At 42.3% G+C, this 72,089-nt stretch overlaps 2 protein-coding genes across 2 annotated transcripts in view; both read right to left on the reverse strand.

Annotated features, from left to right (window-relative positions):
- Window positions 1-312: 312 nt before the first annotated feature.
- On the reverse strand, window positions 313-44,913 carry LOC137665297 (SWI/SNF-related matrix-associated actin-dependent regulator of chromatin subfamily A containing DEAD/H box 1-like). Its single transcript, XM_068404170.1, has 21 exons — window positions 44,712-44,913; window positions 39,869-40,043; window positions 37,286-37,460; window positions 35,211-35,274; window positions 31,690-31,778; window positions 22,382-22,642; window positions 12,360-12,562; window positions 11,020-11,110; window positions 9,685-9,784; window positions 8,266-8,325; window positions 7,975-8,050; window positions 7,417-7,552; window positions 6,774-6,911; window positions 6,369-6,464; window positions 5,366-5,483; window positions 4,983-5,104; window positions 3,664-3,852; window positions 2,648-2,766; window positions 1,533-1,715; window positions 692-801; window positions 313-391 (listed from the first exon to the last, which is right to left on the reverse strand). The coding sequence occupies exons 1-21, from the start codon at window positions 44,911-44,913 to the stop codon at window positions 330-332; spliced, it is 2,769 nt and encodes a 922-aa protein (XP_068260271.1). The 3' UTR covers window positions 313-329.
- An 8,320-nt stretch (window positions 44,914-53,233) lies between these two features.
- LOC137664807 (SWI/SNF-related matrix-associated actin-dependent regulator of chromatin subfamily A containing DEAD/H box 1-like) overlaps window positions 53,234-72,089 on the reverse strand; it is a 23,218-nt gene continuing 4,362 nt past the window's right edge. The window contains 12 exon segments of the mRNA XM_068403303.1: window positions 53,234-53,295; window positions 60,220-60,329; window positions 61,061-61,243; window positions 62,482-62,600; window positions 63,498-63,686; window positions 64,816-64,937; window positions 65,199-65,316; window positions 66,203-66,298; window positions 66,608-66,745; window positions 70,723-70,858; window positions 71,281-71,356; window positions 71,565-71,624. Of these exon segments, the coding sequence (XP_068259404.1) occupies window positions 53,234-53,295; window positions 60,220-60,329; window positions 61,061-61,243; window positions 62,482-62,600; window positions 63,498-63,686; window positions 64,816-64,937; window positions 65,199-65,316; window positions 66,203-66,298; window positions 66,608-66,745; window positions 70,723-70,858; window positions 71,281-71,356; window positions 71,565-71,624 (1,409 nt within the window).

A 72,089-nucleotide genomic window follows, 5' to 3' on the forward strand; every position in this document is an offset into this window, starting at 1 on the left:
CTGTGGATGGCCTCTCCCTGGCCGTGTTTAAGGCCAGGTTGGATGAGGCTTTGAGCAACCTGGTCTAGTGGAAAGGTGCCCCTGCCTGTGGCAGGGGGATTGGAACTAGATGATCTTTAACGTCCCTTCCAACCCAAACCATTCTATGATTCTATGATTTTTAAGCATCAGTACAATGCTGTCGGTGTTAAAAATTTTCAATACCATGAGGAATACAATAAACTATAAAAAGTTACAAATGTTCATAAAACTCATGGTCATCAGTAACTTAAGAGCCTTTGGGGTACAACATCAACTTTATTCCTTGAATTCCACAACGTATTTACCTTTTAGAGGCCTAATGAAGCTTTTAGTAGTGTCGCTATATCTGATGGAACGGTTCCTTCTTCTCCTGAGGAATAAAATCAAGCGTTAGTACAGCTCAAAATATTTCACATAGACAGACAGAAGTCTAGCTTCTCAAAACTGTACAAAACCCTCTACTTGTACAAGTCTGTCATTGATTTGTGGGTCAGACTCAGAGGGCACTTCCTGTCTAACCAAACAATAATCAGCACAAATACATCTTTGTAGTTTAACATGACAAAAAAAAAAGGCTTGTCTGCATCCAGAACCTTGTTTTTTTTCAGAATAATAAACTGCAGCAACCTTAATTCACTTAAGTGGACATCATTGTGGGCAAGAGACTTACCTGCATCTGCTGCAGTCATATCTTCTTCTAACTTCAGTTTCTGCTGGCTGATTTTCAGCATGGATTCTTCAATAGTCCCCTTACTGATTAGCTTTATGACTTTTACCTCTCTGGAAAGCACAAAATAGGATAAATCCATTTTAATAGTTTCTTTGGATTAGTGCACAAGGGGAGGATGCTGTGCCTTTGCTCAGCTGGCAGTGGTTTAAAACAAGAAGGAGGAAACGAACAAACGGGCAATACAAAGAGCTGCTAGTTTTTCTGTCGGGACCAACTGTGCTCTGTACTGCCAGAAAGCTTGTTTTCTCCTGCACTCCCAGCCACCGCAAAGTCTGGATGGTCACAAAAAACTCCGTTAATAGAAACAACTCAACTTCCACCTCATCCCATACTACACTTGAATTACCAGTTATTAAACATATTCTATTGCTCAGGCTAGCTTATTCTGATGGAGGACTCTAAAACAGTCCATGGGTTCACTCTTATGACAGGGTGGCACTTCAGAGCTTACAAGTCTCCTGAAGAGAACAAACAGCTTTGCCAAACAAACCCAGAGACTTCAGATCTGCCTTGAAATAGTTCCTAGCACCAGAAATTTGAGAATTACAGAGAATTCGAGAGTTATAGAGAACTGGAGAAAGGAGGAGAATGTAAATAAGGCTTCTTTTGGCAGCAACACAGACGGAGACAATTAAAATTACCTATATCCCACACAACCCAGACACGGTTTATGCAAGTCTCTGCTTAAAATGGAAATTTTAATCATAAAACATTGTCTTGTTAGCCTCCTTTGAGACCTTGCCTCCAAGAAAAGCCAAGCATAGTCATTAAAAAGTCTTACCTTGTTTGACCTACTCTATGGCATCGGTCTTCTGCTTGCTTGTCATTGTAAGGGTTGCAGTCAATATCATGCAGAATGACAACATTTGCCGAGGTCAGATTAATTCCTAAACCGCCAGCTTTGGTTGTCAGGAGGAATACAAATAGACCCATATCTGTATTGAACTGATCTATTAGGTGTATCCTGCAGAACACAAGAAAACATGCATCAGTCCTTGGAGAAAACACCACACTGGCTCCCGAGTCGAATACAGAAGTTGAGATGATGATCTTTTGAAAGGGAGGACAGTGGCATTGCAAAGCACGTCAAAAGTACAGACGTTACGCAGAAGGAAAAAGGGTACCAACAGTCCTCAGCAGTGACCAGAGAAACATACTCAGAGTGACAGATCGATAGCAAGGAACGAAAAGAGGCTTGCAAAAAGATTTTGGGTGATCATAGAATACAAAGAGCAAGTTGGAGGACGAGGGAAGACTGAAGTACATGAAACAAACGGGGGTGGGGGGAGGGAGGAATTTAGCTTCATGACTCTCTTCTGTACTAATTGCACATACAAGGAAAGTAACAGATTTCAACTCTAAGTGGGAAGTAACACCACAGCAAGAATGACAGGCTTTTGAAACGAAGGGAAGAGCATCTAAAAAAAAATTTTAAAAAATCAGGAAACGGCAGAAAACCAGCACAGCTCAAATACAAGAAAAGCACTGCAACATTTTCAGCTGTGAAGGACAGAGTAAATGGTTTGTCCCAGAGAAACAAAGGGGTTTATCTACCTATTGTAACAGATCTACTTTACTTCCAAGGAATATCTACAGGTGAGCTTTTGTTATGGCATGCTGACACACAAGCAAATCAAACACGCCATGAACTGCTGAAGACACAAGTTTCCATTTCAATGGCCAAGACTGTAACCCGACCATCCAAAATTCACCTTTCAGCCTCATCCTTACTAAGGTGATCTGAAATCCAACATTAAACCCCTTCTATAGTCAATGCCCAGTGATCACACAATTCTATACACTGGAAAACAAAGGTAAGGGGTTTAAGTCACCTCCCCCCCCGCCATGCACACATTCATTTTTTTCTCTCTCATCTTCAGCAAAAGAGCCACATACCGATCAGAAATGGGTGTTTTTCCATCCAACCTAATATATCTATGTTGGTGGTGTTCTAGGAAAACTTCCAAGATATCCAGCACCATAGTAAACTGGCTAAACAATACAACTCTGTCACCCTGGAAATGACAAAGCAAAACAAAAGCTTTAAAACACGTCCATTACAGATAACAAACTACACAAATACTTTATTGGTGCAAATACATGATTTTACTTTGACCGAATCCCTATTTTCCAAACTAAAAGACTAAGCTGAACTTCATCAAGTCAGGACTGACTTTCAGTGAAGATATCATATCCAGTATTTCTGCTGAATTAACCCACCTTTTGTCAGTGCAGTAATTTTTTACTTACTTTGTACTTACGGGACTTAAGCAATCTAGAAATCACCTATCAAATCCATAAATGACAGACCTACTCCACTACAAACATCAACAAAACATTTTCTTTACCAACTTAAGTTTAAGCTATATTCCATATAATACAGAGCAGTAGCACTCTTGTCTGAAATAATCGAACAGATGAACACTTGTGCAAATTCAGGATACTCTGAAGTATTACGGTACATGCTTATTTGTAAAATAAGCCAGTTTGAATCTATGACTCAAAGCAGTGACCTCTTCTTACCTTTACACTGGCTTAACACATACATGATTATTCTTATGTAATACAGTCTTATTCAATTGCCAAAAGGTCAAAGTTCATGAGCTGTGAAAATGACGCTAGCCCTGCGTACATCGAGAAAGTAGCGTCAACTCAGGATGAATGTTCTAAAACTTGGAAAAATGGGGAAGCTTATTTCAGCTGTCTCTAAGGTGACCTGTGGAGGCAGGACTGCACATTAAAAGCTCTAAGTATTGCTTTGCAATACTGCACATGCACTAAATCACATTGTAATACTCCACAAAACAGCAACTGGGTTGCACATACAGCCAGCAGACGTTAATTTAACCCGTTATTTAGAGCCACCCTTTAGATGGACAGGAAAAGATGAGTCAACCATCTCGAGTACCAACCTTCTCTTTAAGGTCGGAGAGAATGCGTTCCAGCGCTCTAAACTTGCCAGAATCCAAGATCTGATCCATCTCTAACTTGAAGTCATTGATGTGAGAATATTGCTTAGAAAGCAAATGCAGCTCAAAATCTGTCATTACCGTCATATCTTCAAGGATAAGGTCAGGGTTAGCATCGTAATGGGTGGGTTCCTGTTAGCAAAAAATGAAGGCAAATAATGCAATACACAATCTCGCCAGACAGACAGGAAAAAACAGAAACACCACACAATAACACCCAAAGTTTCTGAAAGAACAAAGTAGCACGACTAGACATGGGCAAATGCCAGAGCGTGCCTCATGCAAGCAACAAAAGATGAACACTGCCACCCCAGGTTTATAGTAGAGGATCATTACTTTGCAATTTAGCTTTTACAAGAACCAAAAACTAAGAAGAATATGCTCAACCTCCATAAAAATTACCTAGTTCCCATCAAGCCCTATGACCTTTGACCCCTGAATCAGACCTCTTCCCCTGAAGACACATTCCCTTAAAGGGAGGTCCAATCCTTGGAAAGATGGTAGAAGACATGGGAAGCCCAGCCCAAGATGTAGGGTGGGTAGAGGGATGTCATGCCTGGAAGAAAGAGGAAAAGAAAAGCCACATCTGGAGAGTACGATGGTATGAGTAGGAATAACAAGGGACAAAAATCCTCCATAAACCAACGGGTGACTTCTTCCCTTCCCCCCAGCCTTGACTGGCTTTATTCTAAAACAAAGCTGCAGATATTCAAAGCCAGCTGTAACTTTCTTAGAGGACCTGCTGCACATTCAGGGTTTTTTTATACTTCAGAAAGAAGCAACAATTTTCCCCCAACTCCACAGGCATTAACCCCACCCAAATTAAAAAAATAATCCTCCACAGTTCAATACTTACGCCTTTCTTGTTTTACTTCTGTACAGCCTCGATTTCTTGCTACTCAGAAAATACTAGTAAACTCAAGTGCCCACCCAGGATTTTTTTCATAAGTACTTTGGTTTTAAATTTTGGGCTGAAGGGATGAGGTGTAAGTGGGAGCTAATGAACAGGAGATGACTGCAGTCCCACAACTGTTCGCTCCCTTCTAATATCTGATACAAAAAAAGCCCACCAGTGTTAAACACAGACAGAGCTTGATTAGAGCACTGGATAGATGCAGAGAAATAAAAAAAAGCCACAATAAATTAAGTTTTGCAAAGACACGCTCTTGACCAGAGGACTGACAATTAAAAAAAAAAATCTATTTAAGTTGCATTAAAAATTCTGAGAAATTAAGGATTGCTTCTGAATCTCATCACCTTACCTTGAGCATAAGCATGGACATTGTCCTGAGCTTGTCATCTGTGTAATACTGACGGTGCAAGAGAGGGTGATTAGCCATTTTTCTAAGTTGCATCATTACATTTCCCATATAAGAGTTTTTCTCTGTAAACAAAGAAATAAGGTCTATTCAGAAGCAGTACATAGATGCCTATCTGACGCATCTTTATCTCTCAGAGGAACTTTATTTCTAAGGATTGAATTTGACATTTCAACTATTACCTGAACTTTGGAAAAATTCATAGAAGGGATATAATCAGTTTATGAGCGTGAGACATTTCTACAAAGCAAGGGCTTTGTAGTCACATTCGACACATGTCTGGGCATGAGAAAAATCCAGCAAAAGTAAACGAGACCCTCACATACCATTACTGTTAACAGTTTTCTTGACGTTCTTTAAGAGATCACAGTATAGTTGTTCCTGTTTCTCAGACATGGCGCATAATTCAATGAAATATTTTTTGGGAGGTAGTTGTTTAAGGACCTGACAAAATAAAAACATACCGGGTAAAAACTGTACTGTAGTGAGTGGTCAGTAATTCTATACTATCTTACAAGCCTGCTTTTAAGCTTCTCTGTTCATTCTCCCCATCCCAACTCCTTTCATTGGCTGCAACTTTGCTGAGTCAGCAGTTCGACTTACAAACTCAGAACTCGTTTTGCATTATACATCACTCCCCCCAACAAGTAACATGCTCTGGACACTCCAAAACCACATGAAATAATAATACATGCAATACCTGGAACCTACACTCATGCTAGTCAGAGATACCCCCTTCAAGCCAATGACTACTAAGTATGCAAGTGCACAGAAACATTTTTCGGATCACTACTAAGTTTTCCCTTTCTTTATCTATGCAATTCTAAATAGAAGAATTTAAATAGGGTTTGGATTTTAGAATGAAAGAGAAACATTTTGAAGACACCAAAATAACTTAAAACGCACATTTCTAGTCATACATATGCACAAATACACACATGCACATTCACTGCCTTAATCTTAATCCTTTCAGTTAAAATAAAACATCACTACTCTCAAGTCACAAATATTTTTGTGGTTAATGTGGAGGATTTCTCACCTCTCACCGCTTAGCAGTGCACTGAAACATCTTTCCGTGATCTCTCCTAACTAAATTTCCCAACTGTAAACAGTCAGCAAATAATGAGCATCAAAACCCAAAGCTGCAACAGCTCACATTTTTACTTGCAAACTCCTAAAAGATGAAAGATAGCTTAAGTTTCTTGCTCTTCCCAGACAAACAGGTAGAACTAGCAGTGATAAGATTTGACATTAAATTCTACTGTTAGTCTCAAAGACTATCAGGCCTTTTGATAATATGAAGCCATTATTTGAAAGATAAAACATTACCTCATCTTTTATTCTTCTCAAGATGAATGGTTTTATTATCTGCTTTGCATGTACAATCCTCTCCTTTTCATATAGGCTTTGTGCTTCAGCACTCTTCTAAGGAAAATATTGCAAGAATTCAATTACAGCATGAAGTTTTCAGCTGTACCAATGCTGCCTTAACTATTCTAACTTCATGAAAAACTCAGCCACAACAGACAGATCTAACAGGACCATTAGTGTTCTGAGATACCCTGTTATGACACATTTTTACATTAAAAGGTTTATTTCATTGTTTCATTTTCTAGATTTTCATAATCACACTACCTGTTTCCGTAAGATACCAATATAAACCAGAAGTGATAAAGCAACATCAGCGTCCTAACAAAAAAAGTTATTTTCAAGAAGAGAATATATAATACTTACTGCTTTTGAAGAGAACATCCTTCGGACTTCTCTTGTGCTCCTGCTGAACATACACGGCATGACAAAATTCAAGAGGGACATCAATTCCAACAGGTTATTTTGAAACGGAGTCCCCGTTAGCAGTAAGCGATTCTTTGCCTATTTGTCCAAAGTGGAAAACAGCAGTGGGAAACATTAGTCGAATAGGTTAAAAATTAATATTGGCAGAAACAACACAGCTATGGAGAACGGAGAAAATGAGCTTGGTTTAAATTGTAACTATTTAAGCTTTAAGTATATTTAGATCTCATTGAATAATTTCCTGTTTAACTCAACAAAATGGTTTACAGATCTGTGGGGAACTGAACACGTATCAATTTAAGACTATTCAAGAAGTCTAATCCAGACGTAAGAAAAGCCTTCCTGGCTCTATTAGCGTTTTTCTTGTTTGGTTGGTTTTTTTTAAATTAATGTGCTAATTGTTGCTCCCATATCATATCTTCTCTAATGTCATACAGTACTTATGCACAAGTTTTCAATTGCAAGTACAAGCCATAGTTTAACCGCTTAAAGATCACCTTCTTAAAAATGATTTTGATGAAAATACCATCTTGGAAAATAAGTTGTAACTATATTATTACTGTACCAATACTACAGTGCTTACATTAATTGTCATAAGGTGCAGGTAGCGTATGGAGCTCATGTTCTTGAGCACATGACCTTCGTCAAAAATTGCATAGTTAAGCTCCAGCCTGCGAAACAGCCCTCGATCACCTGGGCTGCTAATTGCACAGTTGTATCTGCCAGAGAAAGACATCGTAAAAGACACGTTAAAGGCAAATTTAACATGAACATACTGCTATCGCAATCTTATTAAATTCCCTAAAATCGTTAAGAGCTATGGACAGAACACACGCACGAGGGGCACTATGTCAAACCGCCTAGAAGTAACCAACCATAACACAATTTACTACTGGCAAATAATTACAGTCTACTTGATGAACAGTGCCCTCCATAACACTTTCCAAAAAGCTGTGCAAATCTATCACACAGTAATATGTATCCATTAGTATTTATTAATAGATAGATAAATACTATCTAAAGCACCTATTACACAGTACCTGCTATGGCATTAATAAAATTCCGAACTTTGTTTTGTTGTACCACTAGAGGTCAGCAGGAGCTAACCGAATCTCACTTGTTATTTAATTATTGTACTTACGTAGTTATAATCACATTGAAATCCACAACTTCATTAATGATGTCCTCCCTCAGATCTTTCCGATCTTCTTGGGATCCTGTGAAAGGACAAAGCACACAATGAACACAATTACTTATATATATAATTTATAGACCTATAAAAATTAAGACAGTACACAGAAATACAGTCGGCAATAAATGTGTGTTTAAACAACTGTCTTAAAACAATGCTTCCATGAGCAATTCATCTTTTCTTAGGCTGACCGTGCAAGCAACTGTATCATTGGCTTAATTTCCACATTACATTCCTCACCATGGTAAACAAGGACGTTCAGATGAGGACACCACAGATGAACTTCTCTTACCCAGTTATCTGTAAGACATCATTCAAATAAAAACCAAGTCATTTATACTTTATTACGTCTTACATAACTTCAGACACACCTCAGCATTAAGCTAAACATCTGATTTTAAAGCAAATCCCTTTAAATTCTCCTGAAGGTTAAGAAACTTTCTGTCAAAATGATGGAAAACTGATAATATTCAAGAAAATCAAACAACCCACAAGCGGGCTTGAAATGACACTTGCTTAACCAGCCTGTGCTTCAAACCCTTACAGAAACAGAACCTACACAGTCTGTAGCCACCATGTAAAACAATACAGTGCTGAACTTTTCAGCCTGATTTCTTCCCTAGACAGTTCATTCCTCAGAAAGCAAATCCCTTCAGTTGTCAGTACTTGCATGCAGAAGTGTTTCATCAGGAGAGACAGTGCCTCTGGGATTTGGCAAGCAGCCTGACAGCTCGACCCGGCTCCAGGAGTGCAGCCAGCAGAGCGACCACAGGCAACAATACCGTGCCCAAGGGGAAGCTACCTGACAGCCAACACAAATGCTGACCCCAAAGCACAGCAGAAGGAGGTCTCTGGTAAATGCCACTTGACCCAGATCAGGGCTGAGGAGACTCCTTTGGAAAAGGGTCAGGAAAGCTGCAGGGAGACCGCGCTTCCCAGGCATCCCCATGCTGGTCGGCTTGGACCAGCCTGCCACTGTAACTCATGAGCCTCTATGAATCTCTTCACAAAAGCACCTTCGTTAACACTTTTATGTACACCTCAGCTTTGAAGTAACATGCAGTTTTAAGAGTTATTTAAAAAAATGGCTTCTAGTGGATTTTAAAGGCACACTGAAAATGGCAACTTTGAACTGATGTTGAACGAGCGGAAGCTTTTCGGATGTTAAGAGAAATTTTTGATGCCCAAATAAGTATTTTATATTAAAAGCAGCATCTTCTGTCTAAATTAAACTTGCCACTTTCTCCTTTCTACAAATTTGGTTTTGTTGAATGGTTAACTCCACAGAGAACTAGTTTCTGCTCAAACTCATCAGCTTCTCTGACGTATCCTAACCCTAAGCACAGCCTGAAGGCTAGCAATTTCAGCCCATATTCAGTAAGTAAAAAGACTTATTTTGCTAAACAAGTTCAAATCGTAGCAAGTAGCTTTATATTTTGTAAAGCATACAGCGCTTATTAAAAAAAAAATCCATGTTAGGTCTGATTAATTCAGAACAAGCATGCCTTCAGTGTGGTTTGCATTCCAATTCAAATTACTTAAGGAGTTGAATATCACCATAAGAAAACTAAGTTTTCTTTCACAAAATTATCTTTGTTTCACAGTCTGTCCAGGTTTTTTTTTTATAACAAACCAATACTTTTGAATCTTGTAACTTACCTAACGTTGAAGCTGGCACAACTATCAAATGGGGACCTCTATTGCCCTTTTGGTAGAGATAAGCTAGAAATGCAATAGCTTCAACTGTTTTTCCTAAGCCCTAAGAGAAAACAAATCCATTTAAACAAACTTACAATCTGTAGAACATAATACTGTTTTGTACTCATAAGACAGTTACAGTCTAGTCAATGTCAACTAAAGATTACAAACGTGGGTAGAAAAATTGTCCTGTTTAACCACATTGTTTCACAGAAGACAATTCCTTCTTAAGTACAATCGCAATCAAACTCAATTATCTTTTCAGCTCAACATTTGAGCATCAGGGATTCATCTTTTCCATTTATGAAGCTTTTCATTTTAGTTCAGGTTCATCCCTCAAACCTTCTTCAAAAATTTACCTTCCTGAAACAGTGCTGCAGACAAATGATTACTTGGAAACTAATTGTTTCTTTCCATTTGAGCCACTTGTACAAAGGATATTCCAGCTATTTCTGAAGTGGAATTTAGTATGGAAATCAGATTTCTTTAAGATAAGCCTGTGTTTCCGCCAATGCTCATCTTCCTGTCTTCTGTGTCATGGATTTAAAAATTTATCTTACCTACCACAAAATATGCACATAAGGTAGTTCTTACAAATATGAAACGTACGGAAGTTGAGAAACTCTGCCTAAGTCTTAGTGAAGCAAACCCATCCATTCACTCATGATTTGTCACAGATGAAGAGCAGCCAGGATTAAAAGGAACTGGCAACACATTTAGCAGCTGCATCACTAAGTTTGTTCTGTTGTACAGTTACTGGTGGTGTCAGCACCAAACAAAACCTCAAACCCACCCGCTTTTCTCTCTTATTTCAAAGCTTATGGGGAGCATAATGACAAGAGATGGTCAAAATGCTGGAGAAGCAGAAAAGCTTTCTACCTACTGAAAGGTATTGTTAACTACCTGTTTTGAAACTGACAGAGAAAGGTAGAAGACAGGGGCTCACTACAACTAACTGCTGGACAGCAGAATGAATTCTAGTTATGGGCAAGGAACTACTAATATGAATGGTTTGAGGATCATCCATTGTGATAGAAACTGCTTCCACTGCAGCAGAAAACACCATGTGACTTGTAATTATCGGTGTCCATGAATCTTAGGCTACCTTTGACTTCCAAATTGAAAGTGAGAGCTCAGAAGCTTCTAAACATTTGGAGAAACTGTTTGCAACCTAAGTTATATTAGCTAAAACAAATGACTTACACTCTGCTTGAGGTTTCTAGGAAATTAAATAATTTAACAAAGTCATTTTTGTCAAACTTTTAACGATTCTTAAATAATCAGTTTCACACTTACCATTTCATCAGCCAATATGCCATTCACCCTGTGCTCATGCAGCAGCGCCAACCAGTTCAAAGCTATCTTCTGATACGGCTTGAGTTCCAAACTGTTAAGAAATCAAGATGAACGTGTTACCATCTTTTATTTGTTTCTCCATGAAACACAGCTTTACACTTGTATTAATGACAGAATGGTAGTTTAACACTGCCTATATTTTAAGGCACTCCAGATCTCCTGGTGTAGTGAAAAACACAACAAACTCTATTTAATCAGTCACGTGAATACCAAAGGGCATTCCTGAAATTTCTAAGTAGTTTATCTGAATTTTCATATGTCTTAAATGATCAAAATGAATGTTACAAGGAACATCTTTCTTCTAAAATCAGTCATCTACAACCAGTTAAAAGCAGTTACACAACTACTAACTTTTAAAATACACAAAAAGTTGAGTGGCATTTAGCAGGTGCATCGCTAAGTTTGCTCTGTTGTACAATTACTGCTGGTGTCAGCACCAAACAAAAAAACAACCCACAAAACACACTCTACAGCAAGTCACCTAGTTCAGCATTTTTGTCAAAGAAGAATCACTGATAAGCTCCCTCCCAATAGCTCCCTCTTCCTCTCAGTTTTTATTTTGACATAGCTGAAAATCCTTTTGCTATTTACCACTAACAGCCTTCAAGTCTAATCCAAGTTGCTAGCCCAGCCATTCCCACTTCACCTCTATGCTTCCTAACCCTTAGGATAATGCTCCCCACCATACCCACTTCCATTCCTCCTAAGCTCTCTATTCCCAATATCCACTTGGAGATCCTTACTGATTTACCTCTCTGAAATAAATCCTTCCCCCCAACATATCCCCACTGCCCCTCCCGCTGGATACAGAGCTCCAGATCATTTTGTACATCTGAACTTCCTGACCGAGGTCTTCAGTCCAGCTGATAAGCTTCACAAGTTTGCTCAGATTCATTTCAATTTGGCATCTTTGAAATATAAGGTCCCCCATTACAGAAGCAGTTTTGGTTTGGCCTTTTGTTTGAGATAAGTTGACAACTCATGATCCCATCACTCAAGGCTGGCTTCTACAATCATCAAAAACGGAAGCAAGTAAAACGAGGTATTAAGCACTGTTACATCTTTTTCGTTTTATGTTCTTATCCTCTTCACCAGCTTTCCTGATACACTTAAAAACATTTGTTGAATTCCCTCACGTGTTGCACATCACTAGCCATCTCATTGAGAGCTGCTGAGGGTCAAACATTTGCAACTCTGCTCTCAGAGACTACAGTTTTGAAAATCCCAGTCTTCAAGTATATCATCCAACACCATTCTAAGTATAAAAAGAGGAAAGATACCTCTGATTCAGAATGGAGGGTTGATCTATGTTCCATTCACATCCTCCACCTTCAGTCATCCTGGATACTTGTATTGCCAGGTTACTTGAAATTTCATCACATTTATCCATCAGCTTGAGGACCACGTCCCTCTCCTTCAGCAGTATCTTGCAGTTCCACACTACATCTTCTGACAAACCAGTAGTCTTAGTCATTTTTGTGAACTGCAAAATAACAAAAAACCACTATGAACACTGGTAATAGCAGCAAAGGTGCTACAGTGAAAATCCACAGCTGCTGCACGCAGTAAGTAATTCAAGTATCACAGAATCACAGAATCACAGAATGTTAGGGATTGGAAGGGACCTCGAAAGATCATCTAGTCCAATCCCCCTGCCGGGGCAGGATTGCCTAGACCATATCACACAGGAACGCGTCCAGGCGGGTTTTGAATGTCTCCAGAGAAGGAGACTCCACAACCTCTCTGGGCAGCCTGTTCCAGTGTTCAGTCACCCTTACAGTAAAGAAGTTTTTCCTCAAATTTAAGTGGAACCTCCTGTGCTCCAGCTTGCACCCATTGCCCCTTGTCCTGTCAAGGGATGTCACTGAGAAGAGCCTGGCTCCATCCTCTTGACACTTGCCCTTTACATATTTATAAACATTAATGAGGTCACCCCTCAGTCTCCTCTTCTCCAAGCTAAAGAGACCCAGCTCCCTCAGCCTCTCCTCATAAGGGAGATGTTCCACTCCCTTAATCATCTTCGTGGCTCTGCGCTGGACTCTCTCTAGCAGTTCCCTGTCCTTCTTGAACTGAGGGGCCCAGAACTGGACACAATACTCCAGATGCGGCCTCACCAGGGCAGAGTAGAGGGGGAGGAGAACCTCTCTCGACCTGCTGACCACACCCCTTCTAATACACCCCAGGATGCCATTGGCCTTCTTGGCCACAAGGGCACACTGCTGGCTCATGGTCATCCTGTTGTCCACTAGGACCCCCAGGTCCCTTTCCCCTATGCTGCTCTCCAACAGCTCTGTCCCCAACTTGTACTGGTACATGGGGTTGTTCTTGCCCAGATGCAGGACTCTACACTTGCCCTTGTTATATTTCATTAAATTTCTCCCCGCCCAACTCTCCAGCCTGTCCAGGTCTCTCTGAATGGCTGCGCAGCCTTCCGGCATCTCAGCCACTCCTCCCAGTTTTGTGTCATCAGCGAACTTGCTGACAGCGCACTCTAATCCCTCATCCAAGTCATTAATGAATATATTGAATAGAACTGGTCCCAGAACCGACCCTTGCGGAACTCCGCTAGACACAGACCTCCAACTGGACTCTGTCCCGCTGACCACTACTCTCTGGCTTCTTTCCTTCAGCCAGTTCACAATCCACCTCACTACCCGATCATCCAGACCACACTTCCTCAGTTTAGCTGCGAGGATGCTGTGGGAGACCGTGTCAAACGCTTTACTGAAATCGAGATAGACCACATCCACAGCTTTACCATCATCTATCCACCGGGTAACATCCTCATAAAAGGCTATCAAGTTGGTTGAGCAAGACTTCCCGTTGGTGAAGCCATGTTGACTGCCCCTAATGATCCCCCTATCCTTGATGTGCCTAGAGACAGCACCAAGAACAAGTTGCTCCATCACCTTTCCGGGGATGGAGGTGAGGCTGACCGGTCTATAGTTACCCGGGTCCTCCTTCCTGCCCTTTTTGAAGACTGGAGTGACATTCGCTTTCCTCCAGTCCTCAGGCACCTCTCCCGTTGCCCATGACTTAGCAAAGATGATGGAGAGTGGCCTAGCAATGACTTCCGCCAGCTCCCTCAGCACCCGCGGGTGCATCCCATCAGGGCCCATGGATTTATGGACGTCCAGGTTGCTTAATTGGTCCCTGACCCAGCCCTCATCAACCAAAACAGATTCCTCCTCTATCCTGACTTCTTCTGAGGCCTCAGGGGTCCAGGGCTCCTCAGGACAGCCTCCAACAGTATAGACAGAGGCAAAGAAGGCATTCAGTAACTCCGCCTTCTTTTTATCCTCTGTCTCCAGGACCCCCACCTCATTCATCAGTGGGCCTACATTGCCTCTAGTGTTGGCTTTACCTGCAATGTATTTGAAGAAGCCCTTTCTGTTGTCCTTGACCTCTCTTGCAAGGTTGAATTCCAAGGAGGCCTTAGCTTTCCTAGTTGCCTCCCTACATCCTCTGACAACAGACTTATATCCCTCCCAAGTGGCCAGCCCCTCCTTCCACGATCTGTACACCCTCTTCTTCCACTTGAGTTTGCCCAGCAGTTCCCTGTTCAACCATGCAGGTCTCCTGCTACCCTTCCTTGACTTCCTACCTGTTGGGATGCTCTGATCTTGAGCTCGGAAGAAGCAGTCCTTGAACGCTAACCAACTATCTTGGGCCCCCTTACCTTCTAGTACCCTGTCCCATGGGATTTCCCCTAGCAATTGCTTGAAAAGGCCAAAGTTGGCCCTCCTGAAGTTCAGGGTTGCGATTCTGCTAGCTATTCTGTTCCTGCCACATGAGATCCTGAACTCTACCATCTCATGGTCGCTACAACCAAGGCTGCCCTCAACCTTCACCTCTTCCACCAGACCCTCCTTGTTAGTGAGGATCAGATCCAGCAGCGCTCCTCTCCTAGTTGGCTCATCCACCATTTGCATCAGAAAGTTATCATCAACGCACTGGAGGAACCTCCTGGACTGGGGATGGCTGGCTGAGTAGGCCTCCCAGCAAATATCAGGGTAGTTGAAATCCCCCACAACCACCAGGCCCTGTAATTGAGAGACTGCTCTCAGCTGCCTGTAGAAGGCCTCATCACCCTCCTCATCCTGATCTGGTGGCCTGTAATAGACACCCACAACAGTATCACCTCTGCCAGCCTGCCCCTTAATTCGCACCCACAAACTCTCAACTCGCTCCTGATCCGCCCCTGGACAGAACTCAATACATTCTAGCTGCTCACTCACATAAAGAGCAACTCCACCACCTCTCCTTAGTGGCCTGTCTTTCCTGAACAGGACATAGCCATCCATGACCACATTCCAGTCATGCGAGGCGTCCCACCAAGTCTCTGTAATTGCTACTAGATCATAGCCCCCCGACCGAACACGGATTTCTAACTCCTCCTGCTTATTCCCCATGCTGCGTGCATTGGTGTACAGGCATTTCAGGGAGCGAGCTGGGCACACCGATTTCATCCCAGATTCACCCCCTGATTTCACCCCAGGGGGATGGGAGGCCTCCTGGTCTACCTCAACACTAGAGCATTGCCCCAGTGGTGCAAGCCCAGCTACCACCCCATCCCCCTTCGAATCTAGTTTAAAGCTCTCCGAATGAGCCCTGCTAATTCCTGTCCCAGAACCCTTTTGCCCCTACGACATAAACCTTTCCCATGTATCACTGTCACGCCTGTTGTCTTATAAAACCAGCCATTATCAAAGAACCCAAAGCCCTGCCTGTAGCACCAGTCTCGTAGCCAGGCGTTAATAGAGAGAATCCCACTATTCCATCCCAAGTCATCACCTGAAAATGGAAGGAGGGAGGAGAAAACAACTTGTGCCCCAGACTCTTTCACCAACCGTCCTAGGGCCTTGTAGTCTTTCTTCATCCCCCTCAGACTACGGGATGCAGCTTCTTCCCCACCTGTCTGGAAGATCAGCAGGGGGTAGTAGTCTGTGGCCTTCACCAGGTTGGGGAGTTGCCTGGTGATATCCCTGATTCGGGCTCCAGGCAGGCTGCAGACCTCCCTGTGATGGGGGTCAGCTCTGCATATTGGGCCCTCAGATCCCTTTAGGAAGGAGTCTCCAACCACTAAAACTCTTCTCTTCTTCCTTGTGGAGGAGGTAGCTATACACCTGTCAGGTTTTTCTGACTGTGGTGGGACCTCTGATATAGGTTGCCTCTCCACCACATCCCCATTGGACCTGCTGCATTCCACTAGGGCTTCCACTACTAAGTAGCAGACAGAACAGCATCCAGATCTCCTCTCAAAACTTCAAATAATCCTTACACACTTGGCCCTTGCAAAACTCTCTGAATCCACACTGAAGGTCATCATTACAGCTCCTCGCACAGTAAAATATATCTTAAAATACAAGAGACAATTTCTCTGAAGAGTTCCCAATGTAAAATATAGGCGCATTAAACTCCTAAAATCCCCAAGGGGAGGCAGACATACAGCGCAAAGCGAGTTTTGAAGGCCGGGCCCAGTAAGAGAACAAAACCATAAAAGGGAAAAAAAAATTGTAATCACTAGATATCCTTTTAAGCAATCCCTATTAGATACTAAAGATGTAAGATGTAGGGATCAAGGCAAAGCAACGCATCAGGAGGGCTAGTAAGATTTTGTTACGAATCTGTTCGGAGCTCGGCATTACTCAGTCCCAGTTCTATCTGTACCACAAACGGCACATTCAAACAGGACTTGGGTACACTAAAAAAATTTCAGGGATAAGGAGTCTCCCAAAACTGTGTCACGCTTTTTTTAGTCATCAAGTAGTGACAAGCCCAAAAGATCAGCAAGAATTGGTTCATTCTTTTCAGTTCTTCACATTTCAGACTTGGAGGAGAATTTCATCACCAAGCCAAGATTCACCTGAGCTCTTTTTTCTTGCAATGAACCCGACCTCCTGCAAAATCTATGAAACACAAACTTACACAAATCTATCAGGTCGTTAGCACTTGCCAATACATTTTCACTGGCAGTACCATCATCCTGACAAGGTTTTAGCACCATTCAGTTTCTCCATTTTTGTGCACGTTGATGTTTCAAGCCAGTATTATCCTCATTTTACGGAGGGAAAAACAAGAGAAAATACACAAATACATTTTCTAAATGTCACAGCAAACAAACTGTCAGAGAACAAGTCAAGATACCAGAATCCCGACGCAAATACAAACTAACACAAGGCCTGTCCACCACTCCTGAGTGCGCCTGGTTTACAAAGGTGAAGGACACCGGTGTTTGAATCAAGAGCGTGTGGCGGGGCCGTGTGGACAGCCCACATGCAGTATCACTGTGGCTCCCCAGCCCGCAAGAGGGTATTCCCTCCTATCTTGTCTGAGAAGAGATCTCTAAGGGCTGTAACTGCTCTGCCACCATGTCCTCATCCTCTCAAAACACGTGTTACCATCCTTCTCTGGAGACATTCAAAACCCGCCTGGACGCATTACTGTGTGATATGGTCTAGGTAATCCTGCTCCGGCAGGGGGATTGGACTAGATGATCTTTCGAGGTCCCTTCCAATCCCTAACATTCTGTGATTCTGTGTGATTCTGTGATTAACCAAGGCTAACTTCTTCCCCTGCTTTCTGCTCTGGGTCTACTACCAAGAGCAGAGGCTGCTTCATTCATGCTTGCTAGAAGATGCATCTAATCTAGCACCAATTTTTTTTTTAAATAACAGCTCCATGTCACAATCCTCCCCACTTCAATCATGAACAAGTGCTTTCTCCAAGAGCTCTTGATCTCTTTGCTGTTGTGAGAATTGCTACCCATGAGTCTCATTCTCACAACCTTGTGTCAGCCACACACCTCCCAAGTAACATTGTGTCTTTAACTAAAACTTAAATTTTCCTATTTCTTTCCTCCTTCAGAAAGTGCAAAACCTTCTAATACATTGACTTCTGCAGTAACTGGGGTTATATTTATAATTATATTGTTTTCATGTGTATTTATGCATGAAGTTATTTCACTGTGAAGGACAGGCATTTTCCTTTCTTATTAGTACATTTAAAGAATTGAAGAATACAAGATCCTTTGGATTTGCCATCCTTTCGTTAAAATGGAAGTAATTTCCACACAGATTTTTCTGAATTTTAAACCAGGGACCTGTTAAAATTTAGCACAAGACTTCACAGGGATATATCCTCCTGGAATTCCTTCCTTAAAAAAAGAAGGGGTCGTATGATCCAGCTATTCTATGTTAAGGACCTGATCAATATTGCCACATTGCAGAGTAAAAGCAAGCTTTGTTAAGCTGAAGTGTACAAGCAGGCTATGCTTTGACACCGGGGGGAGGGGGTGCGGGGGGGAATGAAGTGATGCCCTCTACTGACAGTCTGCCATTAGAGTTTTGAGGGTTCTTGGTCTTTTTGTAAACAAAAGCCAGAAAGTTTACCAACACTCATGGGTTAAACCAGGCTAAGACACACATGTCAACACTTGCAAAGAAGTTTTCTAGCCAGTCTCGGCTCTGCCCTTGTTTCTTGGCACGCACTGAACACAGGCAGGTATTGCCATTACGTGCCCGTGTTTACAGCCCTTCTGCTGAGGAGATGGCACTGGGAGCTGCCGTTTCCAACACTGGCCAATTCCAACAGTCTGGAAAAGAGAACGCTGTTAAAATATACCTCAACACCAACGAGTTTTTTAGACGAGTGAGGGTGAGGAGGAAGGGCGATGGGTGCCCAGAATTGCTTCCACCAAGGAAAGAAATCATGCTGTCTGTCAACCCGCAATGTGTGCCAGTGGGGTGTCACCAGGATCCCCAAGCAAATAGGAGAGGAAGGTGGGAAGCCAATTTAGGAGAGGGCCCACCAGGAGGGGAGGTATCTAATGGCTGTCACATTAGTAACGCATGTCTCTCTTGAGGTGCTGTACAGCGTGAAGCCAGTACAGGGCAGGCTTGCACCAAAAGAGGAAAACATCACTGAACACTGGCCCCTTGCACAAAAGCTACCGAACACATGACATCAGACCAAGACAGAGGGAGCTGAACTTTCCTTTCCACCCTGTCCTGCAGTCTGCTCTAAACCCTCAGCTTCCCCTTGCCCTCCACAGACAGCCATGTTCCCAGGGCTCCTCCCTCCCTCTCCTCACAGCCCTCACAGCCCTGCTTTCTGCTGACCACCCTTTGGTTTGCCTACCCCTGCATCCCCATCTGCTCCTCTCGTGCTATAATCCCCAGTTCTCAGCAGGGCCGAGCTGTTCCTCATGAACTTCTGCTCCAGCATCTCTCATTCAGGCATCACACCTCCAAGCTCCTCTTCTGTCTCAGCTCCACACTTGGCCTTGCTTCTACAGCACAGGCACCTGGGACTGACACCAGACGGTTTAGTAAAAGTGGGCCTCAGAGCAGGCCCTAAAAGGCCTACTCTGGGTAACCTTTAGACAGAATCGACTTCCCTTTCAGTCATTTTCCTTTCAGCTAAAATAACTGCACTTTCTGAAACTAACTGCACGTTTTGCAGGCAGTGTCTGCTTCTGGGACTGATAACGCTTAAAGTTATATCTATCACTGGCTCTTGCTTACGCTTATACTTAGAGAATCCAAGGTCTCTGTTAAATTCCTCACTAATTACAAAGAAGGGCCAAAGACAAACAACACTGTGAACAACATCTTTGTAGTGTCTAAATTGACCTGACTCACAAGCTCTGGTGCCAGGAGAAGAGAGAAATCCTGTGAGAACCAGAACAGCATCTTCTCCTCGGAGCCACCTGCACGTGCCAACAAAAAGGCCTCAATCGCGCCTGCGCGGAAGCGGGGTCATACAGCAGACAGCGTAACTATGGGGGGATTACAACCCCCAGAGACCACCCAAGACCCCTTCCCCAATTTAGTACGCATGCGCAAAGACATTACATAATGTATTAGCATACGTATAAGGTTTCTTGGAGTAGGCGGCCTTTTCTCGGAATTGTATGAATATTCATTTTTCTATAATGTATATAATGAGTGTTCTTTTGTGCCTCGGTGGACGTTACGTGGAGCGATCCCCCATGTCCCTCGGCCAAATAAATTAATGCTTGCTCATTAATGCTAAAACCCGGCGTCAGGGAGTTTTATTCCCAATTTCGGTGACAGGACCACCCTTCCAAATCTTCTCCCCTCAGAAAGCAACGTGCAATTTTAATTTGTGAATATGAGGAGTACTCAGAAAGGCGCTCTCTCAGAGCACACATCTCCTTCTGTTTTGTTACCTACTACTCTCCCTATGCAGACAACATATTCTGGAGAGAGGCCACAGGACCCTGCACAGAGAACCATCACTTCTCAAAATGAGGAGACAGACACCTAAAGCCTCAAGGACATACTCCAGCGCTCTTTACACAAGTTAGTGTTTGAGACGAGGCACTCCCAGCTAGTCATCTCCAGCAATGAACACTGGATAAAACTACCCTCCTGGAAAGTGTAGCTCATCTACACTATGGGCATTTCTAAATTGCCAAGGGAACTACTCCTTGTAAGCAAGGACATTTTCATCTCTTGCCATTCAAGTCTTTTCAAAACAAATCTTAATCCGACTTAAAAAGCTATTTTAATTTAAGTTTTCCTGGAATAAGACGTTCAGTTTCCAAATAAGTAGGCTTTAGTCTTAATTGCAGGCTGCAAGCCCTAAGATCTTCCTCAATTCTTCTAATAATGAACAAGGGGTAACAACTTCTAGTGCTTTACGTTGTGTTACGAGAGATATCATTACGGTAAAAAGAGACCTTAAAACCAAGCCAATTTCTTTAATGCTGAAACTGAATCAGCTCTCTCCATTATTCTACCACTCTTATGAATTAGTAGGGAAAACCTTGGGTCACTGAGCTACTGAATCTTTATAAACAATTAAATCCACACTGATACGAAACATCTGCTAAAACCTGCTGCAAACTGCTTCTACTCTGGGCAAGTATTCACAATGCTACATAAACATGTGGCTGCTGACAGCAGCAATCTTTATCAAAGACAAATTTTGAAGGCAAACAGGCCCATACTGCTTTTTTTCTGTTAAATATTTTACACAGAGAAAAGAAGAACAGCCCTGTAGCAAATATTTCTGCAAAGAATTAAGCTCAGGCAAAATCCAACAAGTTTAGAAAGGAGTAACTGTATGACAGATGTTCTGTGAGAAGCCAAAGGCTTGGGGCAAAACGGATTTCTTTTGCAGCATACCTGTACCTTGCATTTTTTTCAAGTATCCTCCTCTCGTTTCCCCGCCTTGCAACACAACATACAAAGATCATTTTGTTTTCCTTAAAAATCTGTTTAGTATCTCTTATTGTTTTGCGGTAAAATATTTCACACACTGAATAATAAACATTATTGTTTTACACATACTGAAGAAGTTCTATTCTGCTCTGAAAAAATACAAGTGGTTCTTGCATACATCTGTGGAGGAGGTTTCAGAACACATACTGATGAAAAGACATATCAATTACTCTGTAAGAGGGCCTATGCACAGTTACTGCTTTAAAATCCAAAGCACTAACAAATTAAACAAAGAAAATCTGCCATAATGCACTTCAGATTTCTTACCAGGACATTGCTTTTATCAGGTCTCATGTCTTGCAGTTAACTGAAACTGCATGAAATGTGAAGGCAACAAACCAACCACAGGAAACATTTGAAAGTAACAACCCAGTGACAGTAGATAATCTACTTACCAAGAGATATCGTTTTCCCTTCTGTTGTGGACTGTGGTTTAGCTTTTTGATGCTTTACCTTTTATTAATTAAAACACAGCAGCTCGCTCCACTAAAAAATGGCTGCATTGCTCAGCTAGCAAAACCATGCTAGAGACTAAGCTGCAGTAGATTAAAGAAAAGACAAAAAAAAAAAAAAAACAAAAAAAATAAGACGACGACTGTTTCTTGTATGAAACTGAAAATATCCATGCTGGCACCTTCAATCATGGAGCTACCCCAGAAGCTGCTGCTGCTGTTCGAACGTCTGCAGTAAAGGTCCTGCCACAGTCTTGCCTCCTGCATGGGTTTTCAGCTCCCAGAGCTCAGAACAGGCTAGCAAATACCTCCTTCCCAAGTGAAAGCTCTAGTTTCTTCTTCTGAAGTGAAATCAACCAACTTTCTGTGCTACAGAGCGAGTGACAGTAATGTCAGCCAATCAGCTTGAGTTTGCCAGGAAAATCACCCCTTAATTCACTCAAAATCAGGTCATATGACACTATTTGAAACGCTATTGGCTTAGGAGGAACAGAGCATTTTAGCCTAATCAGGATAAGGCCACCCATCTAAGCCTCCCTAGGCTGAAGCCACCTTGACTCTAGGCAGGCTGGGGATAGGAAAAGAAGAATGCAGACCTACCAGAGCCTCCCAGCTGTTAAAGGGCCGGAGCGCTATTATCTTCTGAGCCTTTTTCTCAGAACACTGGGGAATCAAAGCCAGCTCGCTCGGGGAAGCATCCTGCAGGAAGGCAAGGATTTTCGCTTTGTAGCCATCCTCCACCACCTCATCGCTGCTGCTGTAGTCCTTGTCAAGGGAGCTACCATCATCTTCGGAAGCTGACTCGTCCTCCAAGTCTGCTGTTTCTCTGTTGGAACTCCAAATGCTCCTTTTGCCTTTGTCCTTTTTCCAAAAAAGAAATCTGTTAGGTTTCATGTAAATTACAAGAATATGAACAGAATAAAAAAACAATTGAAAACAATCAAGCCTAATCAATATTGCTTACTTTTAAAGAGCCACTCTAAATGACAAAAGCACTTAAGGCAAATCCAAGTTGCAGAAGTGATTCCTCCTACATAGCCAATGCTCAAAGTAAGACCAAAACTTTCACTGGCATACAAAATGTCTTCAGTCATGAAAGACTGGTGTTCTTTACTTGATAAGCATACACAGTGAGAAGTTACATACCAAAATATAAATAATTTAGAACTATCTACTGTGTATTTCTTTAAAATAAAAAGTTAGTAGCAATTCTGCATGATCTATAAGGCAGAAGATGGCAGGTTTAAAAAGCCAGTCAGTTAGGTTAGATTACCAAGTGTGCAGTATTTAACCCACCAGAGTCTAGAAACATGTCAACTGGTGTGTTTATATGAACATTTACGGGTAAAAAAATCCACAAATATTGTGTCACAGCATCATGGAGTCACATCAAAACCTAGCAAAAGTTTTCATCAACAATAGCTTCACTAACAACTACTGTCAGCCTGAAAAAAGGGAGGTTTTTTATGAACGAGCGCCAAAACTTCTACATACCACAAGCTGCCCTCTTGTGCATTCACCACAAAATGATGCAAGTTTCTTCTCAGAGCTTTGAATGCAAAGTGGTTACAGATCTACTTATCTACAGCAGAGATGCCAACCGGTTTGATCAATATTTACCTCGCTGAATGATGCTATTTGCTGAAAGAGCACAAACCACATCACCCAGAAGCACTCCGGGTAACAGGGGACACAGTTCCTTTCCTCAGTGAGCCTAGGGTATTGTTAAGGGCACAGCTACAGTACGTACAATAGCTGGCAAAGTATGCTCTAGTCTTAGGAGTCACCTTAGGAACCAGAGGAAAAGCAATAGCTAGAAAAAAGCCCTGCAAGTTTTCTCACTACAATTCTCTATTAAGAATTCTAAAAACCCATGTTTTAGCTTTATTTTCCCCAATCCTTCCCCTTTTAACTGGAATGGAACCGTCAAGCACAGAAACCAAACTGTTTCATGAAGCTGATACCAGACGGTTCAATTTAGCAACAGGTTAGCAAGAGTAGGCCTCAGAGTTAGCAACAGTTTAGCAAGAGTAGGCCTCAGAGTAGGCTCTAAAGGCTTGCTCTGTGTTACCTTTACACAGAACAAACTTTCCTGTCAATAATTTTCCTTTTAGCTAGAATAATAACAATAGGTTCTGAAGCAAACTACATGTTTTGTAGATAGAGTCTGTTTATGGGATTGATAACAAGGTTCTAGTAAATAATGATTCACGCTGTTTATGCTCAGTCTTAGAAAAACAAAGGTCTCTGCTAATTATATAAGGCCAAAAGACAAAACAAGACTGTAAAGAACAACTTTGTGATGTCTAAATTAACTTGATTCATAAACTCTTGTGTCAGAGGAGAGATAAGTTCAAAACGATATCTTCTTCTTGGGAACACATGTACTTGTAAACAAGAAGGCCTCGACCACACTTGCGCACAAGCATGACTAAAGGGGAATTGCGACCACCAGCGACCTCCAGAGACCACCCAAGACCCCTTCCCCAATTTAGTACGCATGCGTAAAGACATTACATAATGCATTACATAACGTGTTATGCATAAGTTTTTTTTTGGAATGGGTGGGCTTTTCTCGGGATTATGTATATAAGGAGCAAGCTTTTGTTCTTAGGTGTGCATGCTAGGAGGAGAGATCCCCCATGCACCCAGCACTGCAATAAACCAATGTTGGCTTTCTAAACTATCATTTGGTTTGGAGAGTCTTCTTGGTTACTATTTTCTGGTAACAGAATTTGGCGACCCAGATGGGACAAGCTCTCCGGAATCTCCACAGACCAGAGGAATCGTGAGGACTCCAGCGCGCACTGGAGTATTTTCGGGGACGCCTCTGATTCCCTGGTTGGGTGAGTTTCCGAGACAGCTAACAGCTATCTGGGAGATTAACGACATTGGTTGTGAGCATTGGTACCGGTATTTTAATTTGGTTGCTTGGTTGTTTGGTTGCTTACAAATAAGTCGTACCTGAATTAAGTGCGCGTTGTTAAGCTATTGGTTGTTTGGTTGCTTACAAATAAGTCGTACCTGAATTAAGTGCGCGTTGTTAAGCTGTTGGTATTGGTGTGCACAATTGTAATAATCCGTACGCTACTACGGGGACGTCCGGAGTCCGGATTTTGGGTTGAATATTGGTTTTGTATATATTTGTATATTCATTGCCGCTTAGCGAAACTGCTTTTGACTTTCGGCTTGCAAGTTTCTCTCTGTGTTCTCCGTTCCTTCCCTTTCAGGGGAGGGAACGGAGAAAAGGGGGAGGCGAGCGGCGTTTTGCCATTTACTGTTTGCTACCCGTTTAACAGCCAGTCCGGCTTTGAACTGTGACAGATTTATTTGTAATTGTGGTAATTGTGGTACTTGTATAACTTTGTTCGGGTATTCGTGTTAATTTTGAAACTTTGTAAAATGGAAAACAGTCTACTGAAGGGGTGGATTAGAGTCCCACTGAAAGTGGTATAAGGGATTCAAGTCATCTGAAAATGGTACAAGGGGTTTGAGTCCCCAGCATCTTGTTATTTTGTGTAAAGTCGTTAGTTTTGTGTCTGTGTTAAGTCATTGCTTTTGTGTCTCTGTCTCTGTGTTTTAACACTGCTTTTGTGTTCTGATATTATTTTGCAACGGGTAACAAACCCTTGGTGGAAGGGGGATTCTGAAAAATCTCCTCTAGGATGTATATTGAAACATTGGAAAAAGGTGTGGGGGGGGAGACTCTCTCACCCAGAGGCAGCTTGTAGAATATTGTAATCAGTGGTAGCCTTTGTATATCCTAGATGATAAGGAGAAATATCCAAAGAACGGGAGTATAAGTTACAACACAGTATTGCAATTAATGTTGTTCTGTAGACAAGAGGGAAAGTGGGATGAGATGCCGTATGTGAATTTGTTCTTTGCATTACAGGATGATTACGATGTGCGTAAGGAATGTGGTTTGATTGTAAGCGAAGGTGAAGTATTGGCGTTAGAGGCAGGGGAAAAGAAAGTGCCTGGGCGTTGTTGTTCGGCATACAGCATCGGCAAGTGGTGCAACAAGTATAAGGAGAAAAGAGAGGAGGAGGAGAACGAGAAGGATGTTCAAATGTTAGTTAGACCTAGAAGGAATAATGAACAGAGTGCTTCGGATAGTACCGATGGTGAAGCAGGTTTCAGTCCGGTAGCAGGTAGGACTACCAATGATTGATTTTGCATGGTGTTCGGAATGCTATTCCAAAGTCAAAGAACTGGTCTAAATAGTATCAGGTCGTTCAGGGAAGGAATGAGGATCCCTCCTCTTTCCTTGAAAGACTAACAGAGGCTGCAAGAAAATACACCGATTTGAATCCAGAAAATTATGTAGATGCTGTCTCGTTAATACACATTTTTATGGGACAGTCTAGTGCAGATATAAAACGGAAACTGCAGAAAATAGAGGCGGCAGATGCCCGCTCGCTGGACAAAATGTTAGAGAATGCTTGGAAAGTGTATAACAACAGAGAAAACGTAGAGGAAGAAAGAAAAAAAAAAAGGTGTTTAAAAACAACCAGCAACTGGCAGCAGCTATAGCCCAGGAAAATAATAACGTTAGAGAACGGAATTATCGGGGGAGGGCAAAGGGAAGAAAATCTTCCAATGAAGTACCAGGTGCTGCAAAGCAGTTAGAAAAAAAAAAAAATCAGTGTGCTTTCTGCAAGCAGAAAGGGCACTGGAAAAAGGAGTGTCCACAATCAGGTTGGCAAGGCCTTGGGAAAATGCCAAGGAAAGCTGCTAACATGCTGACTTTAGATTCAGACTGAGAAGGACTGGGGGAAGAATCGAAACCCTCCCCAACAGAACCCCTGGTTATAGTAAGGTTGGAAAATGAGAAAGTAAATTTTTTTTGTAGACATAGGAACTATCTATTCAGTATTAAATACATGGAAGGGTAATTTGAGTGATCAAAGCATGCCAATTATTGGTGCCACAGGGCAGAAAGAAGATCGGCCGTTTTTCCAGCCTTTAAAATTTGGAATTGGGAAAAGGGTGTTAACCCATCAATTTCTCTACATACCAGATTGCCCCATGCCGCTGTTAGGATGAGATATGCTAAGTAAATTGAATGCACAAATTACTTTTGTAAAAGGAAAAATCCAAAACCATATCCCTGAAAATAAAGCTTTGGATGCCCAAGTTTTTATATTACAGAAGGAAGCAGAGTTACAGGAGATACCAGAAGATGCTGTGACACCTTTCATATGGGCCTCAGGAACACCGGGACGATCCCGAGCGGCAGAGCCGGTAATCATCCAGTTGAAACCAGACACCCGATCGGTAAGACGAAAGCAGTATCCAATTAAGCTGGAAGCAAGAAAAGGACTAGAACCACTAATAGAACGATTTCTAAATTTTGGGTTACTAAGAGAATGCCAATCAGAATACAACACTCCGATACTGCCGGTTAAGAAACCTCATTCAGAAGAATATAGATTGGTTCAGGACTTACAAGCTATAAATCAAATCGTGCAGGATGTCCACCCGGTAGTGGCAAACCCGTACACTCTTTTAACCACTCTGAAGGAAACAGATAAATGGTTTACCGTATTAGTCCTAAAAGATGCCTTCTTTTGTCTCCCACTGGCAGCTGAGAGTCAGGAACTGTTTGCTTTCGAATGGGAAAATCCCACGACTGGTAGAAAAACTCAACTGTGCTGGACAGTGTTGCCGCAAGGATTTAAAAATAGTCCTGCAATCTTTGGAAATCAATTGGCCAAAGAATTAGAGAACTGGCAGAGGATGCATGCAAACATCACCTTACTGCAGTATGTGGATGATATACTGGTAGCAGCAAGTAACAGGGAGGATTCCATACAGATAACAATAGATCTTCTAAACTTTCTGGGACTGGCAGGGTACAAGGTCTCCCGGAGAAAGGCACAGATAACCCAGCAAGAAGTAATGTACTTGGGATTCACAATTTCCCAGGGTCAACGTAATCTGGGAACTGAAAGAAAAGAGGCTATCTGCCAAATCCTGGAACCCAAATCAAAGCGGGAGCTTAGAGCATTTCTAGGGATGGCCGGATGGTGCTGCCTGTGGATAATGAATTTTGGACTCATTACCAAACCCTTATATGAAGCTGTACAAGGGAAAGGAAACCTCCTTGTTTGCACTCAGAGGTGCATTTGCAAAACTAAAACAGACTTTAATGAGTGCTCCAGCTCTGGGCCTCACGAACTTAGAAAAACCATTTGAACTATTTGTACATGAAAGACTGCATATTGCTCTGGGAGTGTTGGCCCAGAAACTAGAATCATGGAAAAGACCTGTGGGATACTTTTCAAAACAAGACAATGTCAGTAAGGGATGGCCAGCATGCCTCCGAGCAGTGGCAGCTACAGTACTACTGATCCAAGAGGCCCGAAAATTGACACTCAGGCAAAAGCTAACTGTGTTTGTGCCCCATGCAGTTGCAACTGTTCCAGAACAAAAAGGAGGACACTGGCTGTCACCGAGACGGATGCTGAAATATCAAGCCTTCCTTCTGGAACAAGATGACGTGCAGCTGAAAGTAACCAGCATCTTGAATCCAGCAACCTTTCTAACTACAGATCCTGGTAGGAAAAATAACACATGACTGTTTGAAAGCGATGGAACAAACATACTCCAGCAGAGACCTTTATCAGGAGCAACAAAGAGAAGAAACAATGCAGAAGACTATTGGCAAATAGACTTTTCTGGATTACTGCGGCAAAATGGGTATTGGTATCTTTTAATAATGATAGATACTTTTTCAGGCTGGCCAGAAGCTTTCCCCTGTCGCAACAACAAGGCAAGGGAAGTAGCAAAAATATTGCTTAAAGAAATAATACCAAGATTTGGGGTACCTATGGGACTATCTTCAGACAGGGGCACACACTTTGTATCAGAAGCTGTTTGGCTAAAGTGTTAGGGGTAAAATGGAACGTCCATACCCCATGGAGACCTCAATCAAGTGCAAAAGTAGAAAAAGAAATGAATCAAAGCTTAAATAAACAGATGAGCAAAAATTTGCCAAGAGGCTCAGATAAAATGGCCAGGTGCTTTACCCTTAGCTTTGCTATGAATCCTAAAACTAAAGAAAAGGTTAATCCTTTTGAAATCATTTATGGTAAACACTATCAGGTGACAGAAACAGGAGCTGATCCTGAGATCATGGGGAAACATTATCTGAAAGAATATGTTATCTCTCTAGGAAAGGTTTTGTCCTCTCTCCACAGGTACATCACTGTGAGTGCACCATTATCCCTGGACGTGCCTGTGCATCAATACCAACCTAGAGACTGGGTGTACCTGAGGACATGGTCAGATGAACTGCTAAAAAAGAAGTGGAAAGGACCTTTCCAGATTTTGCTCACCACCTACACAGCTGTCAAGCTCGAAGGAGTCACTCCGTGGATACATCACAGCAGGATCAAACCAGCTTCATCACCAGAATCAGAATGGACTGTAAAACAAGGACCTTTATGTTTAAGATTAACTCGGGGATCACAAGGTTCTGGGTTATCTCCCTTGCAGCGATGTTCGGAAATGCAGAAATGATACAGATGGAGAGGCCAATACAGTCATAAATGAGAACTTAATTCTAACTCTGATACAAGGGTTTGGTAGAATGCGCAATCTTACTAGTGTAACAGCATGTATCCCAATTCCTCATTCAGCCAGTCAGTCTATCCCCTGGGGTCACAACTTGAATGGGGATTTCAAAGTTTTCTTTTACCAGGACTGATGGCTTTAGAAAATTGGATGCTAATAGAAAATCTAAACGTGGCAAGTAGAATCTTTATCAAGAGCCACTCAAAAGGGATTCCAAATTGTTAACAAACAGATCCAAGCCAACACTAAAATGACTCTGCAAAATAGACTGGCCTTAGACTTGCTGTTAGTCAAAGAACAAGGAGTGTGTGGATATCTTAAGTTAGACAAAGAGCACTGCTGCATCCACATCCCAACATTACAGATAACCTGCAAGAGCAATTGTATAAAATGAAGAGAATAGCAGAAGACAGCAGGGTAATCAGGGATGCATAAGAAAATAGTTGGCTCAACAAAATCCTGCAAGAATTAGGTGGATTATCTCTAAAAGGATGGTTAGCCACATTATTAGAGGGAATAGTTTATGTAGTTGTTATTATAGTTATCATACGGATCTGCGTGGATTCTGTTAAGAGAATCATTGAGAAAAATATATGGAAGTAGTGAGATAATAAATCTAACTAATTCCAAAGGGGGAAATTGATACCGGACGGTTCAATTTAGTAACAGTTTAGCAAGAGTAGGCTCTAAAAGCTTGCTCTGTGTTACCTTTACACAGAACAAACTTTCCTGTCAATAATTTTCCTTTTAGCTAGAATAATAACAATAGGTTCTGAAGCAAACTACATGTTTTGTAGATAGAGTCTGTTTATGGGATTGATAACAAGGTTCTAGTAAATAATGATTCACGCTGTTTATGCTCAGTCTTAGAAAAACAAAGGTCTCTGCTAATTATATAAGGCCAAAAGACAAAACAAGACTGTAAAGAACAACTTTGTGATGTCTAAATTAACTTGATTCATAAACTCTTGTGTCAGAGGAGAGATAAGTTCAAAACGATATCTTCTTCTTGGGAACACATGTACTTGTAAACAAGAAGGCCTCGACCACACTTGCGCACAAGCATGACTAAAGGGGAATTGCGACCACCAGCGACCTCCAGAGACCACCCAAGACCCCTTCCCCAATTTAGTACGCATGCGTAAAGACATTACATAATGCATTACATAATGTGTTATGCATAAGTTTTTTTTTGGAATGGGTGGGCTTTTCTCGGGATTATGTATATAAGGAGCAAGCTTTTGTTCTTAGGTGTGCATGCTAGGAGGAGAGATCCCCCATGCACCCAGCACTGCAATAAACCAATGTTGGCTTTCTAAACTATCATTTGGTTAGGAGAGAGTTCTTGGTTACTATTTTCTGGTAAAAAAGCCAGGTCCAGTGAAGCACTGTTTGCTAGGCTGGCTGGGTGATAATTCAGTAAAGTCTCCTTTGTAACCTAACCCAGTGCTTTAGTGAGGAGGAACAAACCCATACCCCAGCAAATCTTGCCTCACAAAATCCACAGCTCTCCTCCAAGAACAGAGGAACATCTTAGTAATATTATTTTTGCTTTCATGGAAAACTCTGCGTTTCCTTCATTTTGTTCTAACTGAGGACAATATTTGGTTCAATTTCAACACAAAGATAGTCACCATCCTCCATCCAGCCTCCAGTATTTACTGTAGAATTCCTTTTCTCTACCATAAGTGGTTTTCAAGGATGTCTACTGGGATGCCTGGGAGCTGGCCTCATGACAGCACTGTAAGACTGTGCGTAAGATCTGCCAAATATCAACCTGAATGCACCAGGATCATTTACATAGTCCCTATTTATTAGCAGACGTCAAAGGAATCATTCCTTTAAATGTAACCAATTCATTCCTTTTAAAGATTTCCCTAAGTCATACTTTCAAATATATATGTAACCAACACCACTCCCATAACACAGAAGAACACTAGCAACACATGTTGAACTTCATCTATTTGAGGAAAAACAAGGAATGACCTGAGGAGGCAAGGTGATCGGTAGCCTGTGACTCCCACTGATGGTCACAAGATCTGAATGGTACTCAGCGCCTCACATACTGCTACCTGCCATCGACCACTTCCATGAAAGCAGAGAACAGGCTAGTGGGATGCAAATCCACAAACACTAAAGAACAAAGCAGGTAATGCCATTCAGAATTGCCAGGGAGAAGAAAGTACAAAAACCTCATTCAGATGGCAAGATTTGAATTTGATAGGATTTTCTGACAAAACACACCACGTTCAGGCCACCACTGTCATTGACCAAGTCAGGTAATGCCACTTATTCTACAATGCACAGAGAGAAAAAACGGTACTTACGTAATCAGCTTTTGGCTTTTTTGCGAGCTGCTTATTTCTGGTTTTGCAGTTTGTGGGAGAACCTTTCAGTTTCCTTTTACGAGAAGCAGCTTTAAAAAGAATCGAGGCAGAAAAGAAGAATTAATTACTTCCATTAAGTTCACCCCAAAATAGCAGGATCATTCAAACCAACACTATAGTAGCTATGATTGCCTGGATGACCAAAATAGTTTTAGTTGTGAAAAATTAAGTAGCCACATCTTTGCGTGGAAATACTTTCAAGTAAATTTTCTACTAGACTTACTCACACTCTCTGACATCAGAGACGTGACACGTAAATATTTAAAAAAAAAAAAAATCATTAAAACATCCCAAAGGCAGAAAATTAAAGCATCAGCAATTCTTCCTCACATGAAGCATCCGGTGAGATACCAGAAAATACTGGTAAGATTTTTTCAAATTCTACATATTTCTGTACACAGGTATAAATTTATAAAGAGGCACAGTTCAAAGCATCCAGAGAACGTGCCGATGGAGGAGAGGCAGCTCTCCTTCACTATTCAGACCCTGACCTTTCTGCCCAAGAACCTTGTTTAAACAACACTGCCAGGAAAAGCCATGCCACTAGCTTAAGCCTGAGAAATGTGCGTTTGTCTTGTTATCCAAGCTAAGGGTTGTCAGGCTGCTGTTGGGTAAAGCACTAGAAGTCATGGAGGCCTCATGCTATTACTGCTTAGCCTCAATGAAAACTGTGTTCAGGATGAATAATTCTGAGTCGAAACAGTGACCCTGCAAACCTCTTTGCCCTAAAAAATACATGGGCTCATATAAGAGTATTTCAAAGATCTCCCTGCTTTGAAGTCATGGGCTGAGCACTCAATAGTCTTTAAAGAAAGCCCGATCGTGAGCAATTTTAGAGGCAATTAAACTGTAGCAAAGGATCTGGATAACCGTGGTCTCAGGAAACTATCAACACAGAACTATTTAGTAATCCACCTGTGGTCTTTGGAAACCCACCACATCTGCAAATGACAAAACAAAAATCCAACTTTGAAGACATTCACTTTGCAAGGTACACTTAATTATTCCTTCCTGTGCTAAGAGAGCACACAGCTGAGGGGATGAAGAAACTCTGGTACTGCTAGACGGGAACCATCCTTGGAGTGAAGGCAGGGCACACCAGGCCTTCCAGAGGAATACTTGTTCTTTCTATAAATTTTATGATTAACGAGCAATGAGACAAGCAGCTCCAGGGTTTCAAAGTTTAGAGAGGCATCTGTAATTACTTCCACTGTTATTTGCTGCTGCCACTACAAAAAAAACCCTTATTACTGTGACTTCCCCCACCATTACAAAAGAAACAGTCATATCTGACTTCAAATAGCAGTGAACATCAGACAGGTTTACATGAGGCTGCAGCTCAGAAGCACCCTCAACGATTTCATGGTTTTCCAAGATGTACAGAAAACAACACCAGAAACAAATCACAAGCAGCAGGTACCACTATAACTCCACAACTTTCACTCATTCGTACACGTATTTTCAGTGTGTCACATCTAATCTTCATACCTACAAGTCATCTGCAATGCTTCTTGTTTTAGCTATATACAACTACTGAATTGAAGCTATAAACACAAGTTTTTGTCATTTTCAAAGGACAGAAAAATTTGAGGATGACTCGGCCACACTTTTTTAGCAAAGCCATGCTTCACAAAACTGTATCTTGTCCCTGACCTCTCACACAGTCAACACTTCACAAGAAGTAAAGCATATCATAAATTGACACAGATAAGCAGATGTTCAGCAACGTCTCCATTTTTTAAAAACATGTCCAAAATGAGGTGATTTATACCATCGCTTTCAGGCATGCTTACTCCTAACTACATATTTCATACAACAGCTGTGATTAGTGAGAATTTCACTGCCAAGAAGATTTTTCTCTGGGCTTGTATTGAGAGGATGTGAAAGAGCATTCTTAGATCAACACAAAAATGGCCAAAAGGCAGGGCCTACATACCAGAAATCAAAGCGGTTTAGTTCAAACACTGTGACCTGCAACAACATTTAAGGATATATATTTGCTTAAATTGGTTTAATATTAATCAAAACCCTTGAAAAGTAATCATAGTCTTCCAGGAAGGGATTTTCCAGCAGCAGCACTACTCAGTAGTAGTGTGTCCCTCAAAAATATGCCAGCTCTAGTTTTCTATTGCCAGCATCCAAGAAGTCCTGTGTATAGAATCTGATCACGCAAACAGTGATAACCTCAAAACATTGGTCTGGTTGCGTAAGAAAAACCAAACCACAAAAGCAGCCTTTCATTAAAATTAGCCGAATGTTTTAAAGCTTTCCAATAATTGTTAAAAAAAAAAATCTTTGAAGTTGCATACAAAGATCAGAAGATGAAAACACAACAAGCACAACAGCGGGAACTGAATTAGCAAAAAAACTTCTAATTTAGAAAGTGAGTAAAACCGTTCTCCCTCAGCACATGAGCTTCCTAGACACATTGCTTCCAAATCCATAGGATACTGCATGAAACCAGTATCCACATGAACCACTTAAAACAAATAAAAAAATCAAGAGTGATCATAAATAGCTTTTTCCATCGATACCCAACCATGAAGAACTCTCAGAAAAAACACAGACAACTGAACTGCAAACAGATGGAGACTGCTGAAACAGATCAGCTTTTCATAATGACGTTTATATTCATACCAACCTTCCACTCTTCCCCCACCAACCCCAGAAAATCAGTCAAAACGATTAATGTAAGACAAGAGATTTAATCATGGACTTAGGTGATGTCAACAAACAAGCCCAAAGCCCCAGAACGATGACCCTCTTGCATGCTTACCACCTTCTACACATTCCCACATCATGTGCTGGGTTCTTTGGTTTGGGTTTTTTTTTGTTTGCTTGGGTTTTTTGCTAACAGCATGAGACAGCATAAATTCAGATGCAGAACAAAAAACGCTAAATAAGCGCTGAGGGCTCAAAGGCATGGTTTGGGGGATGTTTTGCTAGAGAACCATGGGGATTTGTCTAATGTTTAAGACTAATAGTTCTTATTCAGAATTACAAGCAAGTCTTGAAGTCAACCTGAAAAGAAAATTGTGATGAGCCTTGACACAAACAATATCTAGTTAAACATACTCCAGTATATTTTTTCCATACCACCAGATTTCTCACCTACAACATTTAGGACTCCTATTGCTAAACCATTACTATTTGCCTCAACTTCTGGGCAAAGAAGGAACCAGCAAGAACAGAAACACTTAAGGACCCACACGTAAAGTAATCCTGAGGTCACAGAACAAATTCCCCTTTTTTTGTTCTATTTTTGGATTTTGGTCTGCATCCTCTTTTCGTCTTTCCACTTGCAAAGCCTGTCATTTCAGTTTTGTGTTATTACAATAAACAAACAACAGTATAACTTTTAGCGTATGCTTTACCACTTTTTAAATACCAACCAAGTTTACTTCACTGAATTAGCTACAACTTCTCAAGTTTGGTTTTGGTTTTTTTTTTGTTAAACATACCTTTGTCATCGAACTTCAAAGCAGCATCTATTGCTTCTTCTATTGTGCATGTTGATTCTATGAACTGCAAAAAAAAAAAAAAAGTCAACTGCTAAGTGGTGAGATTTAATCCAGTGGAACAGAGGAGGACAATAATAGATCAGAGTGATTGGAATATACTTTAAAAAACACCCCCAAAATACACGTTTATAAAATCCAAGAACAAAATTAACCAGGAACCAAATTAGCTAGACCGATCACAAAAGCTGTATTTGGAAACACTTTAAACAACCTACTGGAATACATTTTTAATACAATCTCATTTATTATTGCCTTTTTTCCTACTTCACAAACATACCATGCAGGTTTACTTGAAAGCTTTTTTTCAAAAACTATACAATGTTACTATCACAAAACCAGATGAACCAAAAAAGTAATGCCTTAACTCATAAAATGTCTGTATATTATTATGTCACATTGGTCGATTTCCTGAAAGCACATGCATGAAACTTATAACACGCCTCAAAGTTTATCTGTACTTCCTTGCAGTCCTACATTCTTTCTCCACCCACATTTAGTCTCAAAATAGATCATTTTTACAAATTAATTGGATGTTGAGACTTTTAGAATGCTTTTTGCAAGTGAGATAACTGCAACAGAAGCAAATGGCCTAAAGGTTACAAATACAAAAAAACACAAAAAATTAAGTTATGAGGAATCCTGATTCCCAAGTATCTGTCCACATTTGTAAATAGCATCTTACAATTTTGCTATAAACACACAATTTCCTTTTCAAAAGGCTCATGATTTTTCCTTCATAAGTTGAGTAGGGTTTGTCCGGACAGACTGTTCCAGATCCTTCATGAAGGAACCACAGATTTGCCTATTATTCCTCTGTGTTCCTTCAAAAAATGTTGTGGATACGTAACTGCGGTCAAAAATTTGCACAGCCTCTATGTACTGCAAAGCTCTGCTGATACAGGAGCTATCTTACACTCTCTTGAGAATAAATACCATCAGCACTACATACCACTGAGTAGTTAAAAACACCACTGCAGTCACAAAACAGCAGTCAGACACACCATGTGTCATTTCTAGCTAGTTTCTAAGCTACGATGAACTGTTCTCAACCTTTGGTTTAAATACATTCTACGTGACCAAAAATTGAAACTTCATACCTTCTGGACATCTACAATGTAAATTTTATTATCATGTCCAGGAGAAAAATTCCAAAACTGCTATTTGCAACCCCTTCTTTCTTCCTAAAGTAGAAAGCCTAAATATAAAGCTTGATCCACTGGGACAAAAACACCCAGCGAGGAGCACTAGTAAAATTCCTGTATTTCTTTAATGACATTTCAACAACCAGGAAACTTAACAGATTCATTTAAACACATTCAGCTTTGAAAACTAAAGCTAGTGAAAACCTAGTAAACTATCAGCACTGGAAAGTAACCTTGCTAAAAATATATTTTACTGTACTGAAGGTATTTTACTCTAATAAGTTACCAGTTACTGGAGATTTGTACTACCCATTGGACAACGGCCAAGCGTTCACAGGTTCATATGTCAGCACAATCAGAAAGAATTGTAGTAAGTTCAAACCTAGTCTATTTTTGCCTCACTGAAGTACGAAAGGCTTTGAGTATTAAAGTTCATAAATGCAAGGGTGCAACATTTCACCTGTTGAAGAAGATGGCAATGATTTTACTCATTCTGCATTTAATCAGTTAGCTGCACTCCAACAATGGCAGTTATCAATAGTTATTAACCAAGACAGATATAACCAAGATTAAACATCACAACAGAAAGAAATAATAGAAAAACTTCCTATACACTGGAATTCACTGTTGCTCAGTTGATCTAAAGGGGGTGTGTGTATATATATATTCATTTCTATATATACATAAGTGTCTGTGTATGTATGCATGGCATACAGAAATGTTCCATGGCTGTAGCTTCCCTAAAATACATTACTCTCATATACCCTTTTGCTAACAAGAAGTAAGGCATTTCTCTCTAATAAAGTCAGAGGCTTAGGAATACTGCCTACAAAATAGTCATCAAAATAAATCAAAAGAACAGAGCATTATTACTTGTAGTAGTTCTTGGTCACTTCTTTGGGGAAAAAGTTCCTTCAGTTTTTGCAGCTTTGCGTCTCTGATGACTTCCTCTACAGACTTCTTCACAGCTGGCAGCTGATGCCCACCATTTACATATGCAAACTGGGGTAGCTCAACTTCAGGCTGTTCATCATCATCATCATCAGAGCTACAATGTACGAGGGAGGAGAAAAAGAATTAAAATTTATTTTTGCTTATGAATGTTTTACTCTACCGCAACGTAACTGTAAACCAAAACCAACAGGATCACACAAAGTGTGTTTAGATGCATCCAGTAACACTGAATCAACTTGTACCCAAAGTGATACCTCCTATTCAGGACAAAATAAAGCATATGTGATTAAGTACAGTCTTCTGTTTGCAGCAAACACATTTCAACTTAGCAAAGGAAAGAAGAAAGGAGGAACAGACAAGGGAAATACCATGACTTACTCTCATATTGTGCTACAGAAGTTTATTTGCCAAGTTAGCAACAACCATCTTAATACATTTCATCATTTCAGCTACCTGAATTACATCAGACCATCTCAAGTTTGACTCAAACAGTCTTGCTAGTATTGATTTGCCCAACAGATAAACAGATGTGGATCAGTTCTTTGTAAATCTTTCCACATGCACTATCAACTCTCTGTTATAGTTCGCAGCTCCCTGAGGAAATTCAAAGATCCTTACGCAGCATCTTAAACATCTAAACATGAAAAGAACCTTTCTGAAAAAAGCAAAGTCCTGAATTTACTGGAAGACTTATTATTAGAGCTAACCTGCAGGAAAAGCAATCCCTATGTATTTTTCACGATATTCAGTTGCACATACAAGACTGAATGTAAGCACAGGTCTTCCATCCTACTGCTCTCCACACACACATAAAAATCTCCTTTGCTGAAAGAAAATTAATCGAACTGTATGGAGGTTTGCCATTTCATAGGGACTTCACCATCAGAAAGGCTTGCCTGCAGGTCTCTACACAGATAGAGGTGAAACACTAAAAATACACCTGTTTTTCCTCACTATGTCTTTCTTTAGCACTTGCAACAGTCAGACTGCAATACAATTTGGAAAAAGTAGTAACATGCCACTTACATAGAAGATACACACTATTTTGAGACAACTGTTCAAACAAGCCTTTTCTCCCTATTCCATTCAAAAGGCACACACAGCCACGGGGACTCTCTGGTTGTGCCTCTTAGAGTGAAAAAAATCCTCAAAACAAAAAAGAACCCAAATTCCTCTACAGTCCACCAAGCCATCTCGTTGTAAGCTTCAGAAGGTGAATCCCTCATCCGCTTCAAAAAGTCTTAGTGAACTGGCATATTAAAATTCTATTAGCATATTTCAGATCTTTTTGCCTTGATAAGGAAAAAAGGTTCTTTATAAACTGCATTCATAAAAGAAAACCAATCCCAATGGAAATGGTGACACTGCAATTACCCTATCCCTTCTTATTGGGGATTAACATCTCCATACTTGTCCACAAAGCCAGAGTCGCTCCCATCATAAATCTTGTCCTCTCTGTATAACCACATTCTTATCAAGCATGAAGAAACACTCATTTAACTGCTAAACGAGTATGACTCCGACCCACAAAGCCTTGTGTTAAGACTTCTGCTTTTTTCCAACAGAGTCTAGACAGTGACTCTGGTAGTGAAGCCTGCAGCACACTTCCTTTGAGGAAAGCCATGCTTTCTGCTCTGAACTTTCTGCTCTCTCTCTTGTTTAGGATAAAGGGGGCTGGGATACCCTGCACAAAGGAAATATTCACAAAACCCCTGAACAGGAGGTAACACATGCACTAAGATGCACAATGCAAAGACACTCAATTGACAGATTCTGTGCAAAGCCAGGCTAAATTCAGCACAAGCCAGAGCTCATAAGCCTGGCCAGATCCAACCTAGCTCCTGCCACGCTCTCAGTGGTTTCTTTAAACCATTCCAACTGCTTGTGTGAGATCTCTGTCTACATCTTGTCTCTCCTGCACTCTCAATGCTGCCTTTTTAACACCCACGCAAGTGACTCTTGCACGCTATTCTCTTCCCTCTCAGCTTATTCAAAAATATACATTTCCAAATCACTAAAACAAAAAATTTTTTTTCACTAAGCATAGCAAACACATCATGTAACTGATACTTAACTTTAGCTCGTGAACTCTTACACTACACTCTGAAGCTCTACTTGCTTTGCTGTCCACTATGGTTTCATTAAAAAATGAAACCAGCTAAAATCAACTCCAATATTGTTTAAAACTAATAAAGCAAATATTTTATGGTTAAGCTTTCAAGTGCCATTAAAAGGACTTCAGAGGGTCAAATGCACAAACATGTAATGAACATCACACGTATCATTCAACATCACAGAACTCCTCCCTCCTAAGTGTCTTCTCTGAGAAAATGGCTTAAGAGATGGATTCTTCTTCCCTGGAAACCAGGGAAGTTTAGTTAGGGGCAGGTAAATCACAAACCAGTAAATCAGAACCTAGCCTCCGATTTTCAGTTCAGTATTTCAATTTAGAACATTACAGCAGGTTGCACAAACATTACAGAAAATTGGCTTAAAGCTTACATTACAGCCGCTTCTCTCCTTGGAGCCTTGTCTTCTTTCGCAGCAATGAAGTTTCTTGGTTCTTCATCTTTGCTGCCTGAAGACGAATCTGGGAACCGTACTCCTCTTGGACGCTTCAAGTAAGACCGTTTCCTTGTCCTCTTGGCTTCAGGAGATTCTGGGATGGCAGAGTCCCCTGTGCAAGCCATTTCAATAGGAGAAAAGATAGGAGACAGTCATTTATGACTTAGGACTTCAAATACTGATCTGTACTTAGAGCATCACATAGCTGTCATTTCTTCTTACACACAGCAATCATTGAAACAGAACTCACATCCTTATGCTTGGAAAATTCCTGTGAGCTGTATTGTTTCAAGTGGTAACTGACCTAGCAAAAGACTCCCATTACATCAAACAAATAATTTTTATGCCACAAAGTTTAAGAGATGATGTATTTTAGGTTTATAACTACTTATAAATACATTTTTGGTTTTGGAAGAATGAATAATCAGCAAAAACCTCTGAACTACTTCCAGGCTCATCAGGACATGGACAGAAACATACTGGTGTATCTGATGGCTCATTTATGATCTGCTTGTCTTGACAGCTTTTCAGAAAGGGAACCTCAGTGTTATACCGCAGAAAATTAGAAAGCTGCACCGAGGAACCTGACAGGGAAGTTGCAACTTACCTGTCTGCACCTTATAGAGATAGAATCTATTTAGCCAGTCTTTTCCACATTATGCTCCAGATGACTCTTAACAGGGAAACTCAGCATATGGAAGGATGTTTCATGTTAGATATGAAGCACCAGGATATACAGAACCTACATACCGTCAGGATGTGTCACTGTGAAGACATCTCACGAATCACATGCTACCTTCAATGACACTTGCAAAATTGACCCACTATGGTGCATTAGCACATATGAACTTTTCAGTTCTGAACATGCTTGTGAGACAACCAAAAGCATAAGCAGACAGTCTATTTATATAATTCCTGAATTAGTCATGAATAACGCATGACTAAGTCCCCCAGTGTCAGCTACACCTGAAACCAACACCATGCATGTATCCAGATGGGGAAAACATGACCACACGGGGAAATCTACACTAAACAGGTCTTGAACCTGAAGTGGAAAGAGGATTAGAACACTGTAAAACAAAATCAAGAAGCCTGTGCTTTATTAGATTTTGCCCTGTCGCCCTCGTGCCGCCCAGCACCAAACGCAGCTAAGGCGCAGGATGCTCTAACTGCATAGATTGTGTATTTCAAAGTGGTTCTAACTAAAACTCTGATGCTCCCATATGAGCCTGGGCAAGGTCAAACATCTGGTTCAATCCTTTGCCTACGGAGGCTAGAACTGTTCTGCTACCATCTTTAGAAAACCCTAAGGAAAAAAAAAACCCAATTTTTAGTTGATACACGAGGACTTGAACATGCAGCTTCCAGCTCTTCTGTTCTTTAAACCTGCATTAAACAGGACTAAATACTTGGATGCAATTGCCACCTCTTGAGTGGGCTATTTCAGGTCAGTAATTGAGGAAAAGCGCTCTGAATAGCCCTCCTGAAAGGGCTACTAAGGAATGCCTGCAACCAGAAGACCAATGTTTGACTCTAAGGCCAAAAATAAGAAAGCACAGAAGTATCCCTAAATGGACACATAAACCACAAAAACAAAACGAACAACAACTGATTTTTGCTATTGTACAAAGAGACACCATGAGAATAACCAGACCAAACTGTCTATGATTACATGGAGACACCGTTCAGTTATGGATGAAGGTACTCAAATGCAACTGTTTTTATAATGTCAGCGCAAATATTTTGTTCAGTGTAGTCAGGAAATGCACAGCTTCAACTGCTCTGGAAAAAACTTCACCTTGACCTTTTTTTTTTTTTTTAAAAAAAATCATACTCACTACAGTCTTTCAGTAAGCATATGTCTATTGCAGAGCCATAACACATTGCCCTATAATTCTAAATATAACCTCCTACACAAACCATACCTCTCACTCAGCCTCTTCTCTCCCAAATAAAAACAAAACTGAGGTAATACTTAGAGGCTTACCACATTTACTACCACTGCACAACAAACACTGTCAAACGGAAAGTAATTTCCACCTAGTTTGGGAAAGCAGGCTCAAATGCGTGCTGCTCAAGTCCACAAGCTAATTCATATGCCATTTTCAAAGGAAAGTCCATTTGCTAAAATAATCCTAAATATCAGTGTTACCCTAAGGCGCTTCTTAAAGAGACCATTTAAAAATGATGATTACTTCAACATAGCTTCCCATGAACCCTCAGAAAACTTCACTAGGTACTGCAGTCATTACTTTTTTTCCAGAAATGCTTTAAGTAGAATTATACTCTGCAAAGCGTGACGTAAGCAAAGGACACGGCTTCCTCAGATCATAAAGAAAATGACAACAGATGAGAACACAAAAGAGCTGCCGCAGTGCAAGCGAATGATGTGACGCTCTGAACACTGTAACCTAAAAGTGCAGTCATTTGCGTTAAATATTTGAATTGTACAGAGAGGATATCAACAAAATCATCCATCAATAACACGATTATACATAGAAGCTTAATTTCATCTACAACTTTCATTTCAATTCATTGCTGAGGCTTTGTAGGCATGCTTTTTGAACACAAATCTCATTTTCAAATTCATGAACGCAATTATTCTAATTTGTATAGTTCCAATACAGTTCTGCAGATGCGGACAATGCTGTTTGATTTTTAAAATGGTTAATTAATTCCTTTAAATGGGTTACATGACAATCATGGGCAAATAATTGAAAAAACATCACCAAACCACCCCATCTTCTTTAAACACTCAATATCTGTGAAAGATGAAGCAGCATGTAAATGCAAAATACTGGGAGTTACATCTCAATTTTGAATGTTAATTAGCACCCCAGTTCTACACCAGCATCTGTGTCCATGGACTCTTATTTAAGTTGGCCACTTGCTGTAATTTTGTCTGCACTTCTACTCTACTCTGTCTTAGTGGCAGCTACCATCATCTCCCACTAGTTTTCCTCACAATTTCTTAGCCTTCCACAACAGTTCCTCCTTTAGGCTGCCCTTCGTCTTTCCTTTTATTACCTCATATCTAAACTCATACTCATGCCACTAAATTGGATATTACATCCCTTCTCTTCCTCAGTTCTATAGAATAATCCGAGGGAGACCAGTATTTTGAAAAAAAAAACCAAGCTCCAAAGTTTGTTGGCCTTGGTAGTTACGGTCCACCTGCATGCTTCCACTGACAAAGTCAAGTCCACGGGCAGATTAAAGGAAAAAATATAATATAAAAGAAAAAACATATGACAAAATAAAGGAAAAAATAAATCACAGAGACAAATAAGCCATAAAACAAACAGCACCATCCATTACTTCACACCTGCATTCACAGTTCAGGAAGGAACCTGCATTCACTAACTCCTACACCGCACAAGACAGTGACTTGTCACAAACATGAAGACGACACCCGTTCCAAAGTGACTTCCTCAGAGTGCCAGTTTTTCCATGTGATCCATTACAAAGCACACACATGCAGAAGTCACAACTAACTGCTGTTTGCTTCTTGTGTTAAGTCCTTCCTGCCACCAAAACTTCCTCTCTGCTAGTGGACAGGCTACTTAACTCCAGACTGGCAACTCTCAAGCCAAGATCTAGAGGGTTTTTGTATTTTTTCAAACATAAAGCGCCGGTTAGTATATACTAATGTAATCATGAGAGCACTCCAGTCAACTGAAAACAGTCAACCTGCACTAAGCCAAAATCCAGGCAATAGTAAATATCAATCTACTATAATATTGATTTGGCTCACCTTTAAAAGGTTAACTCCTCCCTGTACGTCAAAGGTTCTCTGTTATCGCATAGATAAGGTACTGTGATAAACTGCCTTCCCACCAAGGGAAACTTGTATGCAAAACAACTTATATTGTTGCTCCATTACTGACTAAATGCATAGTCAAAGTCTGTTTGATCTCTCCAATAACACTTGTGTCTTGACACCTGTATCACAAGTTATACGGAATGTCTGAAATGTATAAAATAATCAGCAACAAATAATTTTTGTTCTTCCATTCTTACTCCTTCAGTAGCAGAAAAGCTGCTGGTGAATGGGATTATGCAGCTGACAGCCATTACAGTTGTTTATTCGTTTTAACTGATGAACCCAAACAGAAACAGCACCTATCTAGTGTATCAGCCAAACAAACCAATAACTTACTACACAAGCAAGTTTTTCACACTTCCGTGAAAACCACAAGCTACTGCCAGGAGAGAGGACAAACACTGCTACAAAGCTATTAACACAACCAGCTTGCGAGAATCAGCAGCAGGTTTCTCAGCTCTTTACAAAACCAGGCCCATCTGAAAAGAAACTGTTTTCTTTCTTTTCAGTTTTATCTGTGATACGCCACATGGCATAACCCTGGGACTCCAGTAAAAAAGTTAAGTCTGTGTAGTGTTGCGTTTATCGGACAACAAATGGGTTTTTCTCTGAAAGCCCCGAGACACTGTATTAGTGTAAAATATCAGTAAGAAGAATAAATAAATAGGAAACCTTAACACACTTTAAACACTCAAATTGTGGCTCGTACACTGATCTGAAAAAATCATTTCAGCTTTGGTTACCAGAAGGTTTCTGCCTCGGCCATAACCGCACAGGTGCAATTACAGCGAGCACCGTTACACATAAGGATACTTTTGCAGAAACTGTGTGTGCGTAGGAAAGCACATTTGTAAAACAAAGCACCAACCAACACAGACCCAAAAGACAACAACTGCTCATTTCTAGACACCAAGCGCTGACGCTGCTCTTACGCTCCCTGCCCAGCACCCGACTCACCGGCTCTGTGTGTCACACCCGACGGGGCAGCACCTGGCTCGCTGCTGCCGGCGGGAGCTTCATCCTCGGCTCCTCCGGCAGCATCGCCCGCCGCGGCGCAACCAGCCGCCTGCACCTGCGCTGCCCAAGGACACGCAGTTTCCTCCTCCGCGGCTCTTCTCTTCCTCTCGAAGCGGAAGCGGCCCAAGTTGTACAGACTCATGCTCTCAGCCGAGCGCTCCCGGCTGCAGGAGAGGAGGCGGCTCGGCCGGGCGGCTGCTGCGGGAAAAACCAGCGAGCGGAAAGAGGTGGCAGAGCTCGTCAGACACAGCTCGGACAAACGCGGGCGAAGCGACCGGCGGCCGGGGAGCGGCGACAGGGCCGCGCCGACCGGGCGCTCCCGAGCGCGCGTCCCCGCTCCCATGGAAATGGGACGCCCGCGGCGCTGCCAGGCCGTGACGTCACCGCCTCCCCACCAATCACCTCGCCCGGACGGGGCGCGGGGCGCCGTCGTGCTTTTTCCCTCCAGACCGGCGCGAGCCCGTTCGGCTCCCGCGCGCGGGGCGAACGTTGGTGCGGGCGGGCGGGCGGGCGGGCGGGGGCGGGTGTCGTGTGGCCGCCGCGGTCCCTGAGGGTCCCCCCCGGTCCCCGGCGGCCGCACGTCCCCGCGTGGGCGCTCCGCAGGGGCTGGGGCGGGCAGGGCGGTGGCGGGACCCGCCCTGTCAGGGCCGCTGGGCCTGCCCCGCCGGGGGCCGCGCTTCTGGGTGGGCTCGGCTCTCGCCGCCGCGCTGCCGCGGGGAAGAAGGAGATTTGCAGCCTCCAGGCCCTGGTACCGCGCGGATGCCCTTTTGGTACCCAGCGACCGCGTCTTCGGCTCCTGCCACCCCCCAAGTTGAAAAGTTTGGGTGGGGGCCTGCAAAAGGACCATCGTAAAAGCTCTGGAGCAGTAAAAATACGGGATTTAGGGCAGTTCTCAGCCTGGGTTCCTCAGCACGCTTCCAGGAGTGTGTCCCTTTGGCAGCGTGGATGGGACAGCCCCTCCTCGTGAAGCCTTGGGTCAGGACCCGCTGCCTGGCTCTGGATGTCAGTCGATGCCTTGCGGCAGCAGCGCGCAGGCAGGGTGGTCCGTGCAGGCAAAGGCCTGTGGGATTAGTGGCATGGCACGGAGAACCTTGCTGGGGCTGAAATGGTGTCCTTGAATACCATAGAGCCATAGAATTGTTTTGGTTGGAAAGGACCTTTAGGATCATCAAGTCCAACCGTTAACCCAGCACTGCCAAGTCCACCCCTAAACCAAGTCCGTAAGCACCACATCTACACGTCTTTAAATACCTCCAGGGATGGTGATTCTACCACTTCCCTGGGAGCCTGTTCCAGTGCTTGACAACCCTTTTGGTGAAGAAATATTTCCTAATACCCAATTTAAACCTCCCCTGGTGCAACTTGAGACCATTTCCTCTCAATCTATCGCTTGTTACTTGGGAGAAGAGACTAACACCCTCCTCGCTACAACCTCCTTTCAGGTAGTTGTAGAGAGTGATAAGGTCTCCCCTGAGCCTCCTTTTCTCCAGGATAAACAACCCCAGTTCCCACAGACGCTCCTCATGAGATTTGTGCTCTGGACCCTTCACCAGCTTCATTGCCCTTCTTTGGACTCACTCCAGCACCTCAATGTCTTTCCTGGAGTGAGGGGCCCAAAACTGAACACAGTATTTAAGGTGCAGCCCCACCAGTGCCAAGCACAGGGTGACGATCACTTCCCTAGTCCTGCTGGCCACACTATTGCTGATAAAAGCCCGGATGCTGCTGGCTGCCTTGGCCACCTGGGCACACTGCTGGCTCATGTTCAGCTGGCCATCGACCAACACCCCCAGGTCCTTTTCCACAAGGCAGCTTTCCAAGCCACTCTTCCCCAAGCCTGCAGCAGTGCATGGGGTTGTTGTGCTCCAAGTACAGGACCCGACACTTAGCCTTGTTGAATCTCATACATTAATCATCTCACATTGAAAGCAAAAGCTAGATTACCAAAGTTCTTACTAATGCTTTACCACGTATTATCACTTGCAATCCTGCCAAGGTAGGAGCAAACTGCTGTCTGGTGAAAGCAATTCCTGAAGAATACCTTCTGTTTCCCTTTGAGAACCAGAACCCACAGTGTACTGCTGTGTTCCACACTCTGCTCCAACGTAACATAAATCAAACTTCTCAGCGGCTCAAAATCTTACAAATATTTGTACAGTAAGTTTGTTTCATATTACTTCTATTTACTTCCCTCCAAGAGCAAAGTCTTTGAGAACCATAAATATTGGTTCAGTTTTCTGCTAATGAAATGAGGGGAAAAAATCTCAGCTGCTTCTCTGCAACAGAAGGAACTGTCACGCCCCACAGAGGCTGCTTTATGTAAAATGAACAATTAAAACCTGGTGAAACAGGGCTTTAGTTAAACCACTTTAAACTTCCCTTTTTGGGATGTACCAAAACCACACACACCACCTCCCTCCCCACACTGACATGCTGGAAAAAAGGGAAGGTTAAAGCATGAATCTGCAGTCAAGGCAAGTCCAAAAGCAAGGAAGTGCCACCGTTGAGGTTGGCCTTGACCATTTGGCTCTAAACTCAGATTACACCTGTCCCACTTAGAAGACACTTGGAGCGGGTTGTGTCTTTTTTGAATTCTTGCAATGTTTTATCTTTAAAATAATGGTTTCATATTATCAAAAAGCCTGATAATCTTTGAGTCACAAATATTTTTGTGGTTAATGTGGAGGATTTCTCACTTCTCACTGCTTAGCAGTGAACCGAAACATCTTTCCGTGATCTTTCCTAAACAAATTTCCCAACTGTAAATAGTCAGCAAATAATGATCATGAAAACCCAAAGCTGCAATAGGTCACATTTTTACTTGCAAACTCCTAAAAGATGAAAGATAGCTTAAGTTTCTTGCTCTTCCTAGGTAAACAGGTAGAACTAGCATTGATAAAATTTGACATTAAATTCTACTGTGATACAAAAATCGGAGATCTCCAAACCCACTTGCTTTCTAACTTTCCTCACCGAAGTGGGAAGCTAGGTGCGGCTGGGTGAGGAGTCCAAAAGAAAACTCAATAACACCAGAGTGTGTTATTAAGCAGGCATTCTTTATTGCAGCGCTGGGCAGCACTGGGGATTATCCACCATGAGTGCTCCGCCGATTTTGCAAATTTTCAGAGATTATATACCATAAAGTTATACATAGTCATAAGATTCCCAATAACTCATTTGCATAATCATGAGATTTCCCAGAACTCATTATTATATGTAAATGTCCATTCTGCATGCGCAGTCGTTTTCTCTGGTGGTTGTCAGGGGTCTTCAGATGAAGGCTTGTAGTCTTCCTCACTGTGTTCCCTGACTGACCCCTGCTTCTGTGCAAACTCAGTCCGGGGATCACGTAGGTCACGTAGGCTGTGTCCTTCAAGGCAGCTGTTGCAACTCCCTTATCTTTAGGTTTCTGTGCCTCTGTTTTCCCAAGGCCCTGTTGTCTGAAGTGAGATATACCCATCTAAATTAAAAAAAAGGCTCCCCTTTGTTTATTTATATAACTAGGTTACTTGAATGTCTAAGGTATTTACAACATCCTCCTTGCTCTTGGGGCCCCCAACCGTTTCAACTGTTAGACTCAAATTCATCAGAAGGATGACCTGAACCTGCACAGAGGTGAAAGCATGAATGCAGGTCTGTGGAATGAGAACGAGGGAAAAAAGTAGCAGCATTGAGAAGACTGCAGGCAAGCCAAAGGGCAAGAGGGGAGGAAAGCAGATCTGCAAACAAGACAAAGTTTGGCTAAGGTGGCTGATTACCGTGAAGCAATCAAAAGCAAGCAGGATGTCACAAGAAGGTTCAAAATGGGGCTGAACAGGCAGGACAGAGGGAAAGCGACGCAGACTTTCACGGAAGCACTTTTAGAGGTTGTGTTGAGAGATGGAAAGACCACGAGATGGAGAAGGACATTGAAAGCTGGGATAGGGAAAGATTAACAGAAAGGAATTAGTGCTGACCCTCACTGAATGTCCTGGGATGGTGGAAAGCAGAGAGAAGGATAAAGAAGCAGTAGTCAGGACAAGGGTTCAGGTGATGGAAAGAACAACTCACTACCTCAGGTGGCTATATGAGGCTGGATGGGAAAAAAGCAAAGGTAGATGAGATTGCATCTGGATGCAAGGAGTCAAATGCATGTTGTTAGCATCAAAAAAGCCCTGGAGAGCACGTATGTTTATGGAAACATTCACAAAGATCAGAGTTTGCCTTTGGGTCATCAAAAATTCCTGCTGACGCTGCCTCTAACCTCCCTTCATCTGCTTGCTTCCCACAGGTCTGGCTGGTCAGACGCCTGTGGAACAGGCACTAGCTGATGCCATTGTGGACACCATAGATGATTTCATGACGCTATTCCCTTGGGCAGAGAAAAACCAGGACGTGAGAGTAAGACAATCACTAATTTAAACAAAGATAGCACATAAGCCATGACTCTGTACCTGAGCATCTCCTCTGGAGAAACTGCCATGTGCCAACCCCTGGGTCCACCACCTCACCACAGCAAAGCTGAGCTGAAGGAGCTCTGTGCTTCTTCCTCCAGGCTAATCCAGCCCAGGCCTTCTGCTCCCTCCCACCTCCTTCTTCACCAGATTTTTTTTCACCCTCAGTAGAAGCATTGATGAGGCCAGCATGGGCCGCCGCTCACTGGTTCACCTCAAATCAAGGATGCCGTATGTGCATACATCAAACTGCTCTTCAAAGGGGAAAGACAGGACACTTCCATCCCAGCTGGCACTGTGCGATACCTGTATCTTGTTGCAACCAGAATAAGCGCAAATCTTTCTCTCTTTGCTAACTGAACAGGATTCACAGCTCCATCCCATCTTTCTTTTGCCCTTCTGCAGCTTGATTTCTACTTGGCTTTTAGTAAGTACCAATCTTCAATAACATCAGCTGCCAGGGACAAATGCTTTTCACTGAGGCAGAGTAGGACAGGAGGCACTGCTAAAGAGGGGAGGTAGCACATCCCTCCCTGTCACTGTAGCCGTGCTCTTCAGGTCCCTGCAGCCCCACCTCAGTCCTCTGATACTGATGCCAGGCTAACATGCTGCCACGGCTACTTTAAAACACAGTCCCGGGCAAGTCCTACAGCATTTGGGGGTTCTTTTTGGCATCAGTTCAGTCCCTCTCACCAGAGCCCCAAATGCAAGCACGCAGATCGGCTGCTGGGGAAGAGGGTGATGGATGAGTTAACTCCAGCATTACAGTGGCTCCACGCAGGTCTGACCCAAGCAGATGACCTGACCCTTTTAGGAAAGTGGTGGTGTAACAAGTGCTCAGCCAGACTGCATTATCTGATTACATACACACACCAAACGGAAACACCACACAAACCACCCTACAGGTCAGGCATTTTGTTTCATTTCACATTTGAGGCAAACAGGTGAGAACATGCAAATACAATGGGATAAGAGTTGAGCCAGGATCATGCTCAACAGAAACAGACAACCTAATTAACTGCAGCATTCAACACTTGTGGTTGTCTGTTAAATCCCACTATTTAGTCCAACAAAACAGGTGAAATTAAAGAAGCACAATAGACAAACCAATTCTTACCCTTCTCCCTTCCCATAAAATAAAGTCGTTTCTTCACCCTCTTTCAGCTGTGCATTTTGGAACATGCAGCACAACCACACAAGATTTCTAGTAAAAGCCAAGTAAAGTTTAGTTCAAACCTTGAAAACATTTTAAAAGCTTTCATTTTCCATCCATTTTGTACTTGCAGAAATCATGTACAGTTGCAAAAAATACCCACAGCCACAACCAAACCAAAGAAAACAGATGCCCACTTCACAGATCACCTCACTGACTGATCGCTAGCAGTATCTGAAGACAGGCTAAAACACTGAGCAACCATGGACACCAGCTCCTCGTCCCTACTCTTCATATAAAACTGTTGAAGTTCCTTCAAAAGATGCAACAAGTGTCTTCTCACCGTGGTAACAACCTATAGAAAAGTGGTAACTAACTGTCAAGCCCATATTGCAAACCAGAGTGAATTCTGGGACACCGTCCTCAGAGAGACTCAGCCTGGTACAGATTTGCTGAGCTCTGCAGAGAGCATACAGCAGCTGAGGCTTTAGCAGAGGGCAGGGGCAATAAGGACTTCCCCATACTTTGCCTTCCCCCAGCTTCTAAAAAAGCAGCAGTCTGAATCTTAAGTACTCTGAGTTCAAAAGACCAAATTTCAGTCTTTTCCTCTGTCCGAGGAAACGGACACCCTCCTCTCCTGCGGCGGGCGGCAAGGAAGGCACAGACTCTGAGATCGAGGATGCAAGGGCCTGAAGCCGAAAGGCCTAAGGCTTTTTATTGTTATGCTACTACCCTATTTAACTGCTACAATGCAGGAGCCAGACTAGGCAGTTCAAGATAACATCAACATTCACACGCTAAACACTCATCACCCATCCTGGGAAGAGCCCACAGTGTCCTGGGCTCAAAACATCAACAACCATTCCTGTTTTCAGCTCTGTGTTCAGAACTGACCTTCAACACATGTTTACTTGTTACATGCCTCAAAGAGCCCTGTGAACTGGTCTCGGCTCCTTTATCTCAGAAGCAAGCAAAAACTATTCTCAGTGCAGTGTTCCCAAGCAAATCTTATGCTCCCCAAGTAAAGCACAGCTCTTTGCAGGCTGAGGGTCTTCCACACTCTCCTACCTCCTCAACTCACATCCTTGCCAGCAGATCATAAACTTCAGGTGGAGGCACCTCATCACTGATACCACTGAAGCTCTTCATTTCACTGAGATGAATTCAAAATTCACTGAAACTTCAAGAAGAGAGCAAGACACAAGCTTTGTGTTTAGGGCACTCTACTGGCAGAGTGCACATCTGGTGTCTACACCAAGGTCTGACGAAAAAATTGCAACCTGGCTGGAAAGTTCCATTTGGCAGGAATCCTGTTTTTATAATCAATATCCTAACACAACTGTGATCAGAGTATAATGAAACATTAGTAATTAACTAATGCTGGATAAAGCCAAGTCAGTTCAAATGGAACATTTCAGCTAGTTTGAAAGCTGCCTATTGGATTTATAACATGCAAGTTATCACACTCCCCTCCACCCCCACAAATAACCACAAAATGAAAACATTTTGTTAATCTACGGAATTTTATTTGAACAAGTTGGTACAAAACCAGTACAGTACAGCAAATGAACCAAAACAAGCAGAAACAGACTCGAGCATTGTCAAATAAGGCACATTTAAAAAAAATCTACCCGTGTAATCCAGTGAAACAGACAGTTTTTAGATATGTACTTGGAGGTAGAAATAATTAAAAAAATACTGACAAATCTTAAGCAGTAGCACATTTGTTAAAACAAGTACTACTTAGGTCCCTGTTTTGAAAAGTAAAATTATGTTTATTCAGCATCCGATATTGGCACATTTGGGCCATTTATGTTTTGTGGGATTGTGGGATTGAGTGCGCCCTCAGCAAGTTTGCCGATGACACCAAGCTGTGCGGTGTGGTCGACACGCTGGAGGGAAGGGATGCCATCCAGAGGGACCTTGACAGGCTTGAGAGCTGGGCCTGTGCAAACCACATGAAATTCAACAAGGCCAAGTGCAGGTCCTGCATGTGGGTCAGGGCCATCCCAAGCACAAACACAGGCTGGGCGGAGAATAGATTGAGAGTGGCCCTGAGGAGAAGGACTTAGGGGTGATGGTCGATGAGAAGCTCAACATGAGCCGGTAATGTGCGCTTGCAGCCCAGAAGGCCAACCGCATCCTGGGCTGCATCAAAAGCAGCGTGGCCAGCAGGTCGAGGGAGGTGATTCTGCCCCTCTACTCTGCTCTCATGAGACCCTACCTGGAGTGCTGCGTCCAGCTCTGGGGTCCCAACACAAGAAGGACATGGAGCTGTTGGAACAAGTCCAGAGGAGGGCTACGAAGATGATGAGAGGGCTGGAGCACCTCTCCTATGAAGACAGGCTGAGCGAGTTGGGGCTCTTCAGCCTCGAGAGGAGAAGGCTCTGGGGAGAGCAGCCTTCTAGTACCTCAGGGGGGCCTACAGGAAAGCAGGAGAGGGGCTTTTTACAAGGGCAAGTAGTGACAGGACAAGGGGGAATGGTTTAAAACTGAAAGAGGATAGATTTAGATCGGACACTGGAACAGGTTGCCCAGAGAAGCTGTGGATGGCCTCTCCCTGGCCGTGTTTAAGGCCAGGTTGGATGAGGCTTTGAGCAACCTGGTCTAGTGGAAAGGTGCCCCTGCCTGTGGCAGGGGGATTGGAACTAGATGATCTTTAACGTCCCTTCCAACCCAAACCATTCTATGATTCTATGATTTTTAAGCATCAGTACAATGCTGTCGGTGTTAAAAATTTTCAATACCATGAGGAATACAATAAAGAAACTATAAAAAGTTACAAATGTTCATAAAACTCATGGTCATCAGTAACCTAAGAGCCTTTGGGGTACAACATCAACTTTATTCCTTGAATTCCACAACGTATTTACCTTTTAGAGGCCTAATGAAGCTTTTAGTAGTGTCGCTATATCTGATGGAACGGTTCCTTCTTCTCCTGAGGAATAAAATCAAGCGTTAGTGTTACGACCTGGTCGCAACTAGTTCATAAATCCCTTGGAGTAAATTAAGGTGAAACGACACCAAATAACTGGTATGAAATTAAGAACAATTTATTAATACAGGGAAAGTTGCATGGTTGTAAGTGTCTTGGGTTTCTAAAGGCATTGAGAAAAGAGAGAAAAGCAAAAGGGAAAAGAGAAAGAGGATAGAGACTACGAGAGAGAGAAAGAGAGATCACCACCCTTGGATCCAGCGATGTAAGTTGTCTGTAGAGTTGGTAAGTTGCTTGCAGAGTTGCTCCTCCGGTAAATCGCTTGCAGGATCGGTCCTCAGGTGGCGGGCGGGAGCGCGCGCCAGCATCCCAAGTGAGAAGTGTTGAGAGGGCACGGAGTAAATGCACGCAGACCAATATGATCGTTAAGCAGATCTCGTTTATTTACGTATCTGAGGGTACATTTATACTATTCTATTGAGGGTACATTTATACTATTCTATTTTTGTACATACTCTGTGTACATGTCATTTCTATTGTGATTGGTTAGTATGCTTTGTTCACACGCCTCTATATTAGTTCTGATTGGCTTATGCTAAAAAGCTATATCTTGCAGGTGCAGCATTCTTTCTTATTTTTCAACTTCCCCATACCTTATTTTTCTCATAGCCAAAGTCCTTGTTCTTTATTATGATTGGCTAGTTCATTACCACCCCATTACCACCCCCTGGGCATGCCTGGACATAGCTCGTTCAGTACCTCGTTCCCACCATTGTCCCATGGGAACCCCACAAATCCCCCTTTTTGTTTTTGAACGAGCCATGTCCCGTCTCGTCCTTTTTGTCTTCGTTTCTTATTTAAACCTGGTTCCCTGTGTCTCGCAGAGCCCGGTCAGAGAATCCCAGCCTTGGTTACCCACAAATCCTGCTCTCTGTTGTTGTGCCAAAAAGGCTGTATTGACCATTCGTTGTACAGTTCTCTGCAAACATGCAAACAAACAGGATAACACAAGTAGGATAATGCCTATTATAAACATTCCCATAAGTAAACTCTATCTACAAAACATGCAGTTTGCTTCAGAACATACTGTTATTCTCTATTATTCTAGCTGAAAGGAAAATTACTGACAGGAAAGCTGATTCTGTATAAAGGTAACACAGAGCAGGCCTTTTAGAGCCTCCTCTGAGGCCTACTCTTGCTAAATCGTTGCTAAACCATCCGGTATCAATTTCCCCCTTTGGAAGTAGTTAGATTTATTATCTCACTACTTCCATATACTCTTCTCAATGATTGTCTTAACACAACCCACGAAGATCCCTATGATAACTATAATCACAACTACATAAACTATTCCCTCTAACAATGTGGCTAACCATCCTTTTAGAGACAATCCACCTAATTCTTGCAGGATTTTGTTGAGCCAACTATTTCCTGCTGTATCCCTGATTGTCCTGTTGTTTTTTGTTACTCTCTGTCGGATCTCCGGCTAAAGTTAAATGGTTAAGTACATAAACAGCTTTTGCAAGTCTCTCAGAAGGTTCAGTTTCCTCTCCCCCTTTTTGTTTTTGCAGAAGCTGTTTCAATATACTATGAGCACGTTCCACAATCGCCTGACCCGTAGGCGAATGAGGAATCCCAGTGACATATGTAATACCCCATAGTTGACAAAATTGACGAAAAATCTGTGAACAATATGCTGGTCCATTATCAGTCTTAAGTTGTTGTGGAACCCCAAGACTTGCAAAGCAAGCAAGTAAATGTCGTTTGACATGACGACCTGTTTCCCCAGTTTGTGTTGTTGCCCATATTACATGTGAAAACGTATCAATAGATACATGAACATATTTGAGTCTTCCAAATTCTGTAATGTGAGTAACATCCATTTGCCACAGTTGCAACGCACACAACCCTCAAGGATTTACCCCTATCCCAATTCCCATGCCAATTTTCTGACAACTAGGACAAGCACTGACCAATTCGCATGCTTGTGCCATGGTGAGGTGAAATTGTTTCGCTAGCATTTTTGTTGATTGATGAAAGAATTGATGGGATAGGCGAGCTTGTTCAAATAAATTTGGTGATATTTGCGTATAGGACACAAGTGTGTCTGCTTTATTATTGCCAATGCTCAAACCTTGATCAAATTGATGACTACGAATGTGTGTAACAGAATAAGGTACCTCTCTGAGGTTTATTGCCTGATGCAACTGTAGCAAAATGGTGTAAAGTCGCATATTCTTCACTGGTCGTATAAAAGCTCTTTCAATTCGATTTACAATGCCTGCTGCATAAAGAGAGTCTGTTACAATATTTACAGGTAAGTCCTTCCAATTTACAAAAACCTGATATATCGCAAAAAGTTCAAGTGTCTGTAATGAGTCCTCAGTTTGTCCTGAGAATTTGCAATGTTTCCATTGTCCATCCTCTTGCCAGGTAATAACTGCTGAATGTGATCGCTTTCCTGCATCAGTAAAAACAGTTAGTCCAGTCACAGGTATCTCTGATCTGATAGGTTTTTCTTCCCAATCCTGTTCGCAAATAAACTGTAGCTTTTTATCTTTTGGCAAATGTGTTAACAATTGTCCGGTAAAGTCCTGTAAGGCCATTTGAAAAATAGTTGACTGATTTGTTAACCACTGTAGATATTCCTTCTTGATAGGTAAATAGATAACATCTGAGTCTAGTCCAGTAATGTCTGTAATTCTTTTACGCACTTTGACAAGCAATTGTACTATTGCTTCCACTCTGGTACAAATTGTTGTTTTAGGATGAAAAGCCAAAGAGTCCACTCGAGCATTGCCTTCTGCAATAAACCCAGGCAAATTAGTATGATTTCTTACATGTAAAACATAAAACAATGCAGTTCGGATTTGAATTTCTTGCCACAGAGCTCGCAGCAATTCAAAAACACACTGATTACATGTATTGTCTATAACAGATCTATCCAATTGCTTTACAATGCCAGCTACATATACTGAATCAGTAACCAAATTAAAGGGAATGGGAAAATTCTGAAATACTTCTAATACAGCTCGTAATCCTACCACCTGAGGTGAACCCTCTTGTTGTATTACTATAGATTCCCACTTGCCGTCAGAATACCAGACAAGGCCCGCCTTGCCTGTGTTCCCAGATCCATCCGTAAAAATGGTAATTCCATCCACGGGAGTGTCTGTACACCACACTCCCGTGGCAATTGGAAGTTCCGCACTCAACAACCTGTCCCGAGAAATTCTCCATAGCTGTTTGTAAAGCAAAGCTATTAGCCATACACCACTCAAAATATCGAGCTGCAATAGGAACGGTTAGTGATGCAGGATCTCTGGCCACAAGCTCCCGACATCGCATCCGTCCTTTGATGATAGTCTGTGCCAATAGCTCTGTAACGAACCTGATCATTCTGAATTCCATTGACCAATTATTACCTATGGAATTTGCCTATCAAACAAAGTGATAATTTGTATTTCTTGATTCAAATCAATACGATGTACAAATTTGGAATGTAGCCTGCTTTCTACTTCTGTAACCAGTTGCTGTACCTCTGCAGTAGTCTGTCGTGGTGCTGTTAAAGTTGTGTCCCCTGCTAACAATTGGAATAGAGGCTGCAATTGTGATGACGTAAGCCCCAAGTACAGCCGCAGCCATAACTTGAGCCTTATGTTCCACAGTACCCACTTTTGCACATGCCTTTATCATAACATTCAAATCTGTTTTTCCAGGTAAAGCTTCAATGATCTTTTGACAATCAGCATTAGCCTTATCCCTGTTTGCCACAGGTCCAAGGCTTGGCAGCCGCGCAGGTTAACCCCGCGTGGAAACACCAGTCCTGTGCTCCCTGCGGTTTGGGCTGCGAGTTAACTGCTTAGGCCTGGAACTGGTTGGGAAGATTCATTTGTGTCAGCACACGGTTCCCCCCCCGCGTTCTTTGTCCAGTTTCCCTGCACTCTGCAGCTGGTTGTTATCAGCTGACCTTGAGCATTATACTTAGACCTGCACAGCTTCACAAAATGCCTCAGCTTCTCACAGCAATGACACATCAAAACAGAGTTATCTCTCCCACTCAACTTCGACTTCTTAAGGCAGTTTTTCTTAAAGTGACCTTCTTGCTCACATGTATAACAACGATGAACTACCTTAACTGCCACCGCAAAAGTTTTTGCTAAATGCTCCATCTGAAACGTGGTGGTTCCTACTTTCCCACAAGCATCCATCAGCTCAGTTAAGGTGGGGTCATGATTCGCCATCCCTGCAACAACTCTCCCGCAGTCCTCATCTGTGTTGTCCCTCGCTAACTGTAGTAACAATGCTTCTTTTACAATTTTCCAATCTAACGGTTGCCAAATATTTCTTCCCTCAGGACCTGCACCCACAATCACCGGATATGCTTGTGGAATTATAACTCCTTCTAATAACGCATCTCGAATGATCCCTTTCCATTTCACTCCTCCCTCACCTCCCCCCCCGCTCCCCTGTATACGCGGGCGGATGCTGACTCTCTCCCTCACCTCCCACATTACCAGATGGACGCAAACCTCCCCCCCCGCCCTGATCTAAAGGTGGAGTAGGGATTTGCAAAGGAGGTTGAGGTGGCCGTAATACTTGTCCTGAACACAGGGGGGGGTTTTGGGGAGACATAGTCACGTGTCCCGAGGCGTTGGCTGTACGATGCTGCTGCAATTCCGTCTTTAATTCTTCCAGTCGTCTACCAAGCTCTGTCATGTCAATTTAGTGTCCATTTCATGATGGTAACGGTCCTTTAAGTCCTTGTGACTCTGGTACTGCTGACTCCGTAACTGGAGACTTTAACGGTGGTCGTTTAGCGCCGGAATGTAAACTTTGTTCAACAGACTCAGGAAACGGCGAATCCAGTAAAGGTGGATACGAAGCAGGTTTACCCTCCTTCTTGTTCTCCTGCTCAGCCTCATCCGTAGAGAGATCAATGAGAGGAGGAGGGGGTTTCGGAGGGGGTTTCGGCCAAGTCTCCTGTTCAGCGTCTGAATCAATTAGTCCAAATCGAGTTTGTGTTTTAGGGCACACTACCGGTTCTAATGGATCTCTATCTATTTTACTCGCTCCCCGCTCCTCAGCTTTTTTCGGAGCCGTCCGTACCCACGGTGATAAAGGAGCTGCCACCGGTACAGCCACCGGGGCCGTGGGAGGTGTTGGTCCCGCAAACAGTGAGGGGGTAGTAGGCGCTTGCCGTCCTAAAGCCATAAAAGCTGTATGTGTGACTTCTCTCTCTGCTTTTATTCCTTTTAACGCTTCGCTAACCAGCCTCCATGTAGCAGACAATTTAAAGATTTCCTTATCACCACTTGACACTGCATTCCAGAGAGAGTCACCAATCTTCTCCCATAAAGGCACTTCAAAGACATCATTAAAGGTTGTAAAATGTCCTTTATCTTTTGCCCAAAACAGTAACTGCTTTAACGCAGCTTCGTCATATTTAATTCCTCTCTCAGAGAGTATATGTTGGAGGAGTTTCACCACTGCCACTTCTGTCTTGGTCAGGGTAGACCCCATTCCTCCCCCAGCTGCCTGGGAAGCCCTACCCAGGTTTTCCTTTGCTAGCAAAACTCGGGCTTACCGCATCCGTTCCTGCCGGTGCGAAAATCCAGTGCCGGGGCAGCACTCTACAGCTGGCTTCCTCTCACCCTTTCCTTTCGTGCCGTTGTCCGCTGCTTCTCCGCAGTCTCCGGCCGAAGGCCCCTGGTCCGGGGGAAGGTCCCTGTTCGGGCGCCACTTGTTGAGAGGGCACAGAGTAAATGCACGCAGACCAATATGATCGTTAAGCAGATCTCGTTTATTTACGTATCTGAGGGTACATTTATACTATTCTATTGAGGGTACATTTATACTATTCTATTTTTGTACACACTCTGTGTACATGTCATTTCTATTGTGATTGGTTAGTATGCTTTGTTCACACGCCTCTATATTAGTTCTGATTGGCTTATGCTAAAAAGCTATATCTTGCAGGTGCAGCATTCTTTCTTATTTTTCAACTTCCCCATATCTTATTTTTCTCATAGCCAAAGTCCTTGTTCTTTATTATGATTGGCTAGTTCATTACCACCCCATTACCACCCCCTGGACATGCCTGGACATAGCTCGTTCAGTACCTCGTTCCGTACCTCGTTCCCACCATTGTCCCATGGGAACCCCACAAGAAGGTCTAAATACTTTAGGTCATTTGCGTGCGAGATAGGAGAGGGTGGTAACATCCCTCTTGTCTCCCCCGCCTCTGCTCACTTCCCATGCTAATTGGGACGCCTGCGCTTTGTAGTCTTAGATTGTTCTCGAAATGAGTCGGTGGTCCCCCAAGGGGTGTCTGGTGGTCGTGATCCCCTAGTTGTGGTGTCCGCTGTATGACCCCGCTTCTGCACAAGCGTGGTTGAGGCCTTGCAAAGTTGTTGCACATGTAGGCTGGCCCCAAGGAAAAGATACCATCCCGCCTCCACAGGACTTATCTCTTCCTCCAGCCAGAGTTGTAAATCACAACAATTAAGGCACAGCAGGGGTATTGTTCTGTTCCCAAGACCCTTATCTCTTGCCAGACTTGCAGGCCTCTGTAGTATGCATACCCTCCTCCAGCCAGAGTTGTCAAACAAGTTGTTTAAGGCATACAAACTCTGTCCGTCACAGTTAGTACAGCTCAAAATATTTCACATAGACAGACAGAAGTCTAGCTTCTCAAAACTGTACAAAACCCTCTACTTGTACAAGTCTGTCATTGATTTGTGGGTCAGACTCAGAGGGCACTTCCTGTCCAACCAAACAATAATCAGCACAAATACATCTTTGTAGTTTAACATGACAAAAAAAAAAAGGCTTGTCTGCATCCAGAACCTTGTTTTTTTTTCAGAATAATAAACTGCAGCAACCTTAATTCACTTAAGTGGACATCATTGTGGGCAAGAGACTTACCTACATCTGCTGCAGTCATATCTTCTTCTAACTTCAGTTTCTGCTGGCTGATTTTCAGCATGGATTCTTCAATAGTCCCCTTACTGATTAGCTTTATGACTTTTACCTCTCTGGAAAGCACAAAATAGGATAAATCCATTTTAATAGTTTCTTTGGATTAGTGCACAAGGGGAGGATGCTGTGCCTTTACTCAGCTGGCAGTGGTTTAAAACAAGAAGGAGGAAACGAACAAACGGGCAATACAAAGAGCTGCTAGTTTTTCTGTCGGGACCAACTGTGCTCTGTACTGCCAGAAAGCTTGTTTTCTCCTGCACTCCCAGCCACCGCAAAGTCTGGACGGTCACAAAAAACTCCGTTAATAGAAACAACTCAACTTCCACCTCATCCCATACTACACTTGAATTACCAGTTATTAAACATATTCTATTGCTCAGGCTAGCTTATTCTGATGGAGGACTCTAAAACAGTCCATGGGTTCACTCTTATGACAGGGTGGCACTTCAGAGCTTACAAGTCTCCTGAAGAGAACAAACAGCTTTGCCAAACAAACCCAGAGACTTCAGATCTGCCTTGAAATAGTTCCTAGCACCAGAAATTTGAGAATTACAGAGAATTCGAGAGTTATAGAGAACTGGAGAAAGGAGGAGAATGTAAATAAGGCTTCTTTTGGCAGCAACACAGATGGAGACAATTAAAATTACCTATCTCCCACACAACCCAGACACGGTTTATGCAAGTCTCTGCTTAAAATGGAAATTTTAATCATAAAACATTGTCTTGTTAGCCTCCTTTGAGACCCTGCCTCCAAGAAAAGCCAAGCATTGTCATTAAAAAGTCTTACCTTGTTTGACCTACTCTATGGCATCGGTCTTCTGCTTGCTTGTCATTGTAAGGGTTGCAGTCAATATCATGCAGAATGACAACATTTGCCAAGGTCAGATTAATTCCTAAACCGCCAGCTTTGGTTGTCAGGAGGAATACAAATAGACCCATATCTGTATTGAACTGATCTATTAGGTGTATTCTGCAGAACACAAGAAAACATGCATCAGTCCTTGGAGAAAACACCACACTGGCTCCCGAGTCGAATACAGAAGTTGAGATGATGATCTTTTGAAAGGGAGGACAGTGGCATTGCAAAGCACGTCAAAAGTACAGACGTTACGCAGAAGGAAAAAGGGTACCAACAGTCCTCAGCAGTGACCAGAGAAACATACTCAGAGTGACAGATCGATAGCAAGGAACGAAAAGAGGCTTGCAAAAAGATTTTGGATGATCATAGAATACAAAGAGCAAGTTGGAGGACGAGGGAAGACTGAAGTACATGAAACAAACAGGGGTGGGGGGAGGGAGGAATTTAGCTTCACGACTCTCTTCTGTACTAATTGCACATACAAGGAAAGTAACAGATTTCAACTCTAAGTGGGAAGTAACACCACAGCAAGAATGACAGGCTTTTGAAACGAAGGGAAGAGCATCTAAAAAAAAATTTTAAAAAATCAGGAAACGGCAGAAAACCAGCACAGCTCAAATACAAGAAAAGCACTGCAACATTTTCAGCTGTGAAGGACAGAGTAAATGGTTTGTCCCAGAGAAACAAAGGGGTTTATCTGCCTATTGTAACAGATCTACTTTACTTCCAAGGAATATCTACAGGTGAGCTTTTGTTATGGCATGCTGACACACAAGCAAATCAAACACGCCATGAACTGCTGAAGACACAAGTTTCCATTTTAATGGCCAAGACTGTAACCCGACCATCCAAAATTCACCTTTCAGCCTCATCTTGTAGAGGCTTGGTTAAGTGAGAAGGGGCACGATCTTGTGCCACTGAGCAGTCTGAGCAACCCAGGCTTTGAGCTACGCAAGAGTTAAGTCCAGAGCTCCGAGTATGTAAATCCATAGACCAATCACAAGTGCGATCGGGATGCGTGATTAGCATGTACTCAGGTTACCGCCTATACATTCGCGGCGTGCTTTGCGAATAAACGAGAAACTTCCATACTCACATTGAGAGGGTGTCGTTTACTCCGGACCGTCGCCCAGCACCTGCGAGCGCGCCCCCCCGTTTTTTCCCCTTACTTCATTCATCCTTACTAAGGTGATCTGAAATCCAACATTAAACCCCTTCTATAGTCAATGCCCAGTGATCACACAATTCTATACACTGGAAAACAAAGGTAAGGGGTTTGAGTCACCTCCCCCCCCGCCATGCACACATTCATTTTTTTCTCTCTCATCTTCAGCAAAAGAGCCACATACCGATCAGAAATGGGTATTTTTCCATCCAACCTAATATATCTATGTTGGTGGTGTTCTAGGAAAACTTCCAAGATATCCAGCACCATAGTAAACTGGCTAAACAATACAACTCTGTCACCCTGGAAATGACAAAGCAAAACAAAAGCTTTAAAACACGTCCATTACAGATAACAAACTACACAAATACTTTATTGGTGCAAATACATGATTTTACTTTGACCGAATCCCTATTTTCCAAACTAAAAGACTAAGCTGAACTTCATCAAGTCAGGACTGACTTTCAGTGAAGATATCATATCCAGTATTTCTGCTGAATTAACCCACCTTTTGTCAGTGCAGTAATTTTTTACTTACTTTGTACTTACGGGACTTAAGCAATCTAGAAATCACCTATCAAATCCATAAATGACAGACCTACTCCACTACAAACATCAACAAAACATTTTCTTTACCAACTTAAGTTTAAGCTATATTCCATATAATACAGAGCAGTAGCACTCTTGTCTGAAATAATCGAACAGATGAACACTTGTGCAAATTCAGGATACTCTGAAGTATTACGGTACATGCTTATTTGTAAAATAAGCCAGTTTGAATCTATGACTCAAAGCAGTGACCTCTTCTTACCTTTACACTGGCTTAACACATACATGATTATTCTTATGTAATACAGTCTTATTCAATTGCCAAAAGGTCAAAGTTCATGAGCTGTGAAAATGACGCTAGCCCTGCGTACATCGAGAAAGTAGCGTCAACTCAGGATGAATGTTCTAAAACTTGGAAAAATGGGGAAGCTTATTTCAGCTGTCTCTAAGGTGACCTGTGGAGGCAGGACTGCACATTAAAAGCTCTAAGTATTGCTTTGCAATACTGCACATGCACTAAATCACATTGTAATACTCCACAAAACAGCAACTGGGTTGCACATACAGCCAGCAGACGTTAATTTAACCCGTTATTTAGAGCCACCCTTTAGATGGACAGGAAAAGATGAGTCAACCATCTCGAGTACCAACCTTCTCTTTAAGGTCGGAGAGAATGCGTTCCAGCGCTCTAAACTTGCCAGAATCCAAGATCTGATCCATCTCTAACTTGAAGTCATTGATGTGAGAATATTGCTTAGAAAGCAAATGCAGCTCAAAATCTGTCATTACCGTCATATCTTCAAGGATAAGGTCAGGGTTAGCATCGTAATGGGTGGGTTCCTGTTAGCAAAAAATGAAGGCAAATAATGCAATACACAATCTCGCCAGACAGACAGGAAAAAACAGAAACACCACACAATAACACCCAAAGTTTCTGAAAGAACAAAGTAGCACGACTAGACATGGGCAAATGCCAGAGCGTGCCTCATGCAAGCAACAAAAGATGAACACTGCCACCCCAGGTTTATAGTAGAGGATCATTACTTTGCAATTTAGCTTTTACAAGAACCAAAAACTAAGAAGAATATGCTCAACCTCCATAAAAATTACCTAGTTCCCATCAAGCCCTATGACCTTTGACCCCTGAATCAGACCTCTTCCCCTGAAGACACATTCCCTTAAAGGGAGGTCCAATCCTTGGAAAGATGGTAGAAGACATGGGAAGCCCAGCCCAAGATGTAGGGTGGGTAGAGGGATGTCATGCCTGGAAGAAAGAGGAAAAGAAAAGCCACATCTGGAGAGTACGATGGTATGAGTAGGAATAACAAGGGACAAAAATCCTCCATAAACCAACGGGTGACTTCTTCCCTTCCCCCCAGCCTTGACTGGCTTTATTCTAAAACAAAGCTGCAGATATTCAAAGCCAGCTGTAACTTTCTTAGAGGACCTGCTGCACATTCAGGGTTTTTTTATACTTCAGAAAGAAGCAACAATTTTCCCCCAACTCCACAGGCATTAACCCCACCCAAATTAAAAAAATAATCCTCCACAGTTCAATACTTACGCCTTTCTTGTTTTACTTCTGTACAGCCTCGATTTCTTGCTACTCAGAAAATACTAGTAAACTCAAGTGCCCACCCAGGATTTTTTTCATAAGTACTTTGGTTTTAAATTTTGGGCTGAAGGGATGAGGTGTAAGTGGGAGCTAATGAACAGGAGATGACTGCAGTCCCACAACTGTTCGCTCCCTTCTAATATCTGATACAAAAAAAGCCCACCAGTGTTAAACACAGACAGAGCTTGATTAGAGCACTGGATAGATGCAGAGAAATAAAAAAAAGCCACAATAAATTAAGTTTTGCAAAGACACGCTCTTGACCAGAGGACTGACAATTAAAAAAAAAATCTATTTAAGTTGCATTAAAAATTCTGAGAAATTAAGGATTGCTTCTGAATCTCATCACCTTACCTTGAGCATAAGCATGGACATTGTCCTGAGCTTGTCATCTGTGTAATACTGACGGTGCAAGAGAGGGTGATTAGCCATTTTTCTAAGTTGCATCATTACATTTCCCATATAAGAGTTTTTCTCTGTAAACAAAGAAATAAGGTCTATTCAGAAGCAGTACATAGATGCCTATCTGACGCATCTTTATCTCTCAGAGGAACTTTATTTCTAAGGATTGAATTTGACATTTCAACTATTACCTGAACTTTGGAAAAATTCATAGAAAGGATATAATCAGTTTATGAGCGTGAGACATTTCTACAAAGCAAGGGCTTTGTAGTCACATTCGACACATGTCTGGGCATGAGAAAAATCCAGCAAAAGTAAACGAGACCCTCACATACCATTACTGTTAACAGTTTTCTTGACGTTCTTTAAGAGATCACAGTATAGTTGTTCCTGTTTCTCAGACATGGCGCATAATTCAATGAAATATTTTTTGGGAGGTAGTTGTTTAAGGACCTGACAAAATAAAAACATACCGGGTAAAAACTGTACTGTAGTGAGTGGTCAGTAATTCTGTACTATCTTACAAGCCTGCTTTTAAGCTTCGCTGTTCATTCTCCCCATCCCAACTCCTTTCATTGGCTGCAACTTCGCTGAGTCAGCAGTTCGACTTACAAACTCAGAACTCGTTTTGCATTATACATCACTCCCCCCAACAAGTAACATGCTCTGGACATTCCAAAACCACATGAAATAATAATACATGCAATACCTGGAACCTACACTCATGCTAGTCAGAGATACCCCCTTCAAGCCAATGACTACTAAGTATGCAAGTGCACAGAAACATTTTTCGGATCACTACTAAGTTTTCCCTTTCTTTTATCTATGCAATTCTAAATAGAAGAATTTAAATAGGGTTTGGATTTTAGAATGAAAGAGAAACATTTTGAAGACACCAAAATAACTTAAAACGCACATTTCTAGTCATACATATGCACAAATACACACATGCACATTCACTGCCTTAATCTTAATCCTTTCAGTTAAAATAAAACATCACTACTCTCAAGTCACAAATATTTTTGTGGTTAATGTGGAGGATTTCTCACCTCTCACCGCTTAGCAGTGCACTGAAACATCTTTCCGTGATCTCTCCTAACTAAATTTCCCAACTGTAAACAGTCAGCAAATAATGAGCATCAAAACCCAAAGCTGCAACAGCTCACATTTTTACTTGCAAACTCCTAAAAGATGAAAGATAGCTTAAGTTTCTTGCTCTTCCCAGACAAACAGGTAGAACTAGCAGTGATAAGATTTGACATTAAATTCTACTGTTAGTCTCAAAGACTATCAGGCCTTTTGATAATATGAAGCCATTATTTGAAAGATAAAACATTACCTCATCTTTTATTCTTCTCAAGATGAATGGTTTTATTATCTGCTTTGCATGTACAATCCTCTCCTTTTCATATAGGCTTTGTGCTTCAGCACTCTTCTAAGGAAAATATTGCAAGAATTCAATTACAGCATGAAGTTTTCAGCTGTACCAATGCTGCCTTGACTATTCTAACTTCATGAAAAACTCAGCCACAACAGACAGATCTAACAGGACCATTAGTGTTCTGAGATACCCTGTTATGACACATTTTTACATTAAAAGGTTTATTTCATTGTTTCATTTTCTAGATTTTCATAATCACACTACCTGTTTCCGTAAGATACCAATATAAACCAGAAGTGATAAAGCAACATCAGCGTCCTAACAAAAAAAGTTATTTTCAAGAAGAGAATATATAATACTTACTGCTTTTGAAGAGAACATCCTTCGGACTTCTCTTGTGCTCCTGCTGAACATACACGGCATGACAAAATTCAAGAGGGACATCAATTCCAACAGGTTATTTTGAAACGGAGTCCCCGTTAGCAGTAAGCGATTCTTTGCCTATTTGTCCAAAGTGGAAAACAGCAGTGGGAAACATTAGTCGAATAGGTTAAAAATTAATATTGGCAGAAACAACACAGCTATGGAGAACGGAGAAAATGAGCTTGGTTTAAATTGTAACTATTTAAGCTTTAAGTATATTTAGATCTCATTGAATAATTTCCTGTTTAACTCAACAAAATGGTTTACAGATCTGTGGGGAACTGAACACGTATCAATTTAAGACTATTCAAGAAGTCTAATCCAGACGTAAGAAAAGCCTTCCTGGCTCTATTAGCGTTTTTCTTGTTTGGTTGGTTTTTTTTAAATTAATGTACTAATTGTTGCTCCCATATCATAGAATCATAGAATGTTAGGGGTTGGAAGGGACCTCTGGAGATCATCGAGTCCAACCCCCCTGCCAGAGCAGGACCAATCTAGGGTAGGTTACACAGGAACGCATCCAGACGGGTCTTGAAAGTCTCCAGAGAAGGAGACTCCACAACCTCTCTGGGGAGCCTGTTCCAGTGCTCTGTAACCCTTATGGTACAGAAGTTCTTCCTCGTGTTGAGGTTGAACTTCCTGTGCTCTAGTTTGCATCCGTTGCTCCTTCTCCTATCGCAGGGCACAAGTGAAAAGAGGTTGCACCTTTCCTCTTGACACCCAGCCCCCATATATTTATACACATTAATCAGATCTCCTCTCAGTCTTCTCTTCTCCAGACTAAAAAGCCCCAGGTCTCTCAACCTTTCCTCATAAGGCAGGTGTTCCAGTCCCTTAATCGTCCTCGTAGCCCTCCGTTGGACTCTCTCCAGTAGATCTCTGTCCCTCTTGAACTGGGGAGCCCAGAACTGAACGCAATGCTCCAGGTGAGGTCTCACCAGGGTAGAGTAGAGGGGGAGGAGGACCTCCCTTGATCTGCTGGACACACTCTTCTTAATGCACCCCAGGATACCATTGGCCTTCTTGGCCACAAGAGCACATTGCTGTCCCATGGATAACTTGTCCACCACGACTCCAAGGTCCTTCTCCACGGAGCTGCTCTCTAGCAGATCACCTCCTAACCTGTACTGGTGCATTTTATTACTCCTTCCCCGGTGCAGGACTCTGCACTTATTCTTGTTGAACCTCATTAGGTTCCTCTTTGCCCAGCTCTCCAGTCTGTCCAAATCACGCTGAATGGCCACACAGCCTTCAGGTGTATCAGCCAAACCTCCCAGCTTTGTATCATCAGCAAACTTGCTGAGAAGACACTCTGTCCCTTCATCAAGGTCGTTGATGAAGATGTTGAACAGGACTGGACCCAGCACCGATCCCTGGGGGACTCCACTAGTTACAGGTCTCCAGCTGGACTTGGCACCATTGATTACCACTCTGGGCTCTATTGTGTAGCCAGTTCTTAATCCATCTGTCTGTTCTTCTGCCTCACACTTCCTGAGTTTGCTCACGAGAATGTCATGGGAAACTGTGTCAAATGCCTTGCTAAGGTCAAGGTAGACTACATCCACTGGTCTCCCTGCGTCTACGCATTCAGTCACAACATCATAGAATGCTATCAGGTTAGTCAAGCATGATTTCCCCTTGGTAAATCCATGCTAACTGCTCCTGATAACCTTCTTTTCCATGTGCTTAGAGATGACCTCCAGAATGAGCCGCTCCATCATTTTTCCAGGGATGGAGGTGAGGCTGACTGGTCTGTAGTTTGCTGGATCTTCCTTCTTGCCTTTTTTGAAGGCTGGAGTGACATTGGCTTTCCTCCACTCCTCAGGCACCTCTCCTGTTTGCCACGATCTTGCGAAGATGATGCAGAGCGGTAAGAGCAACAACATCAGCCAGTTCTCTCAACACTCTTGGGTGCATCTCATCGGGGCCCATGGACTTGTGTGTGTTCAATTTCTGTAACTGATCACTAACCCAGTCTTCACTGACTAGTGGAGAGTCTTCCCTCCTCCAGGCTTCCTCTCCTACATCCAGGGTCTGAAGATCACAAGGGCTGGTCTTAGGATTAAAGACTGAAGCAAAGAAGGTATTCAGCAACTCTGCCTTCTCTGCATCCTCGGTTATCAGGGCTGCTGCCTCATTCAGCAGAGGGCCCACACTTTCCCTGTTCTTCCTTTTGCTACTGATATATTTGAAGAAGCCGTTTTTGTTCTCTTTTACTTCCTTTGCCAGTTTTAGTTCTAAGAGGGCTTTGGCCTTTCTCGTTGCCTTCCTACACGTTCTGACAACTTCCCTATAGTTCTCCCAAGTGACAAGACCCTTCTTCCACAAACTGTAAATTTCTTTCTTCCGCGAGATTTCCTTCAGAACCTTCTTGCTCATCCATGCAGGTCTCATAGCACGTCTAGCCGATTTTTTACTCAAGGGAACGTACCTATCTTGGGCTTGGAGGAAGTGGTATTTAAAAACTGACCAACTTTCTTGGGCTTCTTTGCCCTCCAGAGTCTTAGCCCATGGGATTCCTACAAGTAGATCTTTGAATAGTACAAAGTTGGCCCTGCGGAAGTCCAGGGTTGTAATCCTACTTATTGCCCTACTTCTACCTTGTAAAATACTAAACTCCACCATGTCGTGATCACTGTTGCCAAGGCTGTTCCCAACCTTAATGTCCCCAGCTAGTCCTTCTTTATTCATTAATACAAGGTCCAGCAGTGCACCTTTTCTCGTTGGTTCCTCCACTACCTGAATTAAGAAGTTATCATTGATGCACTGCAAGGGCCTTTTTGACTGAACATGTCTAGCTGCGTGGGCTTCCCAACAAATATCAGGGTGATTAAAGTCACCCATGAGTACCAAGGAGTGTGTTCTAGAGGCTACCTCCAGTTGTCTGTAGAAGGCCTCATCAACATCATCTTCTTGGTTTGGTGGTCTATAGTAGACCCCCACAACAGTTTCACTCCCCTTTGCATGTCCCTTAATTCTTACCCACAAGCTTTCAACCTGTTCCTCCTCCCGCCCTGGACAGAACTCAATACATTTCAGTTGCTCTTGCACATAAAGAGCAACACCACCGCCTCGCCTTGTTTGTCTGTCTTTCCTAAATAGTACATAGCCATCCATGACAACATTCCAGTCATGGGAGCTGTCCCACCATGTTTCAGTGATCGCAACTATATCATAGTCATGCAATCTAAGGCAGATCTCCAGCTCCTCCTGTTTATTTCCCATACTCCGTGCATTGGTATATAAGCACTTCAGAGAGGGAGTTAAGCCACCAGTTTTCACTCTTGCTATCTGACCATTCCTGGCCACTTCCTTGATTACTAACTTATTAGTGAGCCCTGTGTTATTATTGCCCCATGTACCACCATTATCCACCTTAAATAGGACAGCAGTTTCAAGGCTGTCCTTAGGCTCATCTCCAGTGAGCCTGATTTTAGCCCTTCCCCCTTCGAGCCTAGTTTAAAGCCCTTGCAATGAGCCCCACCAACTCCTTGCGAGGATCCTTTTTTCCCTTTGAGACAGATGTACTCCATCTGTCGCCAGGAGACCAGGTGCCATATAAACTTCCCCATGATCAAAGAACCCAAAATTCCAACGGTGGCACCAGTCTCTGAACCATGTGTTAATCAGGTGTGTTTTCCACCCCCTTTCAGTGTTTTTCCCTACCACTTGAGGTATTGATGAAAACACCACCTGTGCATCCGAACCTTCAACTAGTTGCCCCAGTGCCTTGAAGTCCTTTTTGATTGCCTTCAGACTTCTCTCTACAACCTCATCATTACCAACCTGGATAACTAACAAAGGGTAATAATCAGAGGGCTGCACCAGAGCAGTGAGCTTCCTTTTAACATCTCTAACCCATATCTAACATCTCTAATCTCGTATCACATCTTTTCTAATGTCATACAGTACTTATGCACAAGTTTTCAATTGCAAGTACAAGCCATAGTTTAACCGCTTAAAGATCACCTTCTTAAAAATGATTTTGATGAAAATACCATCTTGGAAAATAAGTTGTAACTATATTATTACTGTACCAGTACTACAGTGCTTACATTAATTGTCATAAGGTGCAGGTAGCGTATGGAGCTCATGTTCTTGAGCATATGACCTTCGTCAAAAATTGCATAGTTAAGCTCCAGCCTGCGAAACAGCCCTCGATCACCTGGGCTGCTAATTGCACAGTTGTATCTGCCAGAGAAAAACATCGTAAAAGACACTTTAAAGGCAAATTTAACATGAACATACTACTATCGCAATCTTATTAAATTCCCTAAAATCGTTAAGAGCTATGGACAGAACACACGCACGAGGGGCACTATGTCAAACCGCCTAGAAGTAACCAACCATAACACAATTTACTACTGGCAAATAATTACAGTCTACTTGATGAACAGTGCCCTCCATAACACTTTCCAAAAAGCTGTGCAAATCTATCACAAAGTAATATGTATCCATTAGTATTTATTAATAGATAGATAAATACTATCTGAAGCACCTATTACACAGTACCTGCTATGGCATTAATAAAATTCCGAACTTTGTTTTGTTGTACCACTAGAGGTCAGCAGGAGCTAACCGAATCTCACTTGTTATTTAATTATTGTACTTACGTAGTTATAATCACATTGAAATCCACAACTTCATTAATGATGTCCTCCCTCAGATCTTTCCGATCTTCTTGGGATCCTGTGAAAGCACACAATGAACACAATTACTTATATATATAATTTATAGACCTATAAAAATTAAGACAGTACACAGAAATACAGTTGGCAATAAATGTGTGTTTAAACAACTGTCTTAAAACAATGCTTCCATGAGCAATTCATCTTTTCTTAGGCTGACCGTGCAAGCAACTGTATCATTGGCTTAATTTCCACATTACATTCCTCACCATGGTAAACAAGGACGTTCAGATGAGGACACCACAGATGAACTTCTCTTACCCAGTTATCTGTAAGACATCATTCAAATAAAAACCAAGTCATTTATACTTTATTACGTCTTACATAACTTCAGACACACCTCAGCATTAAGCTAAACATCTGATTTTAAAGCAAATCCCTTTAAATTCTCCTGAAGGTTAAGAAACTTTCTGTCAAAATGATGGAAAACTGATAATATTCAAGAAAATCAAACAACCCACAAGCGGGCTTGAAATGACACTTGCTTAACCAGCCTGTGCTTCAAACCCTTACAGAAACAGAACCTACACAGTCTGTAGCCACCATGTAAAACAATACAGTGCTGAACTTTTCAGCCTGATTTCTTCCCTAGACAGTTCATTCCTCAGAAAGCAAATCCCTTCAGTTGTCAGTACTTGCATGCAGAAGTGTTTCATCAGGAGAGACAGTGCCTCTGGGATTTGGCAAGCAGCCTGACAGCTCGACCCGGCTCCAGGAGTGCAGCCAGCAGAGCG

Source organism: Nyctibius grandis, chromosome 6 (assembly GCF_013368605.1).
Source record: "Nyctibius grandis isolate bNycGra1 chromosome 6, bNycGra1.pri, whole genome shotgun sequence".
Taxonomy (NCBI): domain Eukaryota; kingdom Metazoa; phylum Chordata; class Aves; order Nyctibiiformes; family Nyctibiidae; genus Nyctibius; species Nyctibius grandis.

Coding starts and splice junctions, on each gene's coding strand:
- LOC137665297 (XM_068404170.1), bottom strand. CDS start 44,913: ATGAGTCTGTACAACTTGGGCCGCTTCCGCTTCGAGAGGAAGAGAAGA. Junction 31,779..35,210: donor TTTGAAGTTCGATGACAAAG/GTATGTTTAACA, acceptor TTCTTTTTAAAG/CTGCTTCTCGTAAAAGGAAA. Junction 6,912..7,416: donor TGCACCTTATGACAATTAAT/GTAAGCACTGTA, acceptor TTGGACAAATAG/GCAAAGAATCGCTTACTGCT.